The sequence below is a fragment of the Trifolium pratense genome, linkage group LG2 (assembly GCF_020283565.1).
Source record: "Trifolium pratense cultivar HEN17-A07 linkage group LG2, ARS_RC_1.1, whole genome shotgun sequence".
Lineage (NCBI taxonomy): Eukaryota > Viridiplantae > Streptophyta > Magnoliopsida > Fabales > Fabaceae > Trifolium > Trifolium pratense.
Genome location: NC_060060.1, coordinates 51,260,718 through 51,321,665, shown reverse-complemented (window position 1 = coordinate 51,321,665; position 60,948 = coordinate 51,260,718). Strand labels below are relative to the sequence as shown.

General features: G+C 35.5%; 5 protein-coding genes and 2 long non-coding RNA genes across 13 annotated transcripts; 2 read left to right on the top strand and 5 right to left on the bottom strand.

Moving 5' to 3' along the window:
- The first annotated feature begins 7,721 nt into the window (after nucleotides 1–7,721).
- On the top strand, nucleotides 7,722–14,262 carry LOC123907016 (probable acyl-activating enzyme 16, chloroplastic). 5 transcript variants are annotated; one of them, XM_045957076.1, is made up of 17 exons: nucleotides 7,722–8,060; nucleotides 8,173–8,367; nucleotides 9,467–9,581; nucleotides 9,867–10,166; nucleotides 10,260–10,378; nucleotides 10,484–10,633; nucleotides 10,721–10,788; nucleotides 10,884–10,989; nucleotides 11,167–11,325; nucleotides 11,463–11,516; nucleotides 11,596–11,676; nucleotides 12,217–12,354; nucleotides 12,806–12,965; nucleotides 13,083–13,162; nucleotides 13,271–13,416; nucleotides 13,637–13,694; nucleotides 13,788–14,262. In XM_045957076.1, the coding sequence occupies exons 1-17, from the start codon at nucleotides 7,764–7,766 to the stop codon at nucleotides 13,878–13,880; spliced, it is 2,319 nt and encodes a 772-aa protein (XP_045813032.1). In that variant the 5' UTR covers nucleotides 7,722–7,763; the 3' UTR covers nucleotides 13,881–14,262. The 5 variants fall into 5 exon arrangements, with proteins under 5 accessions (XP_045813032.1, XP_045813035.1, XP_045813036.1 ...); XM_045957079.1 differs by lacking the exon at nucleotides 7,722–8,060 and having other exon boundaries at nucleotides 8,229–8,367; nucleotides 9,862–10,166; XM_045957080.1 differs by lacking the exons at nucleotides 7,722–8,060; nucleotides 8,173–8,367 and adding an exon at nucleotides 8,907–8,924 and having other exon boundaries at nucleotides 9,862–10,166.
- A 573-nt stretch (nucleotides 14,263–14,835) lies between these two features.
- Nucleotides 14,836–17,555, bottom strand: LOC123907017 (pentatricopeptide repeat-containing protein At4g14050, mitochondrial). Its single transcript, XM_045957081.1, has one exon. It carries the CDS (start codon nucleotides 17,202–17,204, stop codon nucleotides 15,348–15,350), a length of 1,857 nt encoding a protein of 618 aa, XP_045813037.1. The 5' UTR covers nucleotides 17,205–17,555; the 3' UTR covers nucleotides 14,836–15,347.
- Nucleotides 17,556–20,565: 3,010 nt separating this feature from the next.
- Nucleotides 20,566–24,386, top strand: LOC123908047 (selenium-binding protein 1-like). The gene is made up of 7 exons (XM_045958552.1): nucleotides 20,566–20,921; nucleotides 21,215–21,410; nucleotides 22,032–22,259; nucleotides 22,433–22,664; nucleotides 23,065–23,172; nucleotides 23,273–23,545; nucleotides 23,787–24,386. The coding sequence occupies exons 1-7, from the start codon at nucleotides 20,786–20,788 to the stop codon at nucleotides 24,066–24,068; spliced, it is 1,455 nt and encodes a 484-aa protein (XP_045814508.1). The 5' UTR covers nucleotides 20,566–20,785; the 3' UTR covers nucleotides 24,069–24,386.
- Nucleotides 24,387–25,770: 1,384 nt separating this feature from the next.
- On the bottom strand, nucleotides 25,771–27,445 carry LOC123908490 (probable xyloglucan galactosyltransferase GT14). Its single transcript, XM_045959144.1, has one exon. The coding sequence runs from the start codon at nucleotides 27,306–27,308 to the stop codon at nucleotides 25,881–25,883; it is 1,428 nt and encodes a 475-aa protein (XP_045815100.1). The 5' UTR covers nucleotides 27,309–27,445; the 3' UTR covers nucleotides 25,771–25,880.
- Nucleotides 27,446–34,536: 7,091 nt separating this feature from the next.
- On the bottom strand, nucleotides 34,537–38,059 carry LOC123908748. 3 transcript variants are annotated; one of them, XR_006809681.1, is made up of 8 exons: nucleotides 37,794–38,059; nucleotides 37,523–37,710; nucleotides 36,552–36,882; nucleotides 36,333–36,470; nucleotides 35,776–35,829; nucleotides 35,295–35,374; nucleotides 35,114–35,191; nucleotides 34,537–34,904 (listed from the first exon to the last, which is right to left on the bottom strand). It is a non-coding gene; the product is annotated as an uncharacterized LOC123908748 (long non-coding RNA). The 3 variants fall into 3 exon arrangements; XR_006809679.1 differs by having other exon boundaries at nucleotides 34,540–34,899; XR_006809680.1 differs by lacking the exon at nucleotides 36,552–36,882 and having other exon boundaries at nucleotides 34,583–34,899.
- Nucleotides 38,060–39,076: 1,017 nt separating this feature from the next.
- On the bottom strand, nucleotides 39,077–41,248 carry LOC123904903 (probable polygalacturonase At3g15720). The gene is made up of 7 exons (XM_045954507.1): nucleotides 41,105–41,248; nucleotides 40,856–40,993; nucleotides 40,309–40,482; nucleotides 39,935–40,142; nucleotides 39,697–39,778; nucleotides 39,477–39,585; nucleotides 39,077–39,406 (listed from the first exon to the last, which is right to left on the bottom strand). Exons 1-7 carry the CDS (start codon nucleotides 41,246–41,248, stop codon nucleotides 39,077–39,079), a joined length of 1,185 nt encoding a protein of 394 aa, XP_045810463.1.
- A 5,033-nt stretch (nucleotides 41,249–46,281) lies between these two features.
- On the bottom strand, nucleotides 46,282–49,611 carry LOC123909049. The gene is made up of 2 exons (XR_006809806.1): nucleotides 49,517–49,611; nucleotides 46,282–46,462 (listed from the first exon to the last, which is right to left on the bottom strand). It is a non-coding gene; the product is annotated as an uncharacterized LOC123909049 (long non-coding RNA).
- Nucleotides 49,612–60,948: the final 11,337 nt, after the last annotated feature.

The window sequence follows — 60,948 nt, the reverse complement described above, 5'->3', positions numbered from 1 at the left end:
AATGCAGGAGCTACATACCAACGAATGATGAACAAAGTCTTCCGAGGACAAATAGGAGACATGCTCGAAGTATACATGGACGACATGATCGTAAAATCCCCCGAGGAACTCGACCATGTCGTACACCTTCGAAAGGTGTTCGAGCAGGCCAGGAAATACAACATGAGATTCAATCCAGAGAAGTGCACCTTCGGGGTCCGAGCAGGAAAATTCCTGGGGTTTTACCTAACCGAGCGAGGAATTGAAGCCAACCCTGACAAGTGCAGAGCTTTTGTCGAGCTCCCCACTCCGAGCGATAAGAAATCCATACAAACTCTTAATGGAATGCTAACATCGCTTTCCAGATTTGTATCCAAATCAGCACAACATGCACTTCCCTTTTTCAAACTACTAAAGAAAGAAGCAGTCTTCGAATGGACAGATGAATGCAAGCAAGCTCTCCAACATCTAAAAAAGGCATTATCAGAGCCACCTGTCCTCTCACGACCAAATGACGAGGAGGTATTATACCTGTACCTTTCCGTCGCCTCAGAGGCTGTAAGTGCAGCTCTTATTCGTGAGACAAACGAAGGGCAGAAACCAGTATACTTTACGAGTAAAGCCTTGCAGGGTCCTGAACTAAGGTACCAACAAATTGAAAAAATAGCCCTTGCACTAGTTTATGCTGCGAGGAGACTAAGACATTATTTCTTGGCCCATACAATTGTGGTCCGAACAGACCAACCAATCAAGTCTTTGCTTGGCCGACCAGATATGGCGGGCAGGATGCTCAAATGGTCCCTCGAACTCTCAGAATTCGACATTCGTTACGAGAGCAGAAAAGCTCTAAAAGCCCAAGTCCTAGCTGACTTCGTCGCAGATATGACGAGCTCCTCCCCTACAGTGGACGGAGCAGATAAATGGACAATCTTTGTGGATGGAGCATCAAGCGCCACAGGAGCAGGTGCAGGTATCATTCTTGAAAATGAGAATGGCTTACTAATCGAGGTGTCCCTAGCACTATCCTTCTCAACTTCAAACAACCAAGCAGAATATGAAGCATTCCTCGCTGGACTACGTTTGGCCGAGGACCTGCAGGCCAAGGAGATAAAAATCTACACAGATTCGCAACTGGTCGCCTCACAGGTGCTAGGAGAGTATCAGACCAAGAATGATAACCTCTCTGAATACCTAGTGCTAGTAAAGGAAAAGATCACCAAGTTCAACTCTGTTGAAATATTACATGTTCCCCGCGAGCATAACAAAAGGGCAGATATCCTGTCCAAGCTGGCAAGTACAAAAAGGAAGGGCGGAAACAAATCTGTCATCCAAGAGATACTCCCTCGACCAAGCATAGAAAAACCAAGCAAGGTTGTGGACATAAATGTCATTGGCGACAAAGATTGCTGGATGACTCCAGTATACAACTTCCTCGAGCACGGAACTCTCCCTGACGACCAGAAACAAGCAGCTATAGTCAGACGAAGAGCCTGCTCCTATGTCATCCTTGATGGAAAGTTATACAGGAGAGGATTTTCCATTCCTCTCCTAAAATGTGTGGACGAGGACACAGCAGATTACATCCTGCGCGAAGTCCATGAGGGCATTAACGCCCAACATCTGGGAGGAAGGTCACTGGCCAGGAAAGCTCTACGAGCAGGGTACTATTGGCCTACTATGCAACAGGACGCCAAAGACCACGTAAAAAAATGTGACAAATGCCAAAGGCATGGGGATATGCACTTAGCTCCCCCTCGAGAACTAAAATCTTTGTCTTCCCCCTGGCCCTTCGCCTGGTGGGGCATGGACTTACTTGGTCCTTTTACCAAAGGACTTTATCAAAATCGCTACCTAATAGTAGCAGTGGACTACTTCACAAAGTGGGTGGAAGCTGAACCCCTCTCCGACATCACATCACTCAGAGTCCTGCGCTTCTTCAAAAGAAATGTGATAGCTAGATTCGGAATACCACAGGTGGTAGTCACAGACAACGGAACACAGTTTACAGACAAAGATTTTCAAGCATTCCTTGTTGCCCTGGGCACCAAGCAGCACTTCACATCGGTCGAGCACCCCCAAACCAACGGGCAAGCTGAAGCAGCCAACAGAGTAATCCTAAGAGGGTTACGAAGAAGACTTGACCAAAACAAAAAGAAATGGGTCGAAGAGCTTGACAATGTACTCTGGGCCTATCGAACAACCCCACACTCCACAACTGGAGAGACCCCCTTCCGAATGGTATATGGAACGGAGGCAGTTATCCCCGTAGAGATTGGGGAACCATCTCGTCGGACCGAGCAACCTCTAGACGAGGAACAGAATGACGAAGCACTTCGAGAGGAGCTTGACCTCGTCGAAGAAATTCGAACAGGAGCTTCCTTAAAGGAGGCCACCCTGAAGCAGAAAATAGCTGCCCGGCATGACACCAAAGTCATCAAAAGAGAATTCGAGGTGGGCAGCCTCGTTCTAAGACGCAATGCAGACTCCCAGGATGGCAAACTTGCACCCAATTGGGAAGGACCATACCGCGTCATTGACAAAACAGAAAATGGTGCATACTATCTCGAGGACCTTCGAGGAAAGAAACTTCCTCGACCTTGGAATGCCCAGAAATTGAAACAATCTTACAACTAAGTTATTGCCACACCAAAAAAAAAAAAAAAAAAAAGGCTGCTCGCACTTCAGAACACAACGAATCGAGCACCTTAAACAACGGAGGGCACCATGGCACACGTGCTCATCTAAAACCATAGCAGGGGAACTAATTCACCATAAGGGAAATGGAACTCCTGCTAGACGAGGATAACTCTCGAAACGAGCCCATCGTCCCCGTGCCACGACCTAGCACCCAGCTCGCGATGGGAGGTTCAGGTTGCGAAGAAAGGTACACTAGCGTGCTCGTATTCGCGTAACTTAGAAACAACTCTAAGTGCTTATACAGTTCCCTAAACTGTTTAAGTCAAAACAGAGGAGACTACCCTCAATAAAACATGCTCAGTATCAAGCAGGGGAAACCTCCCCGGCAAAATAACAACGAGCGCAGCATTCATAAATGCAAAAATATGATAAGCATACAAAATAGACATAAAAAATAAACAGGCAAAACTTAGCACTCCAACTTGCTCGAATGAGCATACCAGCATGCCCAGACGAGCACCTCAATAACGGGGAGGTAAGCTCCCCGGCACGAAGTTTAAACAACAAAATTTCGTTAAGTTAAAAATGGGGACAAGCCCCCCGGCTCAGATTTTGAGCAAGAAATTAGCATAAAATTTGGCTAAGTTAAAAGTAGGGACCAGACCTCCCCGGTTGAAATTTTAAACAACAAAATTTCATCAAAAATTTTCTAAGTTATTAGACGGGGAGGCTCCCCTGTTGAAATTTTAAACAACAAAATTTCGTAAAATTTTCTAAGTTATTTTTAGACGAGGAGGCTCCCCGGTTGAAATTTTAAACAACAAAATTTCGTAAAATTTTCTAAGTTATTTTTAGACGAGGAGGCTCCCCGGTTGAAATTTTAAACAACAAAATTTCGTAAAATTTTCTAAGTTATTATTAGACGAGGAGGCTCCCCGGTTGAAATTTTAAACAACAAAATTTCGTAAAATTTTCTAAGTTATTTTTAGACGAGGAGGCTCCCCGGTTGAAATTTTAAACAACAAAATTTCGTAAAATTTTCTAAGTTATTTTTAGACGAGGAGGCTCCCCGGTTGAAATTTTAAACAACAAAATTTCGTAAAATTTTCTAAGTTATTATTAGACGAGGAGGCTCCCCGGTTGAAATTTTAAACAACAAAATTTCGTAAAAATTTTCTAAGTTAAAAAAATGAGGAAATATACATGCGAGCAGAAAATGTAAACATACATGCGAGCAGGTATAGACGAGCAGTTATAAACAAGCATAGATAAATAAACGGGCACTTGCCCGGAATTGTCATAAAAGTAAAACGGGGACAGAAGCCCACTTGTTCCAAAATTACAAACCATGGCTCAAAGGCCCCAAAAATTCAAAAAGACAAAATAAAATTACAATGCAAAGGCCGGGGACATCTACTCCTCGCACCTATCTTCCTGCTCGTGCCCGTCACCCTGCTCGTCTTCATGACCCTCCTCGAAAGCCACTTCAACATCATCCTCCTCTTCATCAGAGTCGGCCAGACCAGCCGGGATAACAATCTGCCCATCCTTGACCTGCCCGTTCACATGCATTCCCCGGGTCACCAATTCCACGTCAGGATTAAGGCACTTGATTTGCTGCACGGCATTCTCAAAAGCATACTCAGTACCCTCTACAAAGTCATGGGACAGCTGAGCAATCACCTTGACCAAGTCTGCTCGGGTGGTCAAGCCCTCGGCAGCCTTGTGCTCGTTCTCGCCCGGCGCCATAGCAGCAGTAAGCCTTTCAATCTCAGCCCGAGCAGCTTCCAACTCCTCTCCCCTTTTACGGTGCTCATCCAGCTGGTCACCCCAGCGTTTTTGCTTCTCCTTGAGGTCATCCACAACAATTTTGAGCTGGTTGATCCGACCTTTGGCCCGCTCGTGCCTGGCCTGGGCAGTGTTCAGCTGCTCGACTAAGGATTCCCGCTCGTCACCAAGGACAAGGGAGCTCGAGACCATTCGCACCATAGCAGCCATGTCACGAGCATGCTGCTGCCTACGGACCTCTGGTTCCTGGTCAAGAATAGCAGTCCTTTCAGCTTCAAAGACCTCCGGAGGGTGCTTCTCAAAAAAAATTTCCACCGTATAGCACCGGGGAACTGGAAACTTGCTGCATCCTCCCATGCCCGTCTCCTCAACCAAGGGATCTTCTTCTCTTGTCCTCTTAGCTGGAGGAGGCCGGGGAGCTGATGTAGGGGTGCCCGAACCACCCCCCGAGGTCCCAATAACCTGCACGGAAGGGGTCCCCGGCCTCACCTCCTGGGAAGCTCTGGCAACAATTTTCTTTTTTCCTCGGCCAGACCTGCTCGCCTTCTCATCCTGCTTGGCCTTCAACATGCGCTCGGCAATAGTTTCCATTTCGTCTGCAAACAAGTGACGAGCAAGTTAGTAAAAGACGAAGAATACATACAATAATAACAGAAATTTTTCTAAGTTAAAAAGAAAGGAAACAATACCCAAACACAATTTGACCTCCCCGGCATTTCTGCACTTGAGAAGGGTCCTAGTATTAATAAAACGAGGAGAGGCCTTAGGCACCCCGTGTTCATCTCTTATTGTAACTCCCTTACGAGTCGTCCAGACCCCGGGAGTAAAACCGGCCACAAAGGCCTTCAAATCCTCGAAAGCAGCCATGTCCTCGGGAGACAAATCTGCGTCCCCGGTTGTATATTCCTTAGGCTCCTTCTGGAAGTGGGTGTACGACCAGCTTAACGGGAACTTAGGAACTGCCCGAACTATAACTTGCCCGCCGGCATCCTTACGAGCAACACCTTGCTCGTCCCTATCTTCCTTCAGCTCCATTAAACTCTCCCGGGCAGATGGAGACTCTGGCCGGACGACATAGTACCTCTCCTTGAAATCCTTAACGGAATCCACAAACATCTTAAAGAGTTTAACATCCTCGTGATGCTTCAACGAAACCCAATTTTGACGAGGTGCTCGTCCTACTTCCTTCGTCGGCTTGCGCTGAATCTTGAAGATCCTAAAAAAGAGGGGAAGGCTGGGACGAACACCTTTATATACGCAGAGGTGCTCGAACGCCATTATAAATGACCAAGAGTTCGGGTGCAGCTGTGACGGAGCCACTTGCAAGGCTTTAAGAACACTGGCCGCAAAAGGGCTGAACGGCAGCCTAAGCCCCATCTCCTTGAAGACGAACTCATACATAGCGAAATCATGCCCGGCAAAAGACGAGCACACCCGTTCATCCTCCCCGGGTAAACGGATCGACCAGTGTTGGGGCTCGTTCGCTCTCCTCTGCTCGACCGTGGTATATAATCTAGGATCCTTGGGAGTAAGCGCCGAAGCTATTCCCCGGGGCTCAGGAGCAACCCAATCCAATGCAGGATCAGTTATACAGTCGACCAGCGTATACTTCTCCGCACCCTGGCTTTCCACAACCTCCTCGGATTCTGACATTTTAAAACCTGAAATGCAGTAAAAACAAAGTGAATTCGATGACCAAATCCACCCTTTCACCGCAATTCAAGTGAAAGGGCGCAAGATAGGACGAGGACGCTGTCCCCGACCAAAGCCCTTTTCAAATGGCAATCAAAAGCAAACCGAGGAGGGTAAGGCAGGCAAAAACGGGGAGGTAAGCTCCCCGGCACTAAGGTTGTATAACGAAATTTCCTCAAAACTTCTAAGTTAAAGACGGGGAGGTAAGCTCCCCGGCATGAAGTTTAAACAACGAATTTCATGAGAATTCTTAAATTGAGGACGGGGAGGTAAGCTCCCCGGTTAAAATTTTAACAACAAATTCTCAGCAAAATTCTCCAAGTTAAAAAAGGGGGGAGATAGGCTCCCCGTCACTTAATAAACTACCCAAAGCTTGAAACGGGGAGATAGGCTCCCCGTCACTAGTCGTCTAACCTAAAGTTTTAAAGGGGAGGAAAGCTCCTCGGTACTAAATCCATATGGTGCCCGGCACATTCATCTTAATGTTCATAAATTCATACAATCTTCATGAAAAAACGCCCAAAGCTGGGCAGGAACAACAAAAAATGGATCTAAAGAACAAAATTTGAAAGAATTACCTTGAATATGAAGAAAATCTGAAGAACGATTTGACTAGTAAATTGGAACTTCAGAGAGATTCACAATTGAAGAGAGAGAGTGAAAAGTAAAAAATGAAATTCACTCTCCTCTATTATATAGACCAAGCCAGGAAAGTGAAGAGACGCTTTGATCCAATGGTCCTTACACTCCCTCGTAAAAACCAAAGCAGTAAATGCACCCTTTCACATCCCCAATGAAAAAGGATGCTCGAATTTCACTCGAGCAAGTCCTCAAGCATAAGGCTGCGCTTTGCAGAAAACCTCCTCGTTGCTAACTTCTTCGTCATAGCAACGAGCAACAATTCCTTCTTATAAATTATCTCCTCGTCATAAATACGAGCAACAAATCCCTCTCGTAGTTATCTCCTCGCAGTAGATACGAGCAGAATACTAAATATCCTCGAAAAACCACTTCGAGCAAAACATTGCAGATACTTGCTACGAGCAAGGCTTTGACGAGCAACTTCCTCGTCCACTTTTGTTCAAGAGAGGTTGCAAGGAGATTTCCTTCTGCACTTGGGCACACATCTAAAGTCATCACTCCTATGCCTAGGAGCAACGACTTGGGGGGCTCCTGTTCTGGACTAGACTAATGCTAGTCCACCTAGACCCTCACCAAGTCCACATGGCTTGCCCAATCACCTCCATGTCAGCATGGCACAACCTCTCAACCAAAATAGGGTAAAATTACTACTCAACCCACTATCTAAGGGTAATATCTTGGCAGTCCCTCTTAATGGGCCTTGGCTAGTCCAGCCCATTAAGAGGACCTTTGGCCCAGAGCTGGGGGCTATAAATACTCTCCCTCATGGGAGAGCAAGGTAGAACACTATTCATTATCACAATTACTCTCTCTCTCTCTAACTTCTCTCTAGTATCTCTTTTGCTCTCTATTCCTTGTCTGACTTTGGCATCGGAGCACCTGCAGGTACAACCCCCCCCTCCGTGGACCATCTGCTCGGATTGCTGCCTACCACCTGCTCAACGGACTTCCAGCTGGCCTTCTACCTGTTCTGATCAACAGTTAAGATCAATTTACAAATTTCAAAAATTACAGATTGGACCATCATGCAGTCCAAAAACTCACATAAATATCACTTGTACCAAGCTACAAGTTTCTTGCTACTACTTGTTCATATTAATAATAATATCTCTTACGTTCTCTGCATCCATTATCTCTTCTTCTTCCAAATTCCAATGCCAGGAATTTCTATCAACTCCTCCAGTTACAACTATGCTTCTTCAACCTTCTCCTATTCCGTCCCCGTGCTTCGTCTCTTATGTACTCGCCACAATTTCACCACCACCACAACCAACCTTTCTCGAACAGCTTCTTTTCGCGTCTTTTGCCAAACTCAATCCAAGGTAACTACTACTTCTATGATAAACATGCCTGTAGTATATATTTATATACTTGTTATTGTTATTTTGGTTAATTTTATGTTCCAAGTTCCAACTACAAAGTTTTGTATTATAGACAGAGAAAATGGAGATAAGAAGATTTTCTCCTTTATTAGAAAGTTCAATGATATCTTCTGGTAATGGTGGTGTGGCTTTAGAGGAGTGGAAAGCAGTTCCTGATATTTGGAGAACTTCTGCTGAGAATTTTGGTGATAAAGTAGCTTTGGTTGATCAATATCATGATCCTCCTTCAACTATGACATACAAACAGGTTTTCTTCTTTTTCTTGTTCTTGTTCTTGTTCTATCCCTTTCAACCTAAGATGGTTCTAATAATATGTGAGAAAAAAGACCAATTAAGGTCCTAGTTTGAAGAATTGATCAGATAATGTGTAGCATAGTAATAATAATCTACATAGAACCGACACTTTTGATGGAAAGTGTGTCTGGTGTCCGGCATGTGTGGTGTCAAACACCGAAACGACACCGATACATATGATTACAATCAATTAATTCATTTTCTTAAATTATTATAGGTGTTGATATGTCATTGTTGCGTCCGTGTGAGTTTCATAGTAATAATCAAAAACCTCCTAGTTTCAACCATTGTGAACATGGTTTGGTTAGATAATTTCCTCTATGGTTTTTTTTCCATCGTGGTTAACAGCATGGAAAACGGATGTATCACTAATTTTATTTTTATTGGGTATGGTTAGAATAGAGTTTGGCTCAAAGTAGATGGCATTATGGTCGAATTCTTTTCACAGAAAGATTGGGGTAGGAGGATGCAATTTATGTTTCCAATTCCAACAAATTCACATTTTATTAGGTAATAAAAATTTCCTATGATATAGAAGTTTTGATTAATAAGCACCGGAATTAATCAAATGTTCTTTGTGTGGTGTCTTTTGTTTTTATTTAAGAGATATGGTTGAGTATTATTGGTGGTGTGGGACAGACATAGATATTAGATAAACCATTATCTTAATATGTTGACTCAATTTTGTACCAAAAAAAAAATATGTTGACTCAATTGACTCTGTTTTTTGTCTTCATGCTCTTAAACCATATCTTACTTGTAGAATAACAATACTTTCTAGAATCTAGAGTACGTACCCGATTTTGAAGTATCCAGACTTAATATGTTGTAATTGTGTTGATGATATATTGTGCACATCATTATGTGATTTTGCACCTTAATCTGATTTATTTTTTTTATGAGGTGCAAAACCATTTCTAATTATTTTGAAGTTTAACTTATGAGCTTGATGACTCAATTTTTGTTTCAATTTGAATCCTGTGAGAAACTTATCCTATGAAATCTCATTCGGTTCTATGCTATATATGTCAATTTTCTAATCACAATTTCAGTTGGAGGATGCAATATTGGACTTTGCTGAGGGTTTGAGAGTTCTTGGAGTAAAACCTGATGAGAAGATTGCTCTTTTTGCTGATAATTCATGTCGCTGGCTTGTAGCAGATCAAGGTGTGCAGAACTGTGTATTATTATAAGAACATGCTATGTTATGATTATCAAAAGTAGTAGACTAGTAGCTATGAAGCACGGACACAGACACATACACGACATGGACAGTGACACCTCGACACCGATAATAATATGATAAAATGACATAATTCAGTGTAATCATAAGTGTCGGCGTCGATGTCTGACAACGTGTCCAACACCGGACACGCCTAATCTGAGTAGTGTCCGTGCTTTATAAACTAGTAGTATCTTTTTAATAACATCTATGCTATGTTTTTAGTCTAGGCATGATGGCAGTTGGAGCAATCAATGTAGTAAGGGGTTCAAGATCATCAATTCAGGAACTGCTGCAAATATACAACCACTCAGAAAGTGTTGCACTAGCTGTCGACAATCCCGAAATGTTTAATCAGATTGCAAAACCATTTTATTTGAAGACTTCCATCAGATTTATTATTCTGCTTTGGGGAGAAAAATCAAGCCTTGTCAATGAAGGAAACAAGGAAGTTCCAATATATACATATATGGAAGTCATACATTTCGGGCGAGAAAGTCGCAGGGCATTGTTTAAGTCCCATGGTGCTAGTATGCCACCTTGAACCTTCACCTTCTCTATAATATACATCAAAAGGAACACTAATCAGGTTCACTATAAACTCGTCTACAATGTGATTGCAGGACAACATTATATGTTTCAAACAATAAAATCTGACGACATTGCTACTCTAGTGTACACAAGTGGTACTACTGGAAATCCGAAAGGCGTTATGCTAACCCATCAAAACCTTTTGCATCAGGTTTGAATGCAAATATCTTATAAACTTCATTGCTATTAACTGCGAAATAATTCCTGGCCTTAATATATAACCAACTCTTAATATCACGTGTTAATGAATTTCTAGATCAAACACTTATCAGACGTTGTACCTATTGAAGTTGGAGATAGAGTTCTAAGTATGCTGCCTTCTTGGCATGCATATGAAAGAGCTTGCGAGTATTTCATTTTCTCGCGTGGTGTTGAACATATATACACTACTGTGAGAAACTTGAAGGTATTATTACTTTAAACATATGTTTCAACTTCGTGCATGGTACTGTATGTTATAAAAGAACACTCGCATGGCTTCATTTTGTTCTAGGATGATTTGGGACGTTATCAGCCACATTTGATGGTTTCTGTTCCTTTAGTTTTTGAAACTTTGTACAGGTAACTCACTTTCCCAAGAATTTTATGAACATGGTTCATTGCTTTTAATGTCACTGGTGAATAGTAACATTTATTGTTGTTTTTGGTTCCTCTAGTGGGATCATGAAGCAGATATCTACAAGCTCACTTATTAGAAAGCTTGTTGCTCTCTCATTCATAAGGGTCAGCTTAGGATACATGGAGTGTAAGCGAATTTACGAGGTTTGGTCATCAGCTCTATAATCATATTTCATATCCTTTTCAGATCATATGATTATTTCCAAAAGCTGAAACAAACAGATAAAGAAAATACTAAAAGGATAATTTCAAACAAACAGGCTCTACCTAGCAATTCTATTTCTGACCAATGATAATAAATTTTGTACTATATGTTTGTAGGGTAAATGTTTAACAAAGAATCAGAAATCACCTTCCTACCTCTATGCAATGTTGGATTGGCTATGGGCAAGAGTTATGGCTGCAATATTATATCCAGTTCATATGCTGGCAAATAAACTGGTTTATAATAAAATCCGTTCGACCATTGGAATATCAAAGGTGTTGTATTATGTTTCTGTACTATGCTTTCTAGTAGATGAGACAAAGTAAAACAAAAGCATAAATTACTTAGTGTGATTATTTGTGATTTGGAAATGTCTCAATTTTCTGCTCATGATAAATAAAACCTTCTGCAGGCTGCAATAAGTGGTGGTGGTAGCTTACCTTCTCATGTTGATAAATTTTTTGAGGTTTGATACTTCTCGTGTTTGTTATTCTCAAGCGGGAATTTCCTTTTTGGCTATCTTCTAACATTTTTTAAAACTACAGGCTATTGGTTTGAACTTGCAGAATGGATATGGTTTAACAGAAACTTCACCTGTTATTGCTGCTCGGCGACTTGGTTGTGACGTAAGCCATATACTATAAACTGCACAATATAAAGCCAAGTATCATTATATTAAAAATATTGTTTTGTCCTTCCCGTAGCTTAAAACTTGTTATTCTACTTATAATGAATGGTTTAACATGTCATTATTTTAAATATATTATTATTGAGCTCCCACTATTTTTTCCCCTTCTAAAAGTTGAAGAATTGGAAAGTGTTTGGGATTCCACATTGACTAGTGATATGGACAACATGGTGGTTATAACTTATAAGTACAGGAAAGTCTAACCCCATGATCTAGGATTTGGGATTGAGTTAAAGGCACAAACTCAAATTCTAAGATAGGTATGATTGAACCATTCATGTGTTATCTATGTACCAGAGCCAATTGCCCTGTGATAGAGTAATAACAAACAAACTGTATACCTTTCTTCACGAATCTCTGTCTAGAGTTTGATATTTCTAATTATTACAAAATTTGTATTCTTTAAGTCAGTTCTTAATCTGAGTCTGCAAATAGTAGTGTTTTTATCTGAAAATGCTTCAAATGCTATCTTTTAAAGGTTATTGGATCTGTTGGATATCCACTTAAGCATACAGAATTCAAAGTTGTAGATTCTGAAACTGGTGAAGTTCTCCCACCTGGTTCAAAGGGAATTTTGAAAGTCAGGGGCCCACAATTGATGAAGGGATACTACAAGGTAATCTTCTTAGTTAAAATGTAAAGTTCTTGTGTATTGTCTTGACATGTTTGTGTGTATGTAAGAGAGAAAGAGGGTGCATGTATATGAAAAATTCATAACAAATTTGTTGGACACATTACAGATATGAAAGCATGCGTATATCTATCATATTTCAGACTTCTAAATCAGAACCTTCATACCAAAGTTATAACTTTATTCATTTATAAATATTTGATTGTCTGCTAAACTTAAAAACTGAGGCAATGGCTTCTAAAAGGCTCATTATGAAGAATTCTGTCTGTTATGTAATACCTTTTCCCTTATAAACAAGCAACTTGTGTGATAGTCCATAGACATAGTAGTCAATAATGTTGCTTACTTAAGAGCTCACATCACACTTATCCATGGAGTCTTATTGACACATGCTGGATCAAGTTGTGTCAGTTACATGTCTTTACTCTTGTATCAGAATCCTTCAGCTACAAATCAGGTCATAGATAGCGATGGCTGGCTGAATACAGGTGACATAGGTTGGATTGCTGCCCACAATTCAACTGGGCGAAGTCGTAATTCTGGCGGTGTGATTGTTGTTGAAGGCCGTGCAAAAGACACCATTGTGCTTTCATCAGGTAGAACAGAAGTTTATGTTTGACCTTTGAATCCTATAAGTACTGTCCCTCCCTCACTGTTGATCATGGGTTCTTTCTACTTATGAAATTACTAATCACATGTTTCTATAAGAAAAGGTGAAAATGTTGAACCGGGAGAACTTGAAGAAGCTGCCTTGAGGAGTAACCTCATACAACAAATTATTGTCATTGGCCAGGTGAATTTAAATCTTCATGTCTTATAAAAAGTTTTGGTTCAAGGCGTTCATATAAACTGTATAAGAGATATTACAAAATGCAATGATTTCAATTATTTGGACATGTAGGATAAGAGGCGTCTAGGAGCTGTAGTTGTTCCTAACAAAGAAGAAATCTTAAAGGCAGCAAAGGAGTTGTTAATTATAGATTCCAATAGTTCAGATGTCAGCCAGGAAAAAGTGACCAATTTAATATATAATGAACTAAAGACCTGGTAAGATCTTGTCTTCTGTTGATGTTTACAAGGAAGAGCAGTGTTTAATTATAATATAGTTAATTAGCTTCAATTAAAGTACATGACAATGGAAGAGAATTTTTTTTTACCTATAATTGAGTTAAGAGTAAAACTAAATACATGGTCAGGGGTGTTATGAATGGGAAACATATCAAATATTTTCTTACTGAAAATTGAATCTATCCCCGTTATCATGCAGGACGTCAGGGTTTCCATTTCAAATTGGGCCAATCCTTCTCGTAAATGATCCCTTCACGGTTAGATTGAACATCATAGTAGTGTCTGTCTTTATATTAATAGTTTACATTACAGAATTGACATATTTGGCTAATCTTTTACTATAATGACAGATTGATAATGGGCTAATGACACCCACGATGAAAGTGCGAAGGGATAGAGTTATGGCTCAATACAGGGACCAAGTAGAGAATCTATACAAGTAAACTTACCTGATGCCAATGGTATGTTACAAATAGTTAAGTATTAGCTCAATACAGGATTAAATGGAGAACCTATACAAGTAAACTTACCAAACACCAATAGTATGGCACAATAGGCTCATACTAAGTGATACCAGTTCTACCATTACCACAATAATTAGATAGATAATAACATTTTATGATATCTATAGTGACTCGTGTAACTTCTAACATATTAATTCTCTGTTTTCATTTAAGATTTTTTGTTTTTATGTTAAAATTTACAAGTATTCCTCTAAGGGAAGCTTAAATTACATTTCTTATATTGAGTTTAAAACATATACTATAGTTGATTTTATTATAAACATTTGGTATTGAATGACTCTATGGACCATCCTTACAGCAATTTCTTTTTATATTTATTACTTATTATTACTTACAATGGCATTGGTAACTAATTTTTAAATACTCCTTTTATTTCTTTTATTGCGAACTTCACCCAAAATATTTATTTTATCTTTTATCATTCCATAGTTGATATAGTTGGGGCTTAAACTATATGTTAATGATACTAGGAATCTCAAATAGAGGAAAGAATATTATAAAACGCTTGACAATATTAATTGAATTAAATTGCATATTTACTTTCCAGGTAACAAAATTGCAGATTAGACATTAAGAAAAAAGAATGTAATTTAAGTTTCTTTTGAGGGACAGGACTCAAGAGTGAATACATTCTCATATAATCTTAAGTATTTTTGTCTCTGAATTCGTGATATATTACATTCATATCGCAAATGGTATTGGTTCTTTCTAGTTATTTATCTTATAATTTGAACTCGATTTTAAGATTTCAAATCAAATTCTGTAAAACAATTGTACTTAATTTTCAGAATTAAATTGATTTTAAGATCTTAATATTAACATTTTTCAAAAGTTGGTTACGTACTCAGCAACATAAATAAAACAGAAGTTCTACTCAACAAAAGAAAAGGTATAAAATTATAAGAGTACCAATTACACCTACCTCACCAATTCTTTTCAAGAATTACTCGGAACATTATGCAGCTGAAGGGGGAAATGTAGAAAAATATCAAATAATACTGATATCGATTTCTTGAATCAGAGTAAGAACTTAATCCTAAATTTTGATGCTCTTCTCAGTCTTTCTTCCTGCGACGACATATGGAAGCAAAGAACATGAACCAGCATGAGCTCTTGCACACATAAGTTAACACATAAAATATTGCAAAACAAGATGGCCCTTAACATTAACACAAATTTTTATCAACTCTTGAGCACATGTATCATTCCAAATTAATAGTACTGGTCATGCACAAGGTTGCATACCCATAATAACATAGGCCAGGTTCTTATAAGTTATAACATATAAACACCCAATTTGGCTCTCAATAGCATGTAATGTGGTGTTCGGAACCTCGCGCGGTAAGGGCCTTGGTTCAAAGTCAAATCTGTGGAAATTCTCCCAACTCACCAGAAGTCATTGCATGAACATTTCCCATCCTTAAAATGGTGATATCTTTTGGCATCTCGAACATAAATTTCCCTACTAGTTATAGTGCTGATGAGCTTCAGCACAGTGTGACAATCTCCACAAACACGAAGATTTTTTACTATACGTATAATAGTTCCCGGAACAGACTTAAGAAGCCCATAGGCCACAGCCAACCTCTCACTATGCCAGAAAAGTTGTCTTTCCTTCTCTTGTTGATCCATGTCATGTAAAACTGAACTAGTATCAGGAACATAACCCCTTTTCTTCATCTCTGCATCTAATTTCCTCATCAAACCTAGTATCTCATCCTTCATTGGTTGAGATGCCTCTCCGGCATGAAACACCTGGCTTTCTCTTCCCAAGTCAATGCAGCTATAACCTGGCTCCTTTTTAACTTCTTTGACCGCCATTAACTTCCGCACCTTGGAAACATTCTCCCACATTCCAGCTCCGGCATATACATTAGATAACAATATATAGCTGGAAGGGTCTTCTGGTTTTAAATCCAATAGATTATCAGCAATTCTAACTGCCATCTTAGTGTTACCATGCTGCTTACAAGCACTAAGTAAAGCAGCCCAAGTAGGTTCATCGGGTTTGAACGGCATTGTTTTAATGAGATTCTCTGCCTCATCAAGGTGCCCAGATCGACTAAAAAGATCCAACAAACAAGTATAGTGTTGCAAAGACGGCCTAATTCCAAAATCTTCAACCATAGACTTGAACAGAGCACGACCTTTTTTAACTAGACCAACATGACTACAGGCATAGATCAACCCAACAAAAGTCACCTCATTTGGCCTAATCCCAGCCATAACCATGTCATCATACAAAGTCAATGCCTCCTCTGCCAGCCCATGTTGAGCAGTGCCAACAATTATCGAAGTCCAAGAAACAACATCCTTTCTTCTTATCTCACAGAATATATATTTTGCAGCAACAAGGTCACTGCATTTAGCGTACATATCCACAAGTGCATTGCTTATAAACAAGCATGACTCATAGCCAAGGGATATGACTACACCATGCACCTGTTTTCCTAGCTCCCAAACAGCTGCATTTGCACAAGCACCAACCGCACTTGAAAGAACTAAAGGGTCAGCTATACTAACCCCTTCACGCCTCATTTCAACAAACAAGTAAAGCGCATCAGTTGCATTCCCACTCTGAACCAACCCAGATATCAAAGCAGTCCAAGCATACAAATTCTTAAACGGAGACTGTCTAAACAGTTTTATAGCCTCAACCTTTCGTCCACTTCTCGCATACCCAGATATCATTGCAGTCCAAGAAACCGAACTCAACTCAGAAATCGAATCAAATACAGCACGCCCATAATCAGGCAACTCAAATTTAGCATACATATCAACAAGCGAAGACTTAACAACATCATCTTCAGAGAACGGAGAAAGCAAGAAAAGACCATGTAGTTGTTTCCCTTGCTTGAGATAAACAGAACCCAAGTTAGCACAAGCCTTGATGAGAGAAGAGAAAACAAAGTGGTCTGGCTGCAACCCTTGTTGGAGAATAGGGAGTGAGATGGAGAAGGCTTTGTGTGGGAGGTTGGAGCTGTTGCAGGCGGAGAGGATTGTGGCCCAAGCAACATGGTCTCGGTGAGGCAATGCGTCGAACAGTTTGAGTGCATGTTGGAGGAGGCCGCATTTGGCATATACGTTAATGAGGGTTTTGGGGAAGGGATGGTGATGATTGAGACCGGATTTGATGATTTGTGCGTGGAGTTTGTTGGCAATGAATGGATTCTTGGTCTTTTGTGCCAAAGAGAAGAGTTGAGATTTGAGTGCGAGTGCTTTGGGAGAGTGAGGGAATGACATTCATCAACTATCAACTTACATCAAAGAGAGTGAGTGCATTTCAAATTGTATACACCAAATATATGATTGTACTCCGTCTCTCCCAAATAGTCAACAACAAGAATGGATGTAAGTGTGAGGCCACTAGGCTCCGTTTGGTACAAATAAGTTCTAAACTAGCCCATAGTTGAGCAGTATGCTAGATATGTTAGGTTGAATCATCAACTTCATTATAAAAATAAGAAAAAAGAATAGATGTAAGTATGACGAAAAAGAGTATGATTTATTTTTATTTTGTTGAGTAAAATTAGAGTGAGTGTGAGGGTCGATTAAGTGATAAAGTCATACGAGGTCAAGGTAATTTTCTCCAAGAAAATTGAGAATTAAAAATTTCATCGTTTTGTTCAAGTAGCGAATTACATGTGTATTATTAGATCAGTTCGTTACTTAAGTAGCAAATTTATTATTGGATGAAATGAAGAAGATAGATAATCTCATAAAAATATCTCAGATTATTTTTTTTATTTGATACTTACAATTTATATGTTATGACATAAAATTATTAACAATAATAATTTTTTAAAAGTTTTAAAAAAGAATAATTTTTATAATATCAATATTTTTAGTTATTTTGTTTTCTAATTTTAAAAAATAGTTTTTTATTTTTATTTTATTTTGTAATTGTGTGCTGGTTAACTTTTAACATGTGGGTAAACGCAGATCAAACTCGAGCCAATTTATCATAACTCACTTTAATTTGCTGACGAATTAGCTCAGCTTGTTTATAATGCAGGTGTATGCAGGACAAATTAAATGAAATGGGTTAGTTTGGATACACAACTCTATTTGATACTACCATTTATTTTTTTATTTATTTTGTTAAGTAGTCTAGTGACTAGAAATTTTACCCTTAAGGTGAATGAGTGGAATGATCGGGGTTCAAATCTATGGGGCACATAAATTGAGTTCTCTCCCTCCCAACCGAATTTTTTCCATATGCATAAGCCAAAAATCAAATCCTTGACCGCATGCTTAAGGGGACCAAGACCCTTCCCACTTGAACCAATTCATTTGTGGTAAAGAGCACCAAAGTTAATACGCCACCATACATAACATCCCTAAAAGTTGGAAACGAATTTTGTGCAGTCGCTATGATGCAGTCAATGCATCATAGCCATCTGATTAACAACAAATGGTTCATAAAAATATTAAGAATTTGATCTTTAAATATAAATTATCCGATCTCGATTAAATGACAACTATCTCACTGACTACATCCAATCGAGTTCCATGAAGTCACTCAATGCCAATCCAGTATATGATAACGACACACCTCGATCCCACGTGCTCACTTTTAATTGGAGAAAGAAAAAAAAACATTTCTTTTCTTACTTCTTATCTTGAACACTGTTAAACATTCTATCATGCAATCCTTTATCGGCTTTTAGACTTTAGTGGTTTAAATAGGATCATGCTGCTGACTAATGTTTAGTGAAAGAAACTAAAAATATATATAACATTAAAAAAAGTACTATGTTTTATATTTTAAATAATAATTGAGTACATAAATTCAAGATTACTTTATTATATTAGATTGTTTAATTAGTACATCTGTAAGAGTACTAGTTTTTGTTTGTAAGACTAGTTAGTATTTTTTATTTATTTAAATGTATTATATATTTGTGATGAACGATTTAAGAGAAAAATGAATTAAAAGTCACGAGCTTAAGAATTCCTAACTTGTCATTCGGCTAATAATGCTTTTTGAATTGGTCGTTTTTATCGAGTAATTTTTTCTTCTTTTTTTTTTGTCAAAATAAAATAAAAAATAATAAGGAAAATAGGGCCACAAACAACTTCTAGGATTCAACTTCTCGTGCAAAGAGAGATACCCCATCACCATCAGATAGCATGAAAATATAATACATGTCTAATGAGATGGACATCGATATATGTCTTCTACTTTTCTTTTCTTTTTTGTTAAAGGGATATATGTCTTTTACTAATATAATAATATTGAGATGAGGTGAGATGAGATTGGGATCAACAACTAATGAATATACACGTGTAGAAGGAATTTATACTCCATCTAGATTCCATAATAATAAAACTAACCCACATACTCCCGCATGTTAACAAATATTTAAGACACCATTTCCATTAAAAAAAATATAAGATAGATGGTTTAACAAAAATTTATGTATTATTTAGTGTTCACAAATGCTAGTTCAACCGGTAAAAATGTCAAAATTTGTTAGTATTGGATGTTATGATCGGGATTCGAACCGCGATCACTCCATTTTGTGTGTGTGAATTTTCAGTAGTTTTGTGATTTTGTCCAAAAAGAAAATTATGTATTAGTATAAAAGTAGTTAATTCAAATATATTAATTTTTTATTTCAAAGACATTTTTTTTTTAATAAAAAAAAATGTAAACATATAACTTCTTAAATACTCTTAATTTAATTTAACTATAATTTTAATGACCAATTTATTAGTTATGGAGGATAATTTAAAACAACTCACTCAATTTTATTTAGTGAGATTATTCATAAAAAAGAGTCACACACCTTAACTATAAAGAAGTGATAAATTATTCCTATTATTTACGGTTGGAACAACCGAACAAGTGTTTGAAAAACGGATAGAATTGAACTTGGAAAACATATAAACTTATGTGTAGAATTAGATATTAGCGTGAATTGAAAAAAAAAAAAATTTAATAAGTCTCACTTCGGATGGAACACTTACCTTAATAGTGTTTATCAATGTAAGAGTCAACTTTTGGGGTGTGTTCTAAGGAGTATCCAATTTTGTGAACGGGGACTCTGTACACATTGTTGACTCTCGCACACGCGCGCTGCCGTCTAGTTCGGGCCTTGGCGATATATTATATTTTACCGAAAATTAATTAAATAAATATTTTAATGCACATGTTTTAATGCGTGACCGTTTTAATTCGTCTCGATCCAATTCCATTTTTTCGGATCATATATACTATAAGCTTATCCGCTAGCGCGTGTAGCCTATGCATATCCGTTAGCACGCAGATTGGTTCAAACTTTTAGTTGATCCGTCTCTCAAAAATCTCATTTTTTTTCTAAACGAACTTCGCGGTTAATAGTCTAACCTTGTATAAATTTGGGTAGTAACGCAAAATGTCTTAAAAAACACTTAGAAAACTGAGGGAGTATTAAATAAATTATTTTTTTTTACAATATTAAATAAATTATTATTAAAACAAAAATTAACGAGTACTAAATAAATGTGAAAATATTTTTCTTTAAAAACATTAACGGAAAACATTTAATGTTAAAATTATATTTAGAAAAAAACTTCAAAAATTGATGTATATCTTATTTTGGCATCTTTTTTGACTTTTATTGTTAAAAACTTAAAAGTACCTAGACACTATTTGATGCGAATATGTACAAAGACGATATTGTGGAACCAATACAAATGAAACACACAGTTATATAAAGTACAACAACGTTATTTGTTTCTTCCATCAACTCTTTACTTGTGAATGTGAATTGTACCTCTTTCTCATAAATCATCATCACATTTTTCTTCCAAAAAGGCTCTTCTGATCAGGGAAAAATATGGGTACAGTGGTGGAAGAGAAAGTGAATAGTAACTCACATGGTTGCTGCAAATCAGGGCCAGGGTATGCTACCCCTCTTGAAGCCATGTCTGGTCCCAGAGAGACTCTTATTTATGTCACTGCTGTCTACACAGGTAGTACCTCTAGTAAATGAAGAAAAAAAAAAAATAGGTTCATCGGAAAACACTGATGTATCTTACCTATATTATAGACCACATGCATCAATTTTTCAATGAACCTACTGTGGTTTTTTTTTTCTTATGATAGTGCCAGGAGGAAATATTAATTACAGCAATTTTTTATTCTCAGTATTTCATGCATCTTTTTTATTGATCAATTGAGTTTTGGTAATTTCTTGTAGTAGTAATATTTTTGCTCTGTTTGAAGAATGTTTAATTTGGTGATTTTGATTATTGATTGAATACAGGGACAGGAATTGAGAAGCCAGATTATTTGGCAACAGTGGATGTGGATCCAAACTCTCCAACTTATTCAAAAGTGATCCATAGATTACCTGCTCCTTACTTAGGTGATGAATTGCATCATACTGGCTGGAATTCTTGCAGCTCTTGCCATGGTGACCCTTCTGCTCAGAGAAGATTTCTCATCGTACCTGGACTTGTGTAAGACCCTCTTCACACTTATTTGCTTTTTGTGATCATAATTCTAAATATAAATCCCAATCACCGACCACACATAGCCAAGTAATAATTTAAGAAAATAGAAGCGATTGAATGTAACTGCATGTGTATGTGTGTGTCCCTGACACCGACATATGTCAGGCACACCAAAAGTTTTTGCTTGTATATGAGACCAGAGTTAGTATTTACTTGGGTTGATAACAATTGATGTATTTGGTCCAAAATTTTGACCAGATACATCAACTTTTGTTGAGCAATTTTCTTTTATAATTAGGACCGAAGGAGTACATGGTAAACATAACTAAAACCAGAGTTAAAAAAAGTTCTACTTTTGATCTTTCAAACTCAGCATTACCTATGCTTATATGCTTGTGATAGGGAAATAGTAATGAGTTGTGATACTGATAGTTTCAACTTTCAAACTTCAAACCAATGATGTTATAACAAATGAATCAACTCTAATTTGAACCCTAATTGTGCTGATTTGTTTATCTTGTGGATTTTAGGAACTAAAAAAACTGATATCATCTTTATTCTGATTTACATTTTATAGACCATCTTTTGGTTTAATTGTAAACTAAAATGAACTTTATAATATTTCAGATCAGGTCGGGTATACGTTGTTGACACCAAAACAAATCCAAAGGCTCCATCTTTGCACAAAGTTGTAGAGCCTGCAGATATCTTGCAGAAGACTGGATTAGCTTATCCTCACACATCTCATTGCCTTGCTTCTGGTGAAATTATGATCTCATGTATTGGAGATGGTGACGGAAATGCTGAAGGAAATGGATTTCTTCTTCTTGATTCTGAGTTTAATGTCAAAGGAAGGTAAACTTCTATATATTTCATTGAGAAATCAAGATTTCTTATTGTCCCGCAATCGAACAATATATGATGTTGCATCTTCAGCTATAGTTCTAGTTGGAACTATTTATGTAATTAGCATTTCAATATCATATTTCCTAATTATATTATCTTGTATCTTGTTTCACATTGGTTAGGTGGGAGAAACCAGGGCATAGTCCATTATATGGGTATGACTTTTGGTACCAACCACGGCACAATACTATGATTAGCACGTCATGGGGTGCTCCTAAAGCTTTTACACAAGGTTTTAACTTACAGCATGTCGCTGATGGACTCTATGGGAGGCATCTTCATGTATATGACTGGCCTGGGGGCGAAATAAAACAAACGCTTGACCTTGGTGATACAGGGCTTTTACCCTTGGAGGTATACATGTTGTTCAAAATAATTTGCCAGATGCTGCAGATGCATTTTTTCATTGTTATGTTTTTCTGTATTTGAATTTGGTTAGAATTAGTGGTCCTCTTGTGGTTTGTCTGTGAGGAGAGGACATTTTATGTGGAATCCAGGGTTTGATCTCGTGTCACCACACTTTTCCCTCCCCGTGAGTGTATGTTTTAGTATGCATTAGCCACTAGTCCAATAACCAAAACAAAATCTGTTAGATTTGTTAGCTTAGTTAGGTCACTATATAAAGTGGATCCCACAGTCATGGTAAATCATCTTTGCTCATTTTATCAATTCCAAATAATCAATCTTTTTCCCAATTTATTTTTCTTTATGTTGGGTTCAATCATGCTTCACAACTAATGCACCTTGAATGCAGATAAGGTTCCTGCATGATCCTGCTAAAGACACGGGTTTTGTTGGGAGTGCATTGACAAGTAACCTGATACGATTTTTCAAGACACAAGACGGATCATGGAGCCATGAGGTATATCAAAAGGATTTTACTATCTATCTCTTTTGGATAGTTTTTATATTCCAACTGATGAGTATGATCAATAGAACTCATAGACTAAGCTTACTTGCAGATTGTGATATCAGTGGAACCATTGAAAGTGCAAAACTGGATTCTTCCCGAAATGCCTGGGCTTATAACTGATTTTCTGATTTCTCTTGATGACCGGTTTGTGTACTTCGTAAACTGGCTTCACGGTGATATAAGGCAGTATAACATCGAGGACGTTAAAAATCCTAAACTCACTGGTCAAATATGGGTTGGCGGCCTTCTCCAGAAAGGAAGCCCTATAGTAGCTGTTAAAGAAGATGGCGAAACTTGGCAATCTGATGTGCCAGAGATTCAGGTTGTTGATGTTTCAAAATTTATAAAACTTAGCGATCCTAATGTCGAACTTATTGCATAACACATGTTTAAGTACCCTGCATTGTCTTTATGAAATATTCTAGATCAATATAGCACCAACACTTCAAATAGGGGATATGTCTGGTGTCCAACACGTGTCGGTGTCTGACACCGTTATGCATAAATTGCTTTATTGGAACCTCAAGAGTATATATCTGATGTATTCAATGTTGGCTTTTCAGGGGAATAAGTTGAGAGGGGGTCCTCAGATGATTCAATTGAGCTTAGATGGGAAGAGGCTGTATGTTACCAACTCACTGTTTAGTACTTGGGATAAACAGTTTTATCCGAAGCTTGTAGAGCAAGGTTCTCACATTTTACAGATTGATGTTGATACTGAGAATGGTGGTCTGAAAATTAATCCAAACTTCTTTGTGGACTTTGGAGCTGAACCTGATGGTCCTTCCCTTGCTCATGAGATGAGATATCCTGGTGGTGACTGCACTTCAGATATATGGATTTAAGCAGATTTTCCTGTCTGAAATGTATCTTTGGTGCGTACTTGAAATTTTAAACAAACAATACTAGAAATAATGACACCAGAGGGGGCTGTGTCCTTGTTTTACTGTGTCCTTCATACAAGGACACAGGAAAGCATTTGATTTTACTGTGTCCTTGTTTTCCTGTGTTTTTGTTTAGAAGTATGCTTTGAGAGGACAAAAACACTACTTTTTCATGGACAAATTTATCAATAATTATAATCGTGTATTAACTAATTATTGACAAATTAGTTCACGAGAGACCTAAATTATATAGATAAATTAATCTTTATTGTGATGACATTTATATGAGATAAGCCGAAGGCCATCATATTATATAGATACCACCCGTATAATATGGATATTGATTCAGTGTAGCGTGACTGCATGCAGTCAACACATCTAAACGGTTTGATAAGATCAAATGTTAAGTTGAATTTTATTTGTTGATAATAAATATAAAATTTAAGCTTCAAATCTAAACCATCTTGACAATTCATATATGGCTCTATCTTTCCACATGATGTAACATCAGGTCACCATAGGAGTACTATTCTTGTCAACTCACCAAACATTCTTTGCCAAACAGTGGAGTAACAGACAATTAGATTGAACTAGCAATATCGAAACGGTGGAGATTGAGCGGGAAGTACTTTACCACTTTCTTTCCCATCATATAAAAACTAAAATGCTCTTCATCCTCATTCTTCGGAGTATTTTTCCCTTAGAACATCTTCAATGACCATTTTATAAGGAATCCGCTTTGAATTTCATATACTACTAATAAATGATCCTATAGTATATATCATGTCATATTTATGTAACTCATACATTTAACTCCAATGATATAAAATTCTGCAACTCTTAATCGACTCATACTTCTATACAAAATTATTTAAATTGGTCCACTTAAATAAACCAACATTAAATAATTATACGATAGCTTAAATTAAGTACTTAAATCATTTCTTTACTACTTAATCCATATAATTTCTCCAATAAAAAAATAAGAAACAAATTATCATTCTATAAAATCCAGTTAAATATCTCCATTCTAGATGCTTCCAATTGTACTATGACGTCAGTATTGCACAAACCGACACGAGTAGCTGAGAAAAATAAATTAGTAAAAAGTAAACTACTAAACTATCACTTTGGCCCTTTGGCAACGTGACTCATGTCATGACTTTGTTTTCTTTTTTTAAGGAAAGTGGTCATTGCAACCCTTTTTAGGCAAAAAAAGGCATCAAATGGTGTCTTTCGCGTGTCTTGATTAAATTATCCTTAATCACAGATATCCTTAATCACAGCCGATAATACGGGATTTGGGAGTCTACCCAGGTATACTTCCTTCGATCCTAAATATAAGAGAAAATTTACTTTTTAGATAAATTAGATTTTCAATGAATCTAAACACTAAATTTTTTTCTTATATTTAGGATCGGATGAAGTAAATACTACCAAAATTTTCATGTTACATTACATTAGATGCCTTTCACATGCATGTATCCCATACCTCTCTTATGTCCATGTTAGAGCCTTTAAATTCTCAACAATGTCCTTCAATTTTGTCGGCAAAACGGACCTGCATCCTACACAGTTACTTCTACTGTCGGCCAACAATAATTCTATACTCTAAAAATATTACAACACCTATATCACAAATGTAAACCAAGAAGTAACCAATATATGTTTTAACTAGGAATATGAATACTTTGTACTAATAATAAGTATATATTATATTATCATCATAAACTAAATAGTAGTATTATTGAATGGATATACATTATACACTATCTAATTATCAGAAAATGTATACTTATAATGATCTTCATCTGCAAAACCAACACTAGGATCTTTCCCTTTTCTCATTGTTTCCCTTACATTTTCAATCCTTTCAAGTATCCCTTTCAATGCTAAATCAAATGCATCTTCAAAATTATCTAACTTACCCCTAGGATCAGCATAAACTATTTTTGGAATAAGCTTGATAACTTCTTCTCTCATTGCAATCACATCCTTCTCTGGAATTCTCAATAACACTTTTTCAATATCAACATTCCATTCTTTCACATCTTTCACAGGTATATAAACAGAATACTTAGTTCTGGTTTTTGGTAAATGCCATTTATATTGCGAATAAGCAGTACCAGGATGAAAAAACACAGGTATACAACCAGCTAAAATTGAATCAAAAATTGATCTTCTTGTGTATGAATCACCAGAAGGTTGCAAAGAAAACACCGAATTTTCAAACACTTTCATAACATTAACAGGATCATCACATTTCTCACCACCATAGCTACAATCAATGAATTTACAAAAACTCGAACCTCGACATTGTTCAATGATTTTCCCTCTTATAGATTCTTCATTTTCAGGCCTAGGTGCTCCTGTAAAAGTAAACAAAAACTCCCTTTTTTGATGCCTGATTTTACTCTGCCATTGATAAATCTCACCATCCATTGAAGGATGAAATGATGTTGGATAAGGTATAGCATAATCATTATTCCATGAACTAGCTTCAACTGCTAACATTGACATGTTCATAGATTCAGGTAAAAACCTAAATTTGCTACCCCAATAAGCTAAATCATCAAATTGTCTTCTAAAATCCCAAGAAATTCTTCCAGAAACAAGAAAATGATCTCTACCCCACATTCTTTTCCATTCAGGTTTCTTCACCAACCATTCAACAAGCTCAAAACCAGAAGAATCTCTAACAGTAAGATTAGAAACCCAAAGAAAACGACTAATATCAAGACCAATATAAGAAGGAACAAAAATTGCAGAAGCTAAAGATGAATCATTAGTCAAACATTCATAATTTTTCATCTTATTATGAAAAATAACTTCCAACAAAAACTGGTTAGTTGCATACCAAGTGTTTGATAAAAGAACACCATTAAAGTTTTGATTTTTAATCTCAGGACCTAAACCCAAGTTCTTCATATAAGGACACATGTTAGATTTGTCGGTTCCTCGGGTAAGAATGTGACAATTTTGAAGTAAAAATTGGTTGAAACGAAATGGGAGATTTTGAATGTAAACATAACGGCCATTGCAGGAATCAGTGTTGTTGTTAAGTGAGAAAGTGAAGACATTGTTGTTGGGACTAGGAAATGTGTTTGAATAATGAAAACATAGAAGTAATAAGATAAATGAGATGAGAATTGCAAACCAGAGTTGATTATGATTATTGTAACTTCGACCTGGTTTTTCCATTGATGTTACAAATCAAAGTGTGTGTGTGTGTGTGTTTGTGTTTTTGACTGAAGAATTGAAGCCTATGATCATTGAACATATCATTTGTATTTGTAGAAGGGAACTTGTTAACAAATACTACTGCTAACTACCAGAAAGTTTTTCTTGAAATTGGTGCATTTATTTATGAGATGTTAAAAAATGATTTTATCTAGAAAAATCATTTTCAAGAAAATACATTTTTTTTAAGAAAATCTAAATCTATTTTCCGTTTGTTTATAATCATAAAAATTTATTTTTTTAAGATTGTGAAGGATGATGAGTGATAAAAAAAATGGATTTTGATAAAAGCTATTGAAAATAGATTCTCATTTTGATGAAAAAATAATTTTTTTTACTAAAATTATTTTTGAAAAAATCTAAAACAAACACAAATAAGATAAAAAAAATGGATTTTTTTTTGGAAAAAATAGATTTTTTTGGTGAAGAATCCGAAACAAACAGGCCCTTAATGTACTTCATCCGGCCCTAATTATAAGTAAATATCACTTTTTAGATACATTGAATAACTAATGTACAGTATTTAATCTAAAAAGATACATTATTTATTCAATGTATCTAAAAATTGATATTTGCTTATAATTAAGGCCGGATGAAGTATTAAAACTTTAACGTCCAACTTTTATTGGCTAAATTCGTTCTTTAAGTTATTTATTGGTTTTATATTAGTATTTTGACTAATTAATGTTAGAAATTGTCTCTTAACTAATTAACGTTACAGATTGTCTCTTAACTAATTAACATGTCATATTGGTCCCTTAATTTTAATTATGTTTGTCATATTGGTTATTTCCGTTAGTTTTTCTAAAAAAAACGTTAACTTTGCTTACTTGCTACTGATGTGGCCACGTAACACATTGAAATCAGTGATATGTTGAAAAGGAGAACACGTCGTACGTATACTAATTTTCTAATGTTAAAGTTTTTTGAGAAAAACTAACGAAAAAGAACAATATGACAAACAAAATTGAAGTTGAGAGATCAATTTGTAACATTAATTAATTAAGGGACTAATATGAAACTAATAAATAAGTTAAATGACCAATTTGTAATAATAATTAGTTAAGGGACCAATATGAAACTAATAAATAAATTAAGAGAACAATTGTCCAATTTAACCTTTTTTATTTAAGTCGTGCATACATGTGTTTATAGGCATATTTTAAAAATCTAAAGATAATAATATTTTCTTGAAGTTAATGCATTTAATTTATGTCTACCATGTGCAAATTTGCAAATTCCCAGGTTTAATTGATTCCCCTGTGCCAGAGGATTTGGGGTCTTTTTTAACTTGTTTCAATCCGTCGTTATTGAATTCAGTCTATTTGTCTCGAAAGAGTCTTGATGCCTACTGTGAATTTTTGTATGGGTTGTTGATACTGTGAATTGAGTCTGTTTGGATCGATTCATTCGCCGCCTTAAGATGTTAAATATAACACCCAGACCCCTTAATGCGAATTTATTGAATATAAATAAATAAAACACTTAAGAAATTTAGGCGTCACATGTTATAATACAAAATCACGGCAGGATTTAATCATGCTAGCACAGCGGAAATTAAAAGCAATATTTAATGAAGTGCATATCATACAATAACCTTAATATTTCACATAATATCCCTAGGCTCTAGGCCATATCAACAACAAGGATATCATGTTTACAACAAAAAGAGTAAGGATTAGCAAGGTCAAATATGCCATCACGGGCTTAATACAATTCAAGTGAATAACCCGACACGGTAAACACCTAATCAGAGCAATTCTATACAACCCATCAAAAGGATATACAAAATATATCTAAAGGAGTAGTCTAAGCTAAACTCCTCACCAAAAAGCGCACTATCACAAGCACGAGCAAGCCCTCTAACTCTGATCGGGATCCTCAACCTGAGAATCTGAACCCCCAACGGTCCAGCACATAACACAAAGCATGAGAGTTAGATCACATAATCAAAATATAAGTGTAAGTAAAATGGTACTTAAACACTCCTTCAATCATACATGCATAAGTCACAATTATACATATTCATCAACATCTATCATTCAATCATAAGTTCTTAAAACATATATAATCGAACACTCAATATCAATCATCAATTATCACAATTAGCCAAGTATGTATCACATATCACTTATCAGATAAATGTATACATAACCTAATGCATTCTAATGCTTCAACTTCATGCAATGACCCCTAGACATATCTAATGCATGTGGTATCGTTTCGTCTTTATTAGAGTATCTCACCTCTAATATTCGTCTTTATCGGATAAATATAATCTGATATCCGTCTTTATTAGAATATCCAATATACTACAACAATTCATGAATGCATGTATATGTTTTTCATGAATTCACTCACAATTATTTAGCATAAAGCTCGTCATTTACTATGTGGAACACTATCCAACATACGTCATCATTAAGATTATCAAAACCTTAATATTCTTCATTTACAACTTCATACATGATTAACAATCATTATAAGCATCAACAAGCATCAATAATCATGTAAGAATACCATTAAACTGTGTTACAAATGCCTACTTGCACTTATAAACATCAACAAAATGTTGCAGTCTTAGTACTGTTCGCTAAGTGAACTGTAGTGCGCTGTAGCGAACAACGCCAAGAGGACACTGACTCATGGCGAGCAGTGGCGAGCAGCAGCGAGCCAAAGCGAACCACACCAGTGGAACACCTGCTCGTGGCGAGCTGTTCGCCACGCGTTCGCTGAGCGAAGGCCTAGCGAGCTCCTTCTGACAGGAAAGCTCAAAACTTGCGTTTTTCCACTCCAATCACCCAAAAATCCCACTTTTCATGTTATAAATCCCAAAAGAGTTTGTTTTCAAGCATAACAAACATGGATAAACACAAAAGGACAGTTCATTTCATAGATCCACATCATAAACATCGAAAAAGTAAGGATTGAACACTTTTCATTAAAACTCTCAAGAACACAAAGTTCTTGAGTTTAATCTTTCATAAAACTCGTTTTTAACCATTAAATTCGTGCATTCCTCATGTTAAAAGCATGTTAACCATAATAAGAACCTTAGAACCGATTTCCATCAAGAAAATCCATCCTAAGCTAAAACGAAAATGGGGTGGAGGAAGTTCGGGTGAGGAGAAATCGACATTCTCCCCTTCCTCGAGTCACCCACAATTATGTAACCTACTCTCATACCTGGATTCGAAGAAAACACGACGAAAGATCTTGAATCCCTTCACTTTTCCCTTGCCCTAGCTTCTTGTGCTCTCCCTTCTCTCTAGAACTCACAAGAACAATGAGAAAATGAATTCTCTCTCTATTCTAAGCCCTTAATGGGCGCCCCTTACACACACACAAGGCCCATTGGGCCTCAAGCCCAATTGGCTTTGGCCCAATAACACGTGAACTCTCACTACTCGCTTAATAACTAAAGTACTTGATAAATAACTCAAGTTATTAACTTAATTAAAATGCCACGTTAATAAAATATTTTAAAACACGAAAACTAATAATTTGAAAATTGGGTCGTTACATTAAACACTTTTAGCTCTGTTTTATTTAAACCACTTTTGTTGTATTTGGACTATATGCCCGTTTCGGTTGATTACGTGGTTTGATTGAGTTTGGTTCATGTCCCCCCGTATTTTGTATTTTGTATTTCCTTTTATTTTATTTTAATCCTTATTGTGTGTTGCAGTGGTTTACCAATGACACACCTTTTGCCTTAAAAAATAAGTTCAAAATAGTAAGTTTGTATTAAAATTTGTGCATTTTATATTAAATAATTTTTTTTTCAATAAAAATTTACTATTTTTAGTTATAAACAAACAAGACTGGGTATACTCGCTTTCTGGTTGGCGAATGGTGTAACAGTTGTTCGCTTTCCAGGAAGTGAACTCCTTTGATGTTGATTGTTTTGTTGATGTTTTGTTTGAGTCGGCAAACAATTGAGTTTGCAATGCGGAACTTGATAGATCGCTTCCTCCTGCACGACATCACATGAAGGTGTTACAAGGACCACCAGGATATGTATGCCCCTTTCAGGATAACGCTTTGTATTCCGGCTGGATCAGGTTTGGGCCCATCAGGGTCAGGTATCTACCCATTTTGCGTGATCCACATGTCGTTGTGAATCCCCTTATCACGGTAGACCAGATTGATCAACAGTGGCTCCAACACATGGATTGTGTCTTTACTTCCGACATGCTTGGCAGTCGTGCTCTCATTCTGTTAGTCACCGCCCCCGAATACATGACATGATATTTTAAGATATCGCATCCTTACATCCTCCTATTCCCAACGAGTTACCCCCTTAGGACGCCTAGGTCTGATGTTGTTGTCCAGGAGGAGTCCTCGCCTGAGAGCAGCAATGTATCTCATTTGTTGACTACATTAGGCATCATCTGTGACATGATAAAGGGATTGATAATAAGCGATGAAGTTGCAAATGACTCCCGTGTTTACCAAGTACTCCAGGATGCAGAGAAGATGACTATCAATTTGACCTTTGTTTAGAGGAAGGGTGGGCCAGGTTCTGCTGGTCAGTAGGTTTTTGTTTGCAATAATTAGATGGACACATATTTTGGTTTTTTTTATGGATTTGGATATGTATACTTTTTTTTATGTAAATAATTATTTTGGTTAGTTGGAGTTTACAAGTTTCATGCATATATCTGTTATGTTATTTAAACTTGCTTGTATGTTTAGTCCGTAGTTAATTTTGACAAAAACGGATTGAGTAACGTGTTAATGAAGATGCACATTTATGTCATCTGAAAGGTTCGCTTTTATAGTCTGCGAAATGCTTTTATGTTCGCATACCAAGAAGCGAACGGTGAAGATGTTCGCTTCCTAAAAGGCAAAATTAGAGGTTGTTCGCTTGCTAGAATGTGAGCATCTCTGCTACAAAATTCTCACCAACACATAAACTAAAACAAGAATGATTGAGAAAATGAAATGGCATACAAATTTTAGCAAATTTAACAATACACAATTTTATTACATACAAAAAGTGACGATTACAACGTAAATTATTAGACAAAAAAAATTACATTAAAATGAAAAGAGGCGCAGGTACCTCGTGTCAATTTTTTTTTCCCAAGCTTCCAATGGTGTTTTTAATTTTATATTATTAATTCTAAAACATACATGTGAGCTTCTTGGGAAAACATACAATGCGTTTGAAGCTTGGGAAAAATATCAACATACTTTGATCTCGTTCCAATTCTAAAACTTATTTTGTCATCGTACTACAAAGAAACAATATCCGCATGTGAGCTTCAAACGGGAAAAAGTGAGGATCTCCACTCACATTGATAAATTAACATCCCTAAAAAGGTTTGAACGAAGGTTTATAGAAAGTTTGAAGTTGGAATTATTAAAATTTTAATTATGTATTATTTTTTCAATGAATATCAACCTACTTTGATCTCGTTCCAATTCTCAATTTTTTGTCACTGTACCACAAAAAATTAATCTCCGTACATGAGCGTCAAATGAGAAAATCTGGGGATCTCGTTTATAAAATTAAAAAAATGTGGGGGTCTCCACTTACAAGGATAAATTAACATCTTTAAAAAGGTTTGAATAATTAATGTTTATGGAAATTTTTATTTTTGAATTGTAAAAAAGTTAAAAATTCCCATAGTTTATGAACAAGTAAAATGAGATATTTTCGTCCTCTCAAAATCTTCTATTCTGTTTTTGGTCCTAATGAACATAATTTTTATTTGATCAACAATATAAATTTTTCTTCAAAAGAAATAAAATTGACATTCATGTATATATATTTTTTTTTTCTATTTCTATTAATACATATGAGCTAATAGATAGAGGAAGGGGATAGGTGGAGGTGCCAACATAGTTGGGATATCCACTTATAACTTGATATCTAGACGCTCTTAATTTATCAAAAAAAAATAAAAAAATTGACATTTAAAAAAACTCTTTTGATTAATAAAAATATAAACTTTTCGTAGTTGATTAAAAAGTGATCTATATATTTTATAGTAAAGCTTACATGATAGTAAAAATAAGGTAGTTTTCTTTGGGAAAAAAAGTACCTTTAAATAAAATATTATAAACAAAAAAATGGATTATACTTGTCAATGAGATTCTAATGAGATACATTATGCTAATAATAAAGTAGTTTTCTCTAAAAAAAGGTATAATTTCATAAAATATTATAAAAATTGGATTATTGTTGTCAATAAGATTCGAACAACAAACTATGTCAAAAAAAGAAGATTCAAACAACAGACCTTATGCTAATAATAAGGTAGTTCCCACATCATAAAAAAATAATAAGGTAGTTTCCTTAAGCAAAATTATCAAAATAATAATAATAATAATAATAAGGTAGTTTCCTAAAAAAAAAAAAGTAGATTTCCAAATAAAGTTATAAATATTGAATTATTGTTTTCAATGGGCACTAGTACAAAAAACGCTTTTTAAGTCAGTTAAAAATGACTTTTTAAGTCGGTTCCGTACCCGTCTTAACAGTTAAAGACATAAGAAGTTTTGATTTGTTAAGTCGGTTTTAACCCGACTTAAGAAAGCGCTTTTTAGGTCGGTTTAAAATGACATTTTAAGTCGGTCCCGCGTCCAACCTAAGAAAAGCCGACATAAGAAGTATTGAGTTGTTAACACGGATTTTGAACCGACCTAAGAAATAACTTATTAGATCGGTTATCAATCACCCGACTTAAAAAGTATAGAAAATTTAAAAAAAAAATTACGCTCTAAATTTATTAAATTAAATACTGTAGTCGGTCCCGCGTCCAACCTAAGAAAAGCCGACATAAGAAGTATTGAGTTGTTAACACGGATTTTGAACCGACCTAAGAAATAACTTATTAGATCGGTTATCATTCACCCGACTTAAAAAGTATAGAAAATTTAAAAAAAAAAATTACGCTCTAAATTTATTAAATTAAATACTGTTCTAAAGAACCTTTCCCAGCATTATTCAATTCAATAAATGCTAATTAAGATGAAGATCATAAAAAATAAAATAAAATCAAGCTTTATTTTATAATTATAACAACCGAATGAAGTGCTTAGCGACGAATAGAATGTAAAACAATCAAGGACATTAGTTAAAGACATTAACTTATTGACTATATATATATATATGCATCACTAGAACAAATTAAAACTCTCAATACAAATTACACTACATAGTACATATATATACTCAGAAACAAAAGTAAAATATAACATTCACAAGTAATAAACAACACTAAGACAAGGTGAAAGAGATAAGAAATATCACCAAGCCTTGTCTTTTAACACATGTCACTATCAACAATGTTACGAAACTTTTAATCATTATCAAAATAAAAACTTGCAATAGAAATATAATATCACAATCAAATGATAATTAAAATAAGATGATTAAAAAAAGAGATAACTCATATCTCTCATCAACAATTGCTTCTTTCGCTAATGCTTGAGGTGGATTTTCTGTTTTCTTACTTCTTAGCAACAATGACATTTGGAACCCATGAATAGATAAACCATGCTTGAGAATGAGAAGTTTTCTCCTTCATGAGAAAATGTCCTGAACTTAAAAATTGAAAGAATATTAAAAATCCCTAACTAAAATATTAATAAAGTTCAATTTAGTTTGAGGCATAAAATATCATTAAGTTAAAATAACATCAAAATATGCATATTCACAATATGTTTGAAGAGTTTTTATATAACACAAATAACCAAAAGCAAAATACTACAAAGCCAATAATAAGAATCATAAGTTATCAATCATGACATACCAGTAAACCTTCTTTCAAGGCAAGCAACTTAGTAGTTTCTATAGCTTCTTCACTTGAAACATGTATCGTTCATAAAACCTTATTGGTCAAAACATAATCACTTGTATTAGCATCTAGTATTGAAAACATTTCTGGATCATAATTGATAATTGAATACCAATGTATTAGTGTTGCAAGCTACCTGAATAACTTCTTTTAGGAGACCAACTTCCAAGACAGGCGGAACGATGCCAACACCAATCCCTTGGATTTGATGTTTGCCTTTGAAATGTATGCAAATGGAAAAAGTAATCAGTAAAGTGACTTAAGTGGTTGTCTAAGAACTTGCTTAGATATTAAAGGAATAAAATTCTCACATTTAAAATATAACAATTCAAATGAATAACAAGAATATATAGTAGCTAGATACAAGAAAAACCAATAATCAACAAAGGGACTAAGTGCAGCTTTGAACTTCCAAAAAACAATTTAGTCAACATTCTAACAGGATTGGTCACATACAATAAATTTACGCCTATATATTGTGAATGTGATACATTGATTAAAACAATATGAAAAATGAGTCTTGGATGTTTTTCTTGACTTCTAATCTTCCATGAATACAATAACATTCTCATAAAGAATGAAGACCGGTAAAAAAATATTCAGAGTTGTAAAATCACCTGATTTTCCTCTATTCTCAGTACTGCACTTTCAGATGGTTCTACACCATACACCTAGAGGGGAAAAGCAACATAAATCATAAAGTTAGCATAATAAGCATAAATAAATCAACACAAAAACTTGTTCACATATTCAATCTCAACACAAAAAGTATGCATGGTAAGCAAATCAACCTTGATATATGAGTTTTTCTCCTTGAGGAACTTCCCAACACTATAATACTAGATCAAACACTATATTAACCTTGGATGTCTAAAACAAGTATAGTCATCATATTACAAGCCAAAACATGCTAGTTCTGTTTTTGTTCAAATTTTTTCCACCTAACACAGTTCCAACATAAGAAGATAAAACCCTTTCAAATCATAACCATCAAAGGAATCAAAGAAATTATAGGTAGAAGTTAATGCATTTCCATGAAATCAACATATGATTAAGGTTTCAAGCATACAGATAGAACAAATTAAAGCAAGATATACAAATAGACCTAGAAGCTAAACAGAAGCATAAAACTCACACCAACACCAATGAATAAGCATAATTAAGAACCACTTACACTTTTGCTCAATGGAAATCTCACATTTTTGCAAAATAGAACAGAAGGACCACATTCCCAATTTTATAGCTGCTAGGATGGGTGCCTTGTGAGCCTCCCCTCTATACATTTCACATTCCTCCTCCATCTTATAAAGTACTGCATAAGAAAAACAAGTAATAAATATACACTAAAATATCCAAATGAAAAATTTTGACTGAGGAAAGTACAAGTACCAACCAATACATATCAAGACAATAAGGGTGAAAATAGAACTCCCTTTGATGAAGCTGAACATGTACTAATGTTTTTATAGATTAGGAAACCTCAATAACATAAACGGAAGAAAAGCGGTGCTGCCATAGATCAAAACTATTGTAGTGAAACATAATTTTCCTTCGTAAGTATTTGAGCCTCATATTGCTTTCTATTACCCCACGATGCCATAATGATCAAGAGAGAAATTGAAGCGAGACTGCGAGAGACAGAAAATTCTGCACAGCCCAGACACTAATGATTCTAGCTCAAACCTCCGAGACGATTAGTCCACAATTAGCTCAAACATCCGAGACTATAAAGCATATGCATATCATAAGTTGAACTTGTGTCAATTGTTATATGTATTTTTTATTGAAAATTAAAAAATAAAAACCAAACTACATCTTGAAAACAAACAAAACATAAGTTATAGTACATTCTAATTTCTTTCACCAAAACAGAACCATGTGATCAGTTCATTCCAATGCATATATGTTGTATTATGATCCTTTTTCCCAAGTAGACTAGGTGTAACACATTTATGTTTGGATTGGCATTGTATTCCAGACTGTTCATCATATTATCGGTATCTAAATTCTACGAACAAGCAAGATGGATTCCATAACAGTTACAAAGTAGAAAGGGTCGCAAACTTCAATTTATAAACAAACTCACAATCAAGCTTGGTACAAAAAACTAGTAAATGCTTAACCTCTTGTGATACTATAATTTACTCTTTAACCAACTAACAGAGATTGTGAATCAATTACACTAAGCAACTTACCACAAGAGCAATCTAGAATCCAAGGTCTAATAATATAATAATAACATAAAAGCCGTTTCAAATAAAAAAAATCAAAAATCATGATAAAAAACACAGCAAGAAATTGAAAATAACTGCAATAAATCATGAGTTTTAACTGCAAAATCAAAAATCATGATAAAAAACTCACGATTAAGAGATTGAAAATAACTGCAATAAACACAGAATATCAGCCAGAATATCAAGTGCATTAGGTACATCATTCTGCGAAACTTTAGCATAATAAGTAGTCTGCTCCCTCGAAGTATAAGCATTAAGATGTCCACCCATATTCTCAATCTTCTCTTCCAGATCTCTCGCGGTACGTCGATCAGTTCCCTTAAAAATCATATGCTCCAAAAAATGAAATTGAAAACTCACGATAACTAAAAATAAAAAGTTAGGGTTTAAAGTTTCAATACATATCAATGGGTGAAGGGAACGGTTCGAATTTCCAAGTTTTCAGCGAAGGAACGGTTCGAATTTTCAAGTTTGAGTAAAGCAGTTCAATTTCTATGAAAGTTAGGGTTTCACTTTACGAATGGTTCGAAGGTGATGAAGGTGCAATAAAGAATTCGATTGATTGCAGTGAAAAAAAGAAGATTGTTTGCATTGAAGAAGAAGAAGAAGAAGAAGATTGTTGCGATGAAGAAGAATAATGGTTCTAAGGAAGGGTTTACTGGGTTCGAAGAAGAAGAAGAGGAAGAATGTTTTACGTATTTGTTAATTTGTTAATAAATAATAATTTTTTTTTTTTAAAGATTAGGATTAGGATTTTTCAAGTCAAAAAAAAAAAAAAAAATTATACTAAGGACTGGGTTCGATTCCAGTATGCAACATAATATAATTTAATTTGTTATAAATAAATGACACTTCATAGGTTTGGTGGTTGAAGTTTGACTTAACATAAAGTTTTCTTAAGTCTGTTGAGGCACATCAGACTTAACAAAAGGGGTTTCTTAAGTCGGTTGAGAGATGCCTGACTTAACAAGAAAGTTTTGCAAATTAACAAATTTTATTTGAATTTAATATTATTTATTTAATCTCTATTACATCAGTTAAAAACTGAACGGACCTAACAAAGTTTAACTTATTTACGGAATTGCCACCGCGCATGTTCTTAAGTCAGGTGGCAACACTAACCGACCTAAGAAGTTTTCTATAAAGTGTTTTTTCCACTAGTGGGGATTCGAACAACATGCCTTATATGCTAAAATTTCCACACAAATAAAAGCTCTATAATAATGACACATATAATTTTTCTCTTGAGAATACACGAGACAGCTACTTGGAATCTCGCTATGTATATTATAGATAGAGATAGAGATATGGAGATGTTTAAATAAATACAGTTATTTGCAATATGTCAAAAAATATTCTACTATTTATTTATATAAAAAATTACTATTAAAAATTAAATAGATCTAACCATGAGAATATAGTTTTTTTTCCTTTCTAAATTAAAATGCCATGAGCAAATATAATCAAATAAGACAAGATATGATCATATTAGTAGATAAAAACCGTTTTATTCATTTCAATATTTTTAAATTAATAAAGAATAGAATTTCATCTCACAATACATAGTGATGAAATATTGGCTTGCTTAGTTTGAGTCATCCACAAAGTGATAAAATAACTAGTTTGACTAACATTTGACATTTTAAGGATAATATTGTTTTTCTTTTCTTCAATTTTCATAAACTCATTTGCCAATGCATGCGACAGTAGGATTACATGAAGAGCTTGTAACATGTGCATTCTTGCACGATGAAGACATTCTCTCTCCATTAAGACCAAATATGTTGATCTCTTCAAGTACAATGTTTGTGCAACCAATACTGCCACAATTCAATTCAATTGCCTTTTTATTTTTTGCGGTTCCCCGAAAGTTGCGGAAAGTAACATCACTAATTTTCACTCCTTTACCTATAGCTTGTAAAGCGTTGTATTGTTGATCAATTATCACAGGGTTCTTCACTCCAACAAGTGTAATATTTTTATAAGTTATCTTCCTTGCATATCCAGATCCTCCCTAATTCAAACAACAGAAACAAAACATTAGTACATAATTGATTATTGAATTAACTATAATCAATTCTTACCTCCCATGTCTTGATTCTAGCACCATTTGTTGTTCGAGTGAAAGTAATGTGTGCCACGTATATATTTTCTACCGTAGCATATTCCCCATTTTTTCCAAGACTTCCAATACTATATATTCACGAACACATCAAAGAAAGGTTGAAGTTTCATCAATGTTAATGAAGTAATAATAAAACGCAAAAATTAAAAACATAACAATATTTGAATTGAACAACTGACCTAATGCCATGACCAGGCCCACATTTAACATTAGTAATGTTGATGAACTTAGAACCACTATTAATAGCAACACAATCATCACCTATTATAAACAATAAATAAGAAAAATAATAAGATGCAAATATATAATGTTAATTAGATAGAGGGAAAATGTCTAATAAATTAATTGATTGAACTTTGACTCTATGATTAACTTTAACATAAATATATAATGATAGAAAATAATATAGAATTGAACCAGTTGAGATGGTTGAATGCTCGATGAAGACTTTGGTTGATGATGAAATATCAACTCCGTCGGTATTGGGACTAGTTTCTGGTGCAATTAATTTAACATTAGAGATTAAAACGCCATCGCATCCGGTTATGCTTATATGATTTTTTGGGCTATTGAGGTGGGTCAATGAGTTATGTTTTAGATTATCACATCCAAGAAATCGAACAGCCTGCACATAAATATTATATTAATTAAATCAGAAAATAAAAATTATTATTATTATTATTAATTAATATTATACATTTTAAATTAAAGCTTTAAATACAAGACTCAAAGTGTATATTTTTTTCATTATATTATCAAAGTGTATATAGTTTCCATGGAAATAAGCTTACCGTTGGCCTGTCACTCCCATTCTTGTCCCACCAAGAAGCACCTTGGCCATTAAGTGTTCCTCCTCCATTAACAACAAGCCCACTTATGTGACTGAATGTGATCCATGAATCATGATCATTACTGTCCGATTTCCAATGTTCACGATTTTTTGGAGCAGTGATTGTTCCCCTAATCTGCCAAATCAATTAATCATAATAATATTAATAAATAGTAGTTAAACAAAAAAATTTGAACATAATCTCATAACTTAGTTGGTAATGACATCACATTATATATGTATGTAGGAGTCGAAACTTTGATCCCTCCAATTTTTTCAATTTAAGGGTGAAAATATAGTTACTAGACTACTTGGCCAAAAAAAAATCGACCGTTAAATGAAAATTAATTAATTTATTATAGGATAAATTGCGTGAGGGAAAAATTCGGTTTGACAAAAATATATTAAATAAAGGTGTATATATATAGATAGAAAGTGAGACATTCCCCATATATAGTCATGCAGCATGCATACATTTGTGTTTGATTCAATTATTTATAATAACATACCATAACATTCATTCTTCTGGATTTGCAAGGACCTTGGAACGTAAGAGGTTGTGTCATGAATATTTTGCCTGCTGGTACGATGAGTGTTGGAGTACCTTTAGTTGAACTGCACGCATCTTTCCATGCTTTCAAAAAAGCCTTTTTTATATACGGATGAAAAATGTATTAGATTTGAGAAAAAGTTGACTCATAGATAAAAATATAATTGCATGAAAACAAAATGAAATAATAAGAAAAAAAATACTATACATTTGAATCATCAGTATGGCCATCACCCTTGGCACCATACTTAAGAATATTGAAAGCATTTGGAATATTAGACTTTCCTACTTTAGCGCATAAGATAGGTGAAGCAATGAATAACACTAGAAGAAGAGAAAACAAAACTTTCATCTTTGAAAAATTAATATTAATATTATCAAAAGTAGTGGTAAAAACAAGTGCTAAGCTAGAAAAATGGTGTGTAAGAATTAGAGAAAGGAAGACTATTTATATATTGTAGGAGCATCACTTATGAAGGAAAACTATAATTACTAGTAATGATGGTATTGATTTGTAGGCTAATGCTACGGTGGACCGTCTTTACAAGTAGTTCACCGTGGACAAGTGATCTATCAAATATGAATTTTACAAAATTCATTATTGGTTTGAAAGTTTATATCGTATAGAACATCCATAAATTTTTAAATTTTTTTTGAAAATCATTTGATATGTTATTGAGACCCATCAAGATTTACGTTATTTAATAAACCGTTAATCTTGATGTGTCTAAATAACATATCAAATGATTTTTAATTTTTCTAAATTTTTCTATGGATGATCTATATGATCTAAACTTTCAATCCAACTGTGGATTTTGTAAAATTCGTATTCGTTATAATGTTATTCGTAACTGGTCCACCATGGATCACTTGATGAAGTGGTCCATATTAGAATTCACCTTGATTTGTATGTCTAAATGAATTAACAGAATCAAGAAATCGGTTATTGTCACACTGGCAAATTTTTTATTTTTTTTTACGCAATTCTTTTTGTTGGTTTACAATGAGCTGAGAATCGAACCCAAGACCTATAAGGTATATATGGCTATCCAGACCCTTTACCACTGGACCAAACATAGTGAGTTTTTTTACGCAAATTTTTGTCAATAATATTTTAAGCATATTTATGTCGAATATTTATTATGTATCAATTGTTTCTTTTTATGAATACTCCATATTCATTTTATACGCTCCTAATTTTAACAGGAAAAACGGATTAAGAAAGTGAGAATTATGATTATGATTAAGATGGTTTATTGTCACACATTGGCAAATTTAAGCTCCTAAATCCTAATGTTAACGGAAAAAACAAATTAAGAAAGTGAGAATTATGATTATGATTAAGATCGGGTTATTGTTGTCACACATTGGCAAATTTTAGTCAATATTATTTTAATCATATTTATGTCGTATATTGATTATGTATCAATTGTTTCTTTTTATGAATACTCCATACATTTAAGCTCCTAATTTTAACGGAAAAAACGAAATTAGAAAGTGAGAACTGCACTGCTATATATATGCTAAATGGCACGACCTGCAGTATGAAGTATTATTATATAATGATAATAATTGTTAACGTGATAATTGTTAGTTTACCATCAAATATTTCAAACTGAAAAATTAGTCCAAGTTAAATATACTTTTTAAATTAAAAAAAAAAATTTATTCGCGTGAATATTACAGTTAGTAGAAATATTGCATGTAAAATATATGACCGAGGTTCAAACCTCGGTATCCCTATTTATTCACTTTTTTTTTATCAAATAGTCTAGTTGCTAGAAATTTCACATTTAAGATGGATAAATGAGATAACCGGAGTTCGAACTCCGGCCCCATGCATATAGGTTCGAACCTGGGCACAACTATTTATTCACTTTTTTTATCAAATAGTCTAGTGGTTAGAAATTTCACACTTAAAGTAGATAAGTGGGATGACCGGGATTCGATCTCCGGCCCCCTACATATATAATGCAATATCTTTGACAATTGAACTAAGTTCACGGAACACCTATTTATTCAATTTAAAGGTAAAATTTTAGTAATTAGACTATTTTAAAAAAAAAACTATAAATTCATGAAAGAAACAATTGTATTCATGTACCCAAAAAAGAAAAGAAAGAGAAAACAAATCCATTATGATCAAATTTTGACAGGGAGTAATAAGGTGTATATGGCTATCACATAATAGCTCGTGCGCGCTTTTCACGACAATCAATGTGTGCAATTAAGCATTTTCCATCGCGAAATTGAATTCACGAATATATCACCAGCGCTTTTATCTATATATTTGTATTTTTTGTATTTATCTTATATTATTTCTATATATTTTTTTATATTTTTAGTGTAATTATAATAAATGATATAAAATTTTAATGTGGGTTAAAATCAATAAAGATAATTTATAAACTTTGGTGGTAATCGATATATTAGTAATAGATGAAACATTGATTTCATATTTATTACATGTGGATTACCAAATTATATCAGATTGAAGTAGCCTAGTGTCAAATTCACCAAATAATTCTTAAATGTCATGAGTTCGATTCTTGTTGAAGTATTTTTTAACATTTTATCTGAATTAAATTAGGGTTAAAATAAGAGAGAAAAAAAATTAGATTTATGATTAGCGTATCGGAATAAGCTTAGAATATAAAAAAAAAATGTGTTGGTTTTCCGATATGGATCCTCGGCTGCTAATAATCATGCTGCCATACCTGCTGCAATTCAATAGCCGCGTGATTAACCATACATATTGGATGAGAAACAATATTAAAATGCCTCGGTCAAACAAAATATATGTACCATAGCGTAAAAAAAAAATACTATGTACCATAGGAAGCAATGTACTAAATGTTACAAAAGAAAGAAAGCAATGTGACTAGGGGCAGGGCGGAGACGAGTTTTGCCCTCCCCAAATCCAAAACCATAAAGTTCGGGTTTCCCCAAACTCATCCCAAATTCGAGCAGGGATAAAAATGATAACCTTAAATCCATACCCAATGGAGATCAGGTATCCCCATCGAATTTAGCTCGTATAATTTTAAATCAAAGAATGTATATTAAAAAAAAAAATTATGAAAGAAAGTTTTATAATGTATTACTAGTTTAAAGACCCGTGAATTCGCACGGGTCCACTGATTTTTATTGGATATTTAAGCTTTTATTTTTTGAATAATATTAGATACTTGAGTTTGTTATTTATATTAATGTAGAAAATTAATTTTAAATTAAATATTTAAAAATTTGTTATATAATTTTTTTTTGCTTGTTATATAATATTGTTAAAATTTGTTATATAATTTTTTTTTACAAAGTCATTAGCGTAGTTTAGGAATTGTAAATATTTCGAAAAAAACAAAAAAAAAATCAAAAATTTTTAAAAATCCGTTCTTTCAAAATTTAAACTAATAGACGATTTTGGCTAGGCAAAATATGGTATTTAAGTGATCCACCTCTCTTACCTGGGAATCCATGTGGTTGATCCCTATTTCCCTGACAGGTACAACAAAAGAATGGCTACAGTGCTTACCCAGTGAAACCATCCAGACGTGGAAGGAGCTGGAAGACAAGTTTCTGGAACGATTTTTCACCCGCAACCAGTTCTAGAAGAGAAAGGCAGATATCATGAACTTCAAGCAGCATGACAACGAAACACTAGGAGAGACCTATGAGCGCTTCAACCTACTAAAAAGAAAGTGCCCTAACCATAGTCTAGATCTTATGGAGTTGATGCAAATCTTCACCGGAGGAATGCGCATACAACACAGGATGCACCTTGAAGCCTTAGCTGGAGGATCGATCAACGCAAAAACCGCAGAAGAAGTAAAGGAGCTCATTGAACAAATGTGCCAAAACGAATACAACATGAGCAACGAGCGAACTTCTAAACCTGCTGGAATGCTGCAACTAGACAAGGAAACTGCCTATCAAAAGGAGATAGACCTATTAAAAAAGAAGCTAGAAAAGGCCACCCTAGGGGCCGAGGTGAAGAAAGTCCATGAAATCTGTGACTTTTGTCATGAGAACCATCCTAATGGTTACTGCGTTCCTGAAGGAATCTCTAACGAAGAGTACGCCAAATTCATGGGACTACCGAGTCCACACTCAGGCTGGGGTAATCAAAATCCTAGGTGGAACCAAAGCTCTACTCAAGGAGCACAACAGGCACAACAACCACGAAAACCATCACCTTTGGAAGAGGAATTCAACCAATTCGTCAAGATAAGCCAGACGAACTTTGAGAATATGCAAGTAATTGCTGTCAATCAAGGAGCCTCAATAAAAAATCTGGAGACTCAGATAGGACATTTGACTAAGCTAATCACGAATTTCTCAAAGGACTATGCTGGAAATACAGTTGACAATCCTACGAAGGAAGAATGTAAGGTTGTCGGGAAAAGAATAGAGAAGGTTGAGAGAAAGACTAAAGAAATGGAAGCCATAGAGTTCGAAGTATTCAAGAAGTGGTTCAAGAAAATGGAAGTATAACCTTGGAAGATGCATACAGGGCATTCTTAAATGAAATGGAAGAGATTCATGAAAAAGAGCTACGAAGCAAGCTTCCCCCAAAATTACCTGATCTAGGGAAGTTTACTATTCCATGTTCCATAAATAGAGTCAGAATCGAAGAAGCATTACTGGACCTCGGATCCAGCATTAATCTAATGCCACTAACTCTTGTGAAAAAGTACAACATGGGACGAATCAAAATCTCTGACAAAGTGGAACTTCTGATGGCAAATAAATCCATAGTCAATGCAATTGGCATAATCAAAGATGTTCTAGTACAAGTCAATGACCTGGCATTCCCAGTAGACTTTGTGATAATAGACATCGATCTGGCCAACGAGAAAGATATCGTCCTAGGAAGAACATTCCTAGCAACAAGCCATGCTTGCATCGATATGAAACAGGGAGAACTAACGATCGATATGAATGGAGAAGTAAGAACGCTGAAGGTTTATGATAAAGTAAGCTATCAATGTTACCGAGCAGAAGTTCGAGACAAAAATATAGAAGACATCAGACCTAGTGAAACTCACGAAAAGGAGGAAGAAGTTCCTGAAGAAGATCCGAAGGAGGACCTAGAAGAATAATCATCTGAAGACCCATCAGACGAAGAAGCAATTGACGCAGACGATATGAGGGACTACACCACTGACGAATTATTAGATTATGGAATAAAAGAAGTGGAAGATCAGCTGCGATTTGCACGGGAATGTAAAACAGAGACTCTAAGGTCATGTGTAAGACCCAAACCCAATATTTAAATAAATCTAACTATATAAAATTTCTTTTAAAAAAAATACGCAGCGGATAAAAAAAAATTAAAACGACTCGCAGTCGAAGATAAAATATAAAATAGTGGTTTAAGGTATTACATACTTCAAAGACATTACTAATGTAATAAAATATTAAACGTCGCTTATACAGAATTCTTTTTTTAATACAATACATCTTTAATTAAATTAAATAAAGACTCTATTAATCCTTCCCCGTGTCAAAATCAGAGCGGAGCTTCACCAACAACTCGAACACCGACAAACATACACAACCTGAGTATCTGGACCCCCAAAGGTTCAACACAAACACAAAACAGAGGGTTAGATAACATAATCATAATTAGTGACTAATATATCGAATATCAGACACTAAATAACATAGAACAGTTGAATAAATTCAATTCATACAACTCACATATGTATTAAGAACATATAGACATTCTCAAACATATTCGCTTGTTAAGTACTCAATAATTAGAGGAATACAAATATCAACAAATAAGGAAATACACAATGATAAGTATCATTTAACAATTAAGAATATCACATAATTCCTAATTGATTCTACTGTCACATATATATGATGTCACCTAGACATATCTATATGCATGTGGTACCAATTCATCATAATTTTGGATAACTTAATCCAAATGTTTTAGATCATCGTCTCTAAAACAACAGTAAACTAGATCATCGTCTCTAGAATACTCATCAATAGACACAACTTATGAATGCATGAATATGCATATATCCGTCATATGGTTTTATTTCAACATCAACATAATACGGATAACATAATCCAAATATTCTAAATCATCGTCTTTAGAATATATCTCATCATAATAAATCATCAATTATTATCATCCATAATTCAGTCACAAGACACTAAGATCATACACCATCGTGAGTTTACCAAATTCAAATTAATTAAAACGCGAAAATTAATTTAAAGTTAAAGTAGTGCCAAATATAAGCAAACTCCATTAACTAAGAATAATTTCAGAAAACGGACTCCGAAATCGAAATCTAGGCGAAAAACTGAGAAAAATAGATTTCGGGTGAATAAGTCGACAAAAATCAAGGTCAACAGTCCACCAAAAGTCAGCAAAAGCTTTGCGACGACTAGCGACGGCCAGGTGCGTCGCTGCACGCACTGTTCATCCTGCAGAATATATTTTCTGCACTTTTTATCCCAAAAAACTGTTGGTCGATATTCCTGCAAGTGCACAGGTATATCGTGTAGTTATAAAAGATTATCGATCCCACAGGGACTATTTGTTAATATTTCGCTTATGTTTTTAATATATCGTAAGGTTAAGGCTAGATATTAATTAAAGAAGGCGTTTTAGATAATTAATTAAACTGTATTAAATATAATATTATTATACTAACCGAAATGTGAATTAAGTCGCTTCAATGGATTCAATAATTAATTTGTATTTAGTAAAAAGGTTTCTTTTTAAGAAATTGATATTGATTTAAAGATACGCCTCTCACACTCTCGCGCTATTGAGTTATATCATGTAGAAATAAAATAAATGTTTAACTGTCACTCTTACATTTACTTATGAAAACACTGTTTGAAAATCAATACAATTTAATTGGAAAAGAATCTAGTTTTCACAAAACAACATTAGTTTAAAAATATAGTCTCACGCCGTCGCGCTATTGAACTGATACTATATTATATAAATGAATGCTTCACTCTCGCTCTCACATTTATTTATAAAATACTTTTTGAAAACTAATATAGTTTAATTAACTTTAAAGAGCTGTCGCGGTGTTTAAAATTAATGTTCAGTTTTTACTATCCGGTACAAATCTCACACTGTCGCGCTATTAATTTATACCTTAGTTAATTTTCACTCTCGTGCAAAATCTTTAATTTAATGATTAAAAACTGATACAGAAAACTAGTTTAAAAATTGAGTATACAAGTTAATTACCAAATCCAGATTAGCTTCCTAGTTCACATTCCAGTTAAATAGATTTAGCTGCGCATGATTTTATTTGACAAGATACTAATTAAATAATTATTAGTTAGACAAAACATTTAAACAGAGTAAACATAAATTAAACAGAGCATATGAATAAAACGGTACGAGTATCAAACTGGAATATGTTAAGATTAAACCTGTAACAATAAGATTAAATCTGAATCCGTAATTATATTAAAGCATAAATCTGAATATTGAAACTGAATAAAAGTACTGTATTAAAACTTACAAATACTAGTGAAACTAGTACAGGTACACAGGAACGCAAGATATCAAAGGCAAACTGATTGAAACTGGAACGGGAAGTGTAAGCAGCAACACCACACTTTTTTGCTCCGTAAACTAAAACACTTAACAACTAAATTTTGAACTGAATTTTTTCTCTTAAAAATCTAAGTCTGCGTAGAAAAGGTGTAGAAAAACACTGACTAGTGTTCTCTATTTATAAGCTTTATGAGATAAAAATATCTCCTTCGAATTCGTTGTTCCGTTACAAGAAACTTGCATCGCAATCGTAGTAACTTCCACCGAAATCTGAGGAGCAGTTGAGGATAAAACGGTGTGAAACGTGCGCGTGAAAATAGAAAACAAACATTACGTGGCGGGTGCCACAAAGCACATGGCCGGCGCCATGGCTTGTTGTGTGGCGAGTGCCACAAGCATGACCAACGCCATGTGTTTGTTTGAACCACATGTGCATGGCACATGCCAAGTGCATGTGGGCTTGGCTTGTTCGTCCAATTTCTTTTGGGCCTCTCTTCCATCTGATCCAATGTCTTTTTGATCCACTTTGACATAAAATTTGTGACCCTTTTTTTATTTCGAGAAGTTCCGGAAATACCTGTAATACACAATAAAAAATGATAATAATACTACTAAAATGCAAAGAAAATAATAAAATATTAAACTAATATTATAAAATAAATACTATATTTTTCAGTGTTATCAAAAACCCATTTGTTTTCTTCCGAAATTCATCCCAAAAATCCCTGAAAATTCATAATCGTGATTCCTATTTTTATGGTGTAATTAAGACTACTCATAACATCTTAAAGCATTAAAAGAACAACATCTAAGTACCATTTATTCATGAACACTTAAATATTTTCACCAATTTGGTGAAACTCCCAAACAACAATAACAACACATCAAGAACATATTCTTTTCATATAAATTTCATCTCTAATCATGAATAAACACATAAAGAAGCATAATAAACACATTCCCATCAATTTCCACCCAAACCCTTATGAGATGGATGAGAGAAAGGGATGGAGAAAAGGGTTTTCTCCTCTCTCAATAATTTCACCTCTAAATCATGAAAACTAACCCTCATACCTTAGTTCAAGTTGAAATCTTTGTTCTTTTTCTTGATTTTTGTTCTATGCTTCTTAGACCTTCCCCTCTCTTATTTCCTCTTCTACGTTCTTCCTGTTTTTGTTGTTTTTGACCAAAATGAATTTTTGTTTTATATATACTCAAGGTTACTATTTACTTTATACACCCCCCTCTTTACTTATTTCTACTTAACAATTAAGTAATATAACTCAATAAGATATCCTACTTGATAGTTATTCTAATTACTTAGTCTAAGTTTCAATTATGATTATTAATCCCCCATAATAGAAATAAACACAATCAATCTTACAATTAAAATAATAGCATAATTAAATAATTACCAATACTCTAAAACAAATGTTACATCATGCATAGTTCAAATAAAAGAATGAATCAAACGGTTAAACAGAGAGATAGACTCAAGACGACCTGACGAAACAGAAAGAAGATGGCATACAAGTCTACATATGCTGGGTAGTACAGTGAACCGGTACAACGGAACCAGAGAGTTAATAAGAAAGAAGGAAGGAGCAGATTGGCTGGTGGAACAAATATAGGAGGCAATGGATGCTCAAAGGAGACTAACAGCACCCACATCCCAACAACACAAACAACGGATTAAAAGATGAAAGCGTCCCAAGAAATGACGAAATCGAAGTGTGGGGTTAAGAAGCCAGCAAGCAAGAAAGAGAAGAGAAAGGGGAAGCTCCGGAAAGAAGCAATGTGGAGATGGATGCACATCAAACATAAACAAACACCACCACCTAAAAGAGCTGAATTATGGTGTGACCATCCGGATTGCCAAAGGAATTACAGGATCACTACTGAAGGTGAACCTGCACGAACCTATTCTCTGAATTAGAGAGAAAATGCATCAAGCCAGAGATGCTAAACAAGCGCTGCTTGGAAGGCAACCCAAGGTAAATTTATCAATTTCATTTACTGCATTAGAAAAATTTCAAAAATACCAAAAATAATTTAGAAGGGAAGGAAAATCAATTTTACAAAAATGCCCCTGAAAAGGTCAGAAAATTTTAAAATTACAACCTCATATCGCGGCACAAATGCGACACAAATTTTCTATAAATAAGTGTATGTATTCCTCACTTTTCACATCCAATTTTCGCGCTGTTACTCTGTCGAATTTTCTCCACAACCTCAAAATCAACCAACTCTCACATATACCTTTCTAAATCTTTATCTTCTTCATCTTTTTCATATTCTATACCTATCCCCACCAAATCCAAACACTTATTAATCTAGAAAAGGCCATAAAATCACACGTTTCCAGATTTACCAGCCCCGCCTGCGCCGACCACTACCATATCATCAAGGATAAGGGGATTTTTCACGAGCGAAGTATCAATTTCCCCGCTAAGCTATCTCTTTTCTTCCGGTCATGGCAGAGACCGCTGAGGCTTATAGGTGGATGGCATTGACAGGGAGAGACTGGCGCTATGACAGTCAGGGCAGACGACAATGCCTTGGGATTACAAACATGGTCCCTGCAGCAAAAAGGTGGGACAAGTGGTTAATCCGCAACTTTGAGAGTTGCTCACAGGAGTCAGAGATTATTATGTCACAGTGCCACGTGATTTACTCCATTATGAGGGGAGAGCCCATCCGGGTAGGGGAGATGATTGCGCGGAGCATTAAGCGCATGATTTCTGGCCAAGATACCAACATTAGCCACCCCTTCGTCATCACCACTCTTTGTCGCCTCCTTCGCGTCCCAGCATACAAGGGTAGTGACGTCCTTGCTTATCTAGAGCGGGCCATCGGGGAGACATACTTTAAAAGGGACGTGAGGGAGTGGGAGCGAGCAGTAGCAGCAGCAGCAGGACCACAATCAGCACAACACCAGCAGCATCAGCCTCTACCTTACATCCCCTAGAAGCAGCAGTTTACGCAGTACGAGTTGAGCATTTTTCCCCGGAGCTGATTGCAGCAGTTCAGGCCTACCTGAGTCATACACTTGTTCCCCCTTATAATCATCAGTATCCGGAGCAGGTTGATTTGACTGGGCATTTCCAGAGGCAGAGCACTAGACTGGTGGAGCACCAGAACCATATGCAGGACACATGGAGTGAGTATCGGTAGAGACACCCTCCAGCACCGCATGATGATGCATACAACTTGGAGAGAGAGCTGGAGGAGGCACTCGATCAGATACCGGAGGAGAGCCCGACTCGCTTCTTTTCTGTTGGTGGATCTTCATCCCACCCAGGACAGTGATGCGGATTTTCCCGTTGTTCCCTTCTATCTTTATTTTTTCTTCACTTTTTCATTTATGTACTTTTTATTTTCTTTTTAAGCAAAACCATTATGTAATAATGTCATCGGCTGACAACCTCCAAATAAAAAATGAAATAATTGTTTGCTTGTTTATTATTGAGTGCATGTTAAAAGCTATAGGCAAAGTTCCAGTGCGACGATAGAAACAACTTCTATGATAACAGTTCACACCTTGATACAAGAACACTCAGGTGATTGCTCGAGAAAGTGCAAAAGTTCGAGAGACAGCAAGACGAGTAAGGAAGATAGTGTCCATAAGATAAATGTTCGACTTTCCAGAAACCGAAGCCAAGTGAGAATTTGAGCCAAATATTTCCACAATGTTACCAATTTCTTTCTATACACTTATGAGAGTATCTGTGTACTTGTTTATTTTCTAGAACTTGCGATTATTCTCTGCTGACTGATTGGTTTAACTTATACGCATTGAGGCATTTTATTCATTTAACCCAGAGCCTTTTTCAAACCACCCATATATTATTATCTCTTGCTAACCTCTTTGAGCCTAAAAATAAAATCCCTTTCTTTCGATGACAAACCATATTATAAGCATGAGACCTGAAAAACAAAGTCTTTGAATATTCAAGTGGCTCCATGTGTCACAAGTTGTCACATGTACCTCTAAGGTAATGATACCAACGTTTGTAACAAAAATTAGAACCTGGGGCGATGATACTTAAACAGAATAAGGGTAACCACTAACTAGGCTCTGAACAATTTGTAATAGAAATAGGGAACGAGTGCTTCTGAGCCTATTTTTAATAGTCTAATTCCTGATAGAGGGAAACAAGGTGAAATTCTGGTATAGCAGAACCAGATGTTGTACAAAATGTCGAGACATCTGGTCTGACATGAACAATACGGCAAGGCATATAACATTAAAAACGGATACTGAGAAATAATGTTTGATCAGATGTTCCAACATTCAACTTAAAGAGAATGTCGTACTTAATGTTGGAACATCTTACGAAACATAATAAAATCAACAAGTAAATAAACTGCACAGGAAATTGTTAACCCAGTTCAGCCAATCTGCCTACTCTGGGGGATACCAATCCAGGAAGGAAATCCACTAATAGCTCTAGTCACTAAGACCTCCAGCAAACCCTTTGAATTTACGTCTTACACTGAGACCTCCAGCAAACCCTCGGTTTACGTCTTACACTAAGACCTCCAGCAAATCCTAGGTTTACGCCTTATGACCTCGACACTACTCATGTAACTTCTGCCTAGGAACTCCTAGACATGAGATCCCATCTCACTTCCACACAACCAACACAACCTGTGTTGTTCATATAATGTTGAATAAAATGTGGTGACAATCACCGTGACATATTTTACTCTTGCTTAAAAGCTTCGAGTAAATCACACACAGTTACCTCCGTACTTCAAAGCTTAGGAGTAACCTTAAAACATTACAACTCAATAAAACACCGTCCTACTCAAGTATTAAACCAATACGTGAGAGGCTCACAAACACTATCTCCTTGCTTAAAAGCTTTAGAGATATTACAAAACTCTACTCATTACCTAAAGGTTTCTGAGTGAGGACATAGTGACCATCTCACAACCCGAGTGGTTCACTTACACCAACTCTCCTAGAGAGTGGCTTAAAGACACGAAACCCTAAAGACTACATCTTTGATAAACAATGGTTTCGGTTCAATAAAATCTTGGTCTTGAGTCTTCTTTATATAGACAGAGCTAGCACGCTCCTGATCTTCCAAGATAAGCTTCAGAACACAGTTGGTCTTTGAGTCACGTCCAGCTAAGCAAATCAGACCTTAATAAAAACTTTCCTAAAATAGTTGATCCTCTTTAGGAAATAAACAATGTGTTGAATCATTCCATTATGTCTTGATAAGAACATATCTGCACTAATAACGTCTTGATCAGATCAAATCTTGATATACACGTTTGTAGAGTGGATTTCCATATATAGCAGATACGTGTAATAAATGCACGAGATTTGGGCAATCTGACTATCGTACCCAAACATGTTACAACATTTGGTCCAACATCTTTTGTACCTAACATGTTGAAACATTTGGTCCAACATCTTGCTTGTATATTTGTTTTAGCAAAATGAGGCCAACACACAAATATCCAACAATCTCCCCCTTTGGCAATTTTTGGCTAAAACAACTTCAGCCCATTAATTAGCACAGAGAGATTTAAAAACCATACAATCCTTCAAGTCAACGTGAGCACACAAATATGAAGGAAGGTAGAACATCTTCTATGTTACTTCCAAAAGATTTCCTCAAATGAAAATAACGCACAGGGTAAAGAAATAAACTTTACCATAAACCATCAGAGACATACACAGCAGCGGAATCATAACATACTTAGCTTCATCCTTCAGTAGAGAGAAATAAACTCTCACAAGCACACTTGGGAAAAATAAATTCCCACATCAGCATCAAGATGTTTCAACATGTTGTAGCGCATCATAACATCCAAACATTAAGCACACATAGGCAAAGAACTTGATATTGCATTACTCCCCCTTAATATCATATCAGGGAAAAACATACTTTTGCTCCCCCTGAATACATCAGCTCATGCATCTCATCAGGCCATTAGAAAAACTGGTTCTTACTCCCCCTGAATTCATGCATGTCACTGCACACACTACTACTTCTTCATAGACAGGCTAGACTAGCATGTCACAACATCAGATACAACATTATAAAGTAGCAGACAAACACAAACATACTACTCCCCCTTTTTAGCCACAAAATATGCCAAACAAAAACTTCATGCATTAAGAGCAATAGTAATGAACATCACAGAAATCCATAGTGCAGAATATCAGAGCATAACAAATCCATAGTCTTGAAATAGCAGAAGCATTACATCACGTACCAACAAAAAAGACAAATGTCCTCAACATTATGCTCCACATCATATAATCATCAGATACCACACATCACATACTGCTACCGCACACAAAACACATCACAGATCACAACTCCTTAAGCAAACCACAAAATAGTAGTTGGGAAGAGTAGATTCCCACAAAGCTGAGAAAAATAAGTTCTCATGCAACCAGGATGTTCCAACATATGGCAGGACATCATCCAGAGCAAACAAATAGATCATTGCACAACAGAATAATAACTACTTACTGCATTATGCTACTCCCTCCAAATACTTTGGCACAGGCTTATCAGAATGATCATCAGAAAACAATTCTTACTCCCCCTCAATTTTATCATCCATATCAGCACATAAGCATACAGCAGCACATATTCAATACTACACCACTCAAGATTAGCAGATGTCTAAGCATCAGAAACCACATCATATAGTAGAACACATCCAACCACTAAACGAGCATGCATATGTTTCAACATCAGGTAGCACAACAGACATTAGCAGCAAAACATATCATGCCTACCAACTACTAAACTACTTTCCTTTTTAGTCAGAAGTTTAGACAAAATAGGGTCTTCATGCATTAATCAAAGAGTACAATAGTAGAGATATCCAGGAACATAGTGCACAGAGCTACTACAAACGAAGACAAAACCATGGGATACATACCTCATCAGATATAAATCAGCAGTGGAGTCATCATCAAATAGCCTAAAACAGATCACACTTCATCAGCACAAAATTTTCAACATGATGACCAAGATGTTTCACCATCTAGTAGCACATCAGATAGCACAGGTTCCTCCGGTATGGTATCAGAGCATTGACAACAAAAATGTTTCAACACATGATAGCACAACACATAGCACATGTTAGCAAAGATGTTTCAACATGTTTATCTAGCGTGGTATCAGAGCGAATAGGAGCAATCACAAAATACGTCACATGTTAGCAAAGATGTTGCAACATATGGTAGCACAACTTCTAGCACATGTTCTTCCAGCATGGTATCAAAGCACGTTGTCTTCCAATCAGGGCATTGAGCATCCATCTAGCAAAAACTCCTCCTGTACACATGATCCCATCTTTGTGCAAATGAAGCACGATGAAAGGAAACATTGTCACAGGGAGCAACAGACACATTATGAGGGATCTTTTTCCCACCAGACTTTTTCTTTGAGGCAGAGGGTGTGATGTCTGGTACATCCTCCTCAACATTATACTTAGAGTCACTTGAAGATGCTTCCTTTCTTTTCAGACTTTGTTTCTTCTTACTAGCAGGCACATTAACCTCATACATATTCTTTTCAGAATCAACCACTTCTTCATTAAGTGGCACAGTTTGATGACTTTCTTTAGACTGAGAGACCCTTCTTCAATCTCAGTAGAATTCTCTTCATCAGATCCTGTTTCTTCATCAGATGAGTCAGATGGGTCAACAGATGTCCCAACATCTTTCACCACAGCAGTTTCTTGAACAGGTTTCTGGACAATAGTAACATCAGCCTTAGGTTGGACCACAGATGTGCCAACGTCTAGCACAACATCCTTTTCATGAACAGTTTGTTTTGGTTTATCAACAACAGAACCAATAGCATCTTTTGTTCGAGATACACCAGCAACAAGAACATCTATAATTGTGTTTGTGGAATCAACAACATTCACACCAGCAGAGATAATAATGTCAGGAACTAGCAATACTTCTCATAGCTTTTATCTCCTTTAAAGCACAAAGGGGGAAATAAACTCCCATATACTGAGGAAAATAGATTCTCACACATCAGAGAAAAATCAATTCTCAAAAATCAGATCAGGATGTGTAGACATCATGGGTGACATCATAGCATAACATATTTTGTGAGAACATAAAGCTAGAGGTTTCAAAAGAAGATCTGAAACTGTCACATATAGTAGTAGTAATCACATTTAAGTATCACATATCTGACCATTATCACATCTGATCACAACACATCTGAACACATATAGTACTTCTCAGCAGAATGCACATCCACACAAATAGTCATAACATGACCAGATCTCTTTCAGTCATACTTTGAGCAATAGCTGAAAGATCATCAAGATCAGTTTCTTCCACCACAGTCTAAACTTCAATACTCCAAACCACCATCAGGTTTAAGACTCTCAGAACCATATTAGCATCAGTTTGGGGAATTGTAGAACAGGTTTCAACAACACGAACAGGTTGGTCCAAGATGTTTCAACATCTGATGTGACATCAGACTCAGGTGAGGTTTCTTTGGGGGACACAACCACAACTTTAGTGGGGAATAACAAAGTGACAGAATCAACAACTTTGAAAGATGACACATGAACAAATTTTAAAAAATTTCATCAACAACCACAACATTCATATTAGACTGACCTATGGTTTTAAGAGATCTTGGTCTATCTAGAATTACAATTTCAGAGGCAGATCTCACAGATGTTTCAACACTACCCACAACATTTGAACTGACAAAAACCTTTAACAGAGGTAACAACATTTAATTCAACATTAGGGGTGACAACTGAATCAATGAGATTATCAAAACGAGTTTGGTAGGTTTATTAACATCATCAACAAACATAGATAGACTTTTCTAGGACCTTTTGAGAGATAAGATTAACCTGGATAATGGATTTAGAAATAGGTTTCCTAGATGATTTTGTTCCCCAAGCAATATAGAAGTAGTTTCAGATGGATTCAAAGTATTCACAGACCTTTCATGCATTCCCTTCTGACACGTGGTTGATCACACTGTCCATTTCACTTCCTTGTTGATCTTACAGGAAACATGTCTCGAATAATGTTCTAACATTCAGTCAGACATTGTCTTCTTTTACTTGCATTGATCAACACATCTTCAAACATACTGTCTCCCACTTGATTCGAAGTGTTCTCCTTTCACTTAGACTTAGTGACACATACCAAGACATTTGAATATCACATTTGTGAGATCTCTCAATAATGAAGACTCTTGGAAAGTCCTTCCAAAAAAAATCTGTAGAGAAAAATAAATTCTCCCAGACTCAACCATTTAACCACTCGAGAGATATGTGGATAACTGATAAAATTATTCAGTTTTACATGACTAGAATCTACCATGCCTTGTTAATAATTTCGCAATGTCACAACATGTTGGCTGACATCATATTCTCATATGAGGCATAAGATCTCCTCAATCTTGTACATCACTCTTTATGTACCAATGCAATCCACAGATAAACACATGACTCTACCTGTCATAGATAGTCAGGGCTCCAGCTGAAGATGAAAACTCGAGCACTAAATGAAAACATGTGAAAAACTTCATGCTTTCATGTTGAAGGGCAACACTAACTCCCTCAGTAGAGTTGATTTTGAGTAGATATTCTCACTTCTTGAGAATACATTCAAGCATTCTGACCTCTTCAGTTAACAAGGACACATTTGATCAATGTCCTAGCAGAACCACACTATGTATCATGACCTTTTGAATAGGCAGGATGTCATGCATACAAGGTGTAAAGTCACTCACAAAGTCCAAAACATCTTAGTTTGCTTAAAAGCTTGACTAAGATCCTGATTATCAACCCTTTTCTAGAGTGACTTGCAACAGAAGAAAACCAAAGACAATTATCAAACCCCAGTATTTGACAATATTCTTCTGCCCTTACATTCACTAGTAGTTGTTGATACTAGTGGAATAAATAGTCATGCATTGCTAGAGCATACTATTAAAACAAGATCAGAACCTCCACATTCTGATTCACATAGTCAGAAACACGTCTTCTGACCACACAGCTTGAGCAGTCCCATGCAAAGTCTCAAGCACCTTCCACAGAACAGCCATCAGTAAATATGATGTTACAACATCATTTGAGACATCAACTTCTGATTTTGGAACCCAATTACATTGGTTCATAAATCATCATTCAAAAGGAATTATTGTGCATAGACATCCTTCAAGAAGCTCCCAATAGAGTACCATAAATGCAGATCATCCAGGTTTTTCAAAACACCTTCTCACACAAGGTAGGACATTAGATCTGACATCATTCTTCTGCACATATATGGCACCAACAGATAACATCCACTCATGACAGTTATTCTTACAAAAAAGTCATTCCATATTAGGTCAGTTGCTTGACCTTGTACTCCACCCTGAATAAAACCAGCTTCCTTGGCTGAAGGAGTAGATGTTGGAGAAGATGTTTCAACATTAATTCTGACATCAATCTCAATCCCATCGATTTCATCCTGAACTATGGTTTCAAGATACCATAGTAGTCCATAACTCTTGCAAGGGGACACAGGAGAATCAACCATCAGTAGTTGATCAACCTTCAATATCAAATCATCCTCACATGTAGGGACGTGCATATTTTACATCTCAAAAAATTCTTCTAATGTTCCAACCTCTTGTCTTACTTTGAGATGTTTGATGTCATTCTTCTGAACCTATAGAGGAGATTCCCTCTAACAGGTATCTGGAACACTTTGATCCACCATAATATCAGGTACCACAGATGTGACAGTACTTAGCACAACATCAGTCTTAGGTGCCAAAGATGTACCAACATTCGACACAACATCATTTTCAGAGACAGATCCTTTGAGAGACTCATCAACAAACTCACTTGTGACCTTAGTGGAAGCATTAAATACATCAGATGGATTTCCCTTGATTAGTGTGCACCAGACAATGGAGAGAGGGATGCAACATATACTTCCTTTCACTTCAACACAAACACACATCTTGAAGGGAAGTAAAAACTTCGTCAATACCAGAGAACCATAATCATTTGGTCCCAAAAAAAATAAATCCTCCTTGTTTAATCATGCATTCATACAACTATATATTATCACAAGAATATAACATGCATGGTTAAAACATCATATAACACATCAACACTGCACACAACTTCAACTACCACTTACTTGGATCAGACATGAACTAACCCAAGAGGTCAACCATATGTTGATCGTGTCCCAACAAACTTATCTAAGACATGTTTCTAGCGTAGAAACCATCTCAGACACAGATGCCTCCTCTTCCAGGTCAGGAGAAGGTTCCAAACATATGTAACCAACACACACACTTGTTTAGCACCTAAGCATCTGCCATGCCCTACTGTCATCCAACAAGATTCTGCAGAATCTGCTCGTCAGATGTTCCGTCAGATGTTCCAACATCTGGTAAGACATCAGTTCCTTTTTAACGGAACACACCAAGAAATCCTTTATCAAAGCCAATGGAGGTTAGCTTTTTTAGAGTTGGAGGTTAGCTTTCAACAAACTCATACATGAGTGCCTTTATGAGTGGACATAAGATCACCCCCAAGTATCTTTGTCATCTCTAACAAGTTAATTAAACAAACTCTCCTCGAGCATCACCACACCAGGGCTTACATCATAGAACAGAGTGGTGCATCCTCAACAAACAAAACCACCAGGAGTTTTCCATCAGATATATATGCAGCGGAATTCAAACCACAAAATTCCTCAACAAACTTCAGGCACACTACAATAACACATGTTTGAAAATAAATCAAACCATACAGCAACTCATCACAAGATCTACACGCCTGAACAACAAAAGATAGGTCTAATACACACCCTATCATGAATAGTCCATCCTCCACTTCTAGGGACCATTCAATCAATGTGAACTTCTCCAAGTTCAAACAAATTTTCAGTATTCCTTACTTGCCCATAACCAGAAAGTATCTTCCCTAAGATCTCATCCAGAAAACAGAACAGGATGCCTGCTCTGATACCAATTGAAATTCTGGTATAGCAGAACCAGATGTTGTACAAAATGTCGAGACATCTGGTCTGACATGAACAATACGGCAAGGCATATAACATTAAAAACGGATACTGAGAAATAATGTTTGATCAGATGTTCCAACATTCAACTTAAAGAGAATGTCGTACTTAATGTTGGAACATCTTACGAAACATAATAAAATCAACAAGTAAATAAACTGCACAGGAAATTGTTAACCCAGTTCAGCCAATCTGCCTACTCTGGGGGATACCAATCCAGGAAGGAAATCCACTAATAGCTCTAGTCACTAAGACCTCCAGCAAACCCTTTGAATTTACGTCTTACACTGAGACCTCCAGCAAACCCTCGGTTTACGTCTTACACTAAGACCTCCAGCAAATCCTAGGTTTACGCCTTATGACCTCGACACTACTCATGTAACTTCTGCCTAGGAACTCCTAGACATGAGATCCCATCTCACTTCCACACAACCAACACAACCTG

Coding starts and splice junctions, on each gene's coding strand:
- LOC123907016 (XM_045957076.1), top strand. CDS start 7,764: ATGCAGTCCAAAAACTCACATAAATATCACTTGTACCAAGCTACAAGT. Junction 11,517..11,595: donor ATGTTGATAAATTTTTTGAG/GTTTGATACTTC, acceptor TTAAAACTACAG/GCTATTGGTTTGAACTTGCA. Junction 12,966..13,082: donor CACCATTGTGCTTTCATCAG/GTAGAACAGAAG, acceptor CTATAAGAAAAG/GTGAAAATGTTGAACCGGGA.
- LOC123907017 (XM_045957081.1), bottom strand. CDS start 17,204: ATGTCATTCCCTCACTCTCCCAAAGCACTCGCACTCAAATCTCAACTC.
- LOC123908047 (XM_045958552.1), top strand. CDS start 20,786: ATGGGTACAGTGGTGGAAGAGAAAGTGAATAGTAACTCACATGGTTGC. Junction 21,411..22,031: donor CTCATCGTACCTGGACTTGT/GTAAGACCCTCT, acceptor ATAATATTTCAG/ATCAGGTCGGGTATACGTTG. Junction 22,260..22,432: donor GAGTTTAATGTCAAAGGAAG/GTAAACTTCTAT, acceptor CACATTGGTTAG/GTGGGAGAAACCAGGGCATA.
- LOC123908490 (XM_045959144.1), bottom strand. CDS start 27,308: ATGGAAAAACCAGGTCGAAGTTACAATAATCATAATCAACTCTGGTTT.
- LOC123904903 (XM_045954507.1), bottom strand. CDS start 41,248: ATGAAAGTTTTGTTTTCTCTTCTTCTAGTGTTATTCATTGCTTCACCT. Junction 40,994..41,104: donor GCCATACTGATGATTCAAAT/GTATAGTATTTT, acceptor TATATAAAAAAG/GCTTTTTTGAAAGCATGGAA. Junction 40,483..40,855: donor CCAGAAGAATGAATGTTATG/GTATGTTATTAT, acceptor TTGATTTGGCAG/ATTAGGGGAACAATCACTGC.